This window comes from Cryptomeria japonica, chromosome 1, assembly GCF_030272615.1.
Source record: "Cryptomeria japonica chromosome 1, Sugi_1.0, whole genome shotgun sequence".
In the NCBI taxonomy this organism is placed as follows: Eukaryota; Viridiplantae; Streptophyta; class Pinopsida; order Cupressales; family Cupressaceae; genus Cryptomeria; species Cryptomeria japonica.
In genome coordinates, this window is record NC_081405.1 from 545,452,224 (window position 1) to 545,524,312 (window position 72,089).

General features: G+C 37.9%; 1 protein-coding gene across 1 annotated transcript; it reads right to left on the reverse strand.

Annotated features, from left to right (window-relative positions):
- Positions 1-9,937: 9,937 nt before the first annotated feature.
- On the reverse strand, positions 9,938-41,533 carry LOC131044925 (protein DETOXIFICATION 27-like). Its single transcript, XM_059219845.1, is given in 8 exon segments — positions 9,938-10,279; positions 10,422-10,508; positions 10,596-10,714; positions 11,135-11,373; positions 11,455-11,511; positions 12,878-12,964; positions 13,100-13,641; positions 40,915-41,533. Coding segments are annotated over 8 exon segments (1,461 nt in total). The 5' UTR covers positions 41,173-41,533; the 3' UTR covers positions 9,938-10,207.
- Positions 41,534-72,089: the final 30,556 nt, after the last annotated feature.

Consider the following 72,089-nt stretch of genomic DNA (forward strand, 5'->3'; position numbering starts at 1 on the left):
CCAACTTGAGCCTTTATTTTTAATTTATTAATAAAAACACGTTGGGACTCCCTAGTCCTAGGAATAGACTTTTTAAAAACAACTTTATGTTGATGAGATTGTCAAATGACTTAATATTTCACTTAGGTTACTTAAATATAAAATTTTGGAACACAAAAAAAGAATTATGCCCAAACCTGAATAAATTGCCACCAGAGCCCCTTGTCAACAGGTAAGGAAGGGGGCATTATAGTCCACCCTTCCCAAAATTGCTTAACCTCAAGCAATTCTCAGCTGCACCACCAGAATCCCAAACTAGCCATATGGAAAACACTGTATTACTCTGCTGCTCCACTCTAATGCAACCAACAGTGCTAAAGCCTGCAACTCTGCTAATTTGTAGCATTCCCACTATCAAGTTTATTAATGGATCCCAAATCATCACACTTTCACATCCATCAAAAATAAGGAGATAGCAGTATCTCAAGGAGCTATCAACAACAAACAACTCTCCAACTCTCAACAATCTCCCATGTATGTACAAAACACCCATCATAGGCGCATGAAAAAACATATCAGCCCATCGTAGGCTGCTGATGTAAACCAGAACAACACCCATAAATCTGAAAATTAGACTTGTGATGATGTAAGAAGTGCCTCTAATGACATATGACGATAGTACCCCATCATTATGCCAACCTCCAATAATAAGGAGATGATCCATGTTTCTCCAAAATACCCAAACAATTGCTTGTCCTTAAGTGCTCCCAAGAAAATCCATGTTCAGCAATGTAGAATAGTCACTACTCAACAATGTATGTAATAGTAACCCAGGTGTTAGGATTGGAACACTTCTTCCCTTATGCTCATGTGCATGCCATAGATCATAACCTAGCTGAAACTCAAACATTTGCAACTCAAAACCAAGTATCTCTGTGACAACTCAGTACCTTGGTTCATAGACCAGCTGAAATTTCACTTCTTCAAGTGCATATCAATAAAAGGCAAGTATCTTCATGACATGTGTCCCAAGTCCTGGAATCAGGGCAGTCTCAAACTTCATCAAAGAATCACCATCATGATAGGTTTGTACCTCAAGACTCCTCGAACTTTCCATGGATGGCTATGTGTCCAACTGAATCTGAATCACCCATGTCTCCATCTACATATGATGTATACAAACAGAAATTTTTGAACCATACCTCTTTCCGTGTCCACCCTAATCTCAATGTTCTTCTTGCTTCCTCATCCCAAGGGGCTCATCATTTGTATGCTCCATCTCCATGTCTTCTTTTCTTGGAAGAAATAGTGAATAGTGTTTTTTCGTTGTCTTGCTTGAGCTATATGATTGCAGCGTTCCTGGATTCCTTGTAGATGTTGTTTAGCTTGGGTAGCCAGCAACTGTGCCTTCCTAGTTCGTTGTAACCATCCATCACACATACTTGTGTCTTCTTAACATCCTCCATGGTGTGACATACACAATCAGAACCCTTGTGGCTTGCATCCACAACACATTTCTCATGCTTAAGACACAAAACTTGACTTCTGATCTTGGAAGACTCCATAACATTAGCATCTTCATGTATGCAGGCTGTCAACTCATGATTCTGCAAAATTAAGGGACTGCTATTCCAAATCAGAAAATCAGTGCTTTCCTCATGCCTTTGTGTGATGTCTTCATAGATCTTAATAACCTCTCCTTTCATGAGTGGATGCTCATCAACAAGTGCTGGTTCAAAAGACGTCTCCAACTGAAAACCAAATGTACCACCTGTCATAACTTTTGTCCCATGGTCGCAAGTTATATCTTCATCTTCTCTTCTAAAAACTTTACATTGGGGTCCCATGTGTCCACTCTTCACAATCTTCACATTGAGTTGTTGCTCTTTGGATGTGGCTGGTGTAGATGACTGAATTTCTGACTCGGACAATGAAGAGTGTGTCAAGATCAACTCCAAACAAAGCCCATCAACTTGATTTTCTGATTCTTGAAGAGCCATTTGAGTACTCTTCAAGGAATCCGTAGTAACCTTAAGCTCACAGGTAAGCTTATCAACTCCATTTTCTTTTCTTCTTAATGTCTCAAAATATGTCTCATCAAAGTGAATTGGGGTTGCAATAATCATGTCTCCGTTTACCCACAATTGGCCTTCTAAGTGATGCGACTCTTGGGGTTTAACATCTTCAAACAAACATTCTAATTTGTCGTAATAATCATGCCATTCAAAAACAGCTCCCTTCACATCTTTTCCACAAAACTCACATTCTGGAATTAGGCCAACATCATACTCAGTCAAAGGATTACCATCATAACAGTGAGTAGAATCATTTACCTCATGCTCTTCTTCAACTGCTGATACAAAATCAGACTAAGCTATCTGAATTTTCAATTTTTACCTCATACTTAGCAATCCACTCTTGAGCGTCCTCAATGCAAGGCTCATGTGATAACAAAGGACCACTGGTCAAACTCAGCAGATCAGAAACATGTTCATGCCTCTTCAAAGTGTCTTTGTTGTCTTTTGTTGCATCTTCTTCCAAGGTAGGTTGCCTCTTCCTAAGTGCTGGTCTATGAGGTGTGTCCGCTGAAAGTTAGATGTTCTCCTAGCTGCCTTAGTAGTCATAAAACTAACCCATACCTGCACCTCCTTGGCTGTTATTTTATTTGCTTCCAACCAACTCCATGGTGAAGTATCCATGACAAACCAAACATTATCAAATTGTAGGATCTTCTCGTTAGGATATCCCTTAGTCTCTACAATCAACTCTCTAAGATAATATGCCTCTATATATCTTAACAATTATTCCTCTAATCATGTGTACAAAACGAGGGAAATCAATCTCACCATGAGCTATCATACCTTGCACGTAGTTGGAATCCGAAAATTGGAATGATGTGTTCTAGATATCACCATCTTTTGTTATTGAGAAGTCTTCTTGTTTAACATCTTGAAATCTTGATTCATCTATCATCCCATCTTCCATGGGGCTTCCACATGTTTGGGTAGGAGTCCAAACTTCTAGACATGTTGACTAATCTTTGTCTTTCCTGTGAGCATTTGTAAGCTACAAGTCACAAGCAAGCGATTCCTCTTCAAGCAAAGGGTTAAGATTGAAACAAGTGTCCACTTTTTGAACCCATGCTCTCACTGAAGTCTTGCCGGATCCATCAAAATAGGGTAGGCTAATTTTCTCAACCTTCCTGCACAAGTCATTATGTTGTTCCCTATTGCCCCTGTTAGGCATATGTCTCATCCTAACATCCATATAATCTCATAGGGATTACCACACTGAAAATCTGGTCCTGCAACAATAAAATATTGTCGAAGCTCCTATAATTCAACCACTGTAAGATCATTCCCTATCGGAGGTTCCACTATGAGCGCAAAAATGGGCATAAGATGTCTAGCTAAAGCTTCTCCGTGGTGCTCATTTGCAGCTTTGTGTTGATTCTCTCAATCTCTTTGCTCATTATTTCCCTGATTGTTGACCCCTATCTGAGCTATTGAATCAACCAACTGTGCAATATGTTAATTGGTTTGCTCTTAACTTCTAAGAAAAGCATCCAAAAGGAATGTTGTGTGATCTGGTTCCTGGTCAGCTCTTTCACCCATGTTCTCTGAATGTGATGATTGCTCAAAATGATTCTCTCAGTGTTGTTCTTCTGCATCTGAAGGTTCAATGTTCCCAAAAATCTTCTTCCCGTTTCCTTAGTCTTTCCTAGCATCTTCTTTCTCTGTCACTGATGCTCATTGAAACTCATTAACGCACTGGATGGCAGAAAGATCTGTGCTCTAATACCACCATATTATGCTGCCTATTGTTCCTTTTAGATTAAAAATACTATGTTATATTTTTTGGTTGTGATCTTTCAGACTAGACAGAAGGTGCAAAATGCATTTATTGCTTTTCTGTTTTTCATTTTTTTTATGGATCAGCTGGAAACAGGAATAAATTGTAGCAAACATTAATTCTGAAAATAACACTAATAACATGCAATTTAGGAGCAGAATATTACAGATTTAGATGTTGATCAAAATTTTGGATTTTTCTAAAATATAACAGCAACCCAATTCATTAAGAACCCTTACATATCAATACCAAACATACCCAGAAAAAGTTGTAGACTGGGAACCACTGTTGTAATAAAATTAGACCTGCAAATCCTCATATCTAAGTGCCACACCTTCAATTGTGAGTACCAAATGCCAATGGAATGATGGAAGGATGTCTGCTGCCCCTAACCACCCAATTTGATCTGATCAAACCCTTCAAAACCTACCCAATCAATCTACAAATCTGCAATCCTTATATTGAAAAATTTAAGTAATCAGATTGGTGGAATCTTTTAACAATGAATGGAAATGTCTTAAACAAGCAGATTGAGCAAGTAAAGATGACATTTTGGAGCCAATGTCAGTGAGGGGTCAAATCCTCAACCACTGTTAGTGGGTGTCCAAAAGCCCGACCTTCCTAGCCTCACTGCCAGTGAGGGGTAAAAAACCCGACCTCCTTATGATGATTGTCAGTGCATCCCCAAAAGTCTGAACTTATTGCAAGCACTGTCAATGGGTGTCTAAAGGTCCGACCAGCTCTAGGTCATTTTCACTTGACATCAAAAGGGTTTGGCCCAAGGCTACAAAATGATGATTATGCTGTTATATCAATGCTTGAGCAATAAAGATGAAGTTGCTTTTATGAAGGCAGGTAAGAATGATTTGAATGTCTGATCAAACAAATGACTAAGGTTGACAAAGAAATGAGAAATGAAGGTGATCAAGAAGGAAGTTATCACTTCCACTTAGCAACCAAAACTCCGACCACTGTCAATGCTCATCTAGAAGTCTGATCATTGTCAATGGGTGCTCAAAAGCCCGATCATTGTCAATGACACCTCGAAAGTCCAAACTTCTTGAAGACCACTGCCAGTACTACTTGAAAAATTCAGTTAGCTTATAAGCATTCCCAGTGACACATGAAAAGTCCACCCATTTAGAAGTTACTTCCACTCTATGGCTTAGAAAGCTAATGAGTAATAGCAGATCTCAGACCTGAAATCAATGAAAATCAAACGTGAATCAGACCTTGAATGTGAAAAACAGAAATCAAATAAAGGGAATTTATTTCAAATTCAAAGAATGACATTGTTTTCTTCTATATCTTGATCAAGGTTTGTTTGCTTTTCAGGTTATGAAAGCAAGGGAGGAGGAACTTCATCACTTGAGGGAGATAGGGACATGCAAGGGGTCAGCTCATAGTGTCCAAGCCCGAGAAAGTAGATACAAAGAAGACAACAATGTGAAGATGAACAACATTCACACTTCAACATACGTAAGGCGAGGCTAGGGAGAGAGATTCAAGGTATGGAAGAACTTCGTAACAAATGATGAAGATTAGCTCAAAGATGATGGCAAGTTAAACACAAGTGAGATAGGAGGCAAGGAGGAGTATGACCAATGCATTCATGGCATCAAGGAAAGACATTATAAAGCAAGTGTAGGGTGTAGCATCAAAGGAAGTCAATACATATACTTCACTCTTTCAGAATTACACTTCAAGCTAAGGAGGTATATGCAACATGAGGATGCCAGCTTGCTTCATGAAGAGAAAGATTTCACCACATACAAGAGATCAATGACAAGTTCAAGACATCATAAGGAAGGAATTACTACAAAAGGGGAAAAGGATGCAAAGGTGATCAAGATAGGAGACAATTCTAGAAGAGTTAATCAAAGTTAGAAAGATTGATACCCAAGGATGATGCAATTTGGGAAAATCTCCTGCCTTCGTCTCATTCATGGATGAGCTTGGAAATGTTGAGTATCAAGAGATATGCCTAAATCACCTACCACTTGTGATGAGTTACAAAAGAAAGTAATTAAGGTGGTGCCCGATCGTCACTTATCCAATCACATCATTCAGGTCAAGGTGTCCAAATTCAATGCACCAGACTCATCCAACGAGGAGGATAACTACCACATGTAGGCACAAAGGTCGATGTAACTACACTAGTCATTCATTGGTCAATCAGTCAAGGAAGGACATGTGTCCTATTTTTGTAAGTTTATCATTGGTCAAGCATTAAATGCTATGCAATGTGTGTAACAAACCCTTATTAGGGGTTTCATCTTTCGATCTTGGCCATTAATGTGGATTTGATCCTAGCTATTCAAATTGTAATGAGAGCACTATATAAGGCTCAATTTTCTCCTCTGTAAAGGTTCATCGCAAGTTAATAGTTCAACAACAGCTAGAAATTAGAAGTAGAATAGGAGAAGACAAAATTTGTTGTCAAACTTGTAAATAAACATCCTTTTCATTGAATGTATGGCAAAATGTGTTGTTTCTTCTACATAGTTGCATGGTTTCTTGTTGGATCTTCATGTTAGATGTTGATAATTAGATAAATGGAAGCTATTATGGATGATTAATGGTAGAATTCTTATGTTCATACTACTAATATTTCATTGATTGTGGAATATCTTGCATGGTCGACTAAACTCTTTATAAGTTTAACTTCAATTGCTACTTGTTCATTGATATGCATCGTCTTGATGGTGTCTATGTCCTTGGTAGTGATTTGAACATCATAAGCTTACCTTAGAAGATTGCACTAAACTTTGTGGAGTTGTTGCTTTGCACAACAAAGCAAAGTCTAATTGAATTTCATTAAGTCATTCATGGTTTCTTACATTCTTGGGATTAGATTAATTTTCTCAACCCTATCTCTTTTGTCTTTTTGTTTTAAAGTCAAGTAAATTTCCACGTTCCAGCAGTATTCAAACATTCAAGTATCAACGTAAGTCCCCTTGTGATTCAAACAATATCACATCATACACTAAGTCTATCCAAGAACACGTCAAGACCTGACATTCAGAACCTTGGGAGTCACCTCCTATAATCATGAAGTTTAGCATAAGGGGAGATTTTGTTCAAGAGAGAAAAGAATACTTAGTATATTATTTTGTGTCGCATAGTGCATAAAAATACATCAACAAGGTGCATCATTAGAAATGAATGAGAATGTATTTGGACTCTCTCAAGGAATTTGAGAGTCGCTACAAATAATGAGGCTAAATTGCAAGCCTTAACGAGAGGTTTATGGTTGTGCAAGGAGAAAGGCTTGACAAGTGTAGATATTGAAACTGACTCCCAAATTTGCATCAACATTGTGTGCAAAAGACAAATTAAAAATTAGAAGCTAAATCTTGGATTGAGAGGATTTGACAAAGTCTTGAGAAATTGGAGGATTCTTTAGTTACTCATGTCTATAGGGAGGCCAGGCCAATTGAGCGGTTGATCTCATGGATAGATAGAATCAAAGAAGTAATTGATTCTTTTGGTTTGCAGCCAGATTTGGTTAAAATAATCTAAGAGGAAATGGGTACCACATGATGTCTCCTCTTGTAGATGCTCAATGGAGTTTTCTAGTGGGGATACCATGTTTGTCCCTATAATGTCCCCTTTCTCCAAGTGTTCACCTAGAGGAGATTATTAGCCTATTTTATTCCCATGATGCAGGGGAATAAATTAATTAATTAAATGTTAAATAGTCCTAAGTCCTTGGGATTATTAATATTTAATTAATTAGCAATTGGTCATATTTTATTTTATAAAGTAACTTTATGATAATGTCAATGACAAATTATAAAGTCACATTTGGTAAGAAGAGTAAAAAAAGAAAGATATAAAATAAAGTATTACTTTTGAAAAGGAAAAGCATTATAAAAGGAGGAAAAGGTGAAATGAGAATTCATTCTTTAGTTGTTATTTTCAAATAAACTTTTCCTTGAGAGCTTTAGAGCTTTAGCTTGTAGGTTCAATAAACCCTAGAGGTTTTGGCTATTTCGACGAAAACCCAGATCAGCCTACTTGGTGAATTCATCTCAGGACTCACAGTTGCACATCATTGACCAATTTTCATGGAGATTCATTTATCTATCTCACAAATTTTCAGAGGGTTTGTTATTTTATGTGTGGATGCATTCTAGGTATGTATTACCTGATGGCATTAGGCATTTTCTCATTTGTAACAGCAGCATATGTTTGTAAAAAGCACTACATTTCTATATCAAAAGAATACCATTGGCTTATTTAGATTCTCTATATTTCATTGATTGATTTCCTTGAAACTTTAAATTGTTCATCTTGCATGTTCAATCTGCATGTTTGCACGTCGCAATATTACATTCTGATGAAACAAAAACCCAAATCAGACTTGAAGCATTATCCGAGTCCGGGATATTTCAGTCCATTTTTGTCCTTGTGGTGACACAACTTATATGAGTCTTCTTTTTAAGCATGTTTTGTAAAGATTTGTCAGTGATGATGTAGACCTTGTTAAGTCAAGTTTGATTTGTATGACAGCCTCAACTTCTTGCACTCACAAGTTTTCTAAGGAAATCTTGGGTTTGGATTTGGCAAGGATTCCCTTTGTCATCATTGACCTAGAGGTAAGATGTGTCTCGGTGTTGTACCAGGAATCTCAAGATGATACATGGATATGTAAGGCATGGCTAGTTCTAACTTTCATAGACTTTTTATCCACGGGAATATGAACTTAGCACTATGTTCTATATCAATGGGAGTCCCCATAAAGTAGGATTAATATTAACTTTATTAGTGTTATCCCATCCTTGGTGCTGCAAATGATTGGACCGATATCATGAAGATATCTACTATATCTCTCTACCAATCAATCAAGTACTGGACATAAGCTAGTCAATTTGACTTTTAGCTGGATATCAAGAGGTAGACTAGTTGATGAGGCTTAAGTATAAACCGCAGCTTACAAATGTAGATTGCATTCCAAAACCAAATGGCGTGACACAAGCAGTTCGGATTTAAGTGCAGGTGCAAAGAGGAAAGTCTGGATCAGAAACTTTGCAAGATTTTCAAGGCTGTGGAAGAAATTAGGAATGCCATTAAAGCAACAATGGGGCCGACGGTGCTGTAGAGCAGACATAAGCACAATGGTGCACTAATGGAGACTTTCTTCACAAAAGCCACACAAGCCACAGGCTTTATCCACAGGCCTGCTTGGTTCGCTAACTTTCTGGTTAAAGAAGGTATGAAGTTATGCATGCTATTAACAAAATCACTAAAGGCCCAAACGAAGGCTTCATAACAGGTATTTTGAGAATGAGGCAATGAAAAAGAAGCAAATTGTGTCCAAATCCCTTGAAATTTTTAGGGAGTGTTTAGAGAATTGTGAAATGCTCCCCTTTGCTAGTTATGTAAGTATCTTTGTAGATCTATTTTCTGCTTAGTAGTTAGAGCATATTAATGAACTGTCAGATGGTATTAACACCATCTCACGTGCGATGTAAATTTGATTTTATATATATATCATCTCACATGCGATGTAAATTTGATTTTATATATATATATATATATATAAATTTGAAAAGTGGCTACATGAACGTCATAATTGTTTGAGTTCTCCATTAGTGCTTCCAAATATTTTGTTCTATAGCATTGATGAGTCATTATCCCTAGTTTAAGGCACATATTTACAAACATCTCGTTTATAGGTTTTCAAACATCAATATTTCAAGCATATTGACCTTACGTTGGCCCCTTAGCCATGATATTGATGTCCAATTGGAATGTCAATATGCTTTATATCTAAAAATTGTCAAAGTAAAAATCAAAATTTTCATATAATTAATGGCCATTGCTATAGCTTCATTATCTATAATCTGGATAAAGTATAATGCATGCTAAAACATCAATACTTATATTTATCAAAAAATTATTTTACTATTAAAAGCTACTTTAAAATACATGTTAGTAGGCACCAATACAATTTTTTTTTGTTCTTCTAATTTTTTACTCCATACAATTAAACCTAAAGCATTAAGCAACATCACAATTTTTTTTAATATTTATTTCTCATTAAAAAACTTTATCATCAAATTTATATTAAAGTTCATGCATTTAAATGGCCTTACAAAGATTTAAAATGCATGCAAAATCCGGATCCCCTTCCAACTTAATTTAAGTTCAATAAACAATATTCACCTCTATAAGGAAAAAAAATTGGGTTCTAAATGTCTTAAAATTTTACCTTGTCAATGATTTTGCTCTTCCAAACCATCTTTCAAATTTTCTCACTTCTACCAAAACAATCAATAAAAATTTCTGTAAGTCAAGTATTAGTTTATTAAAAAACAAAAGTTTGACTTTTGAAAATGGACAAAGTTTTCAATGGAAAACTATCATCTATTCAAGGTTCTTCTTTTCTTTCAGAGGCTTTAGTAGAGCTCCATTGATCCACCTTACTTGCAATTGTTTTGGCCTACAAATGAGAAAAATATGTAAGATCAAATGTTTGTCATTTCTAATAAATGAACTTAACCTTTTCAAGCCTAATAAAATTCTTATAGCCTATTTAGTATAATAATAAAATAGCAAAAAAATGTTGAAGTCAAATGGCTTACCTCCATAACACAATCTACTCGCCATACAATAAACATCAATGCAAAGGTTTGGACTCCGGTTCCACATATCATCCCCAACCAAATGCCCTTTAAAATAATTAAAATCAATATTTAAAAATTAAAAAAATAAACTAAATATATGTGTAAGAATTGTACTTTGAAAATTCTACTCACCTTAACTTCTAAATGAAATACGTAGCCAACAAGAAATACAAATGGAATACTAATTATATAATAACATATAATGTTTATATAAGCTACATTAACTTGCCACCCTAATCCCACGGTGACACCTGCATAAGATTTAAAAATAGATAAAATGAATAAATTACAATAAAAATATACCTTGAAAATCATTTAATTTAGAACAATAGTTTAGAAATTTGAATTTAAAGTATTTCAAACGATAGTTCCTTTTGTATTGATAGCTTAGTTCATTAGTCGAGTAGGAAACTTCTAATATAAGTGAACTCTTACTAAACATGTTATGAACTGTTACTTAAGGAAATAGATTTAAATGTTTATGCAGTTCAATTATATTAAAATTAAAAATAAAGGAAGAAAAATTCTCATAAATATGTGAAGTATTTATCTATTAAGGACTAGTTGAAAACTAGTTAACATTTATGTCAAATATAGAAGTCAATATTTGTGTAATTCAATTTTATAAAAAAAGAAAGAAAAAAATTATCATAAATATTAGGAGTATTTACCTATAAGGACTGGTTGAATGCTATTTAACAGAACTGTAAACGCTAATAAAGCGGCCAATTTATATACAGCATTTTGTACAGCAACACTGTCTGTAAAAATCTTAGCAAACTCACTACGCAAGGCCAAAATTAGAGTTAGCAGTGCAAGTCCTATAACTGCAGAGGTAATGACTGCAACAATAACTGAAAACTTGGCTCCCTTCGGCCTCTCTGCTCCAAGCTCATTCACAACCCTCACACTACAATTGTAATTCTATGTCAGAATTATATAAGAATAGTAAGTGTGTAGTATAAAATTTTAATTTAAGTTGCAATTATACCTGGTTGAAGAAAGGAAAGCAAGAGGTATAGCCATCTCCCATGAATTGATGTTTAAACTACACCAAAAGAAGAATATAAGTCAAATTTCAAAAGAACACAAAGACAGATAATATTATGAACATAATCACCCACAAGGAAATGCACTATTGTATTCAGATCAAGCTTCAAATTAATAATTAAAATTTACATTAGACAAATCCATAAGATAAGTACGTTAATGAACCACAATAATTATGAAGATGGTAGGAATAAACTTTTCACAGTCTATGAAGAATATACCAGTGCTTTAGACTCAATTGCATAATTTTTTAGTATCCACAATTCAAATCAAACTTGGTGATCCATCATGAAGATGAGGAAAGAAGTAATGTATCACTAAGCATAATTCAAAACATGAATGCAAAGAAGAAATTCACATAGTTGAACTGAAAAGAACTCAAAAATAATTTACAAAACCTAAATAATTATGTAATTTTAAATTAAAAACAATTCACATTAATTAGATGATGTAAGATGTGGATTCAATAACCCAAAAAAATTGTTGGGTATCTAATTTCAATTGAATAAATAAAAATTAACATGAATAATATCAATGCCATGAGCATCCAGTGTAAAATTATATTATAAATTCCATGTTAAAGGTTGTGTCTATTAATTTATACATCAATTGTACAACAAAACAAAAATGGTGAAGTTTGCATATATAATTAAAAAATATTAAAGCAAATATGGAAAAACACATTATTTTATTATCATTATAAACCACCTTTATATACTTAAATTTAAAATAAATAAAAATATATTTTAGCTTACGAAAATAATATAATTAATTAAAATGTATCAAATAATAGATGCCACATATCTGTTTGACTTTAACACCTTTTTAACATTAGATGGTAGTTTTTAATTCAATTTCGTAGAAGAGAAGTATAAGAAAGAGCCTTTCTCGGTGATCACATTGATCAATCATTAATAATTTTTAAACAAATCAAATTTTTATTACATTTGTATATGAATATGACGATAGATCAATATCCTTTACTATATTAAGAAAAACAATTAATGTAAATTTATAAAAATAAATTTTATTTAATATCCTTTAAAAAAAAGTCAACATAAAATCATTTTCAATTTTCTATTTCCACTGTAATTTATTAGAGATCCATAGAATCAAAATCCATTTAATATCCTTAAAAAAAGTTATCTTCAATATAAAAATATTTAGAAATTTATATTCTAACCATAATTTATTGTGTAGGTGCATGGAAGTAAGATGATGTGGAGAAACAAAAATAAGTGAGAAGATTTTGTTTACTTCTAATAATATAGAATTTGTAAAATATACATTCACTAATTTAGATGATGGTATAAATATGGATGTTTGCAAGGATAAAGTTTGTTAAAAAAAGGCTATTTTCTTACCAAATAGAGAGAGAATCAACTGCAACTTCGACATTTTTTAGGATTCCTGTCATGAGAACCAATACTCTGTAATACCAAATTTCCAACCTGTTGAGAAAAAGAAAACAAACCATAAACAGTTCATTTTTAATGCAAGGGCATATAATTTGAAAGGATTTCAATTCCTACACTAATTTGTGCATTGTAAACTACTGAGAGGCCTTTTTAAAAGTAAAGTCTAACCATATCATAACACCAGATGCTATCGATAACTTAAGAAAGGGCCAGATATCTACAAATGCTTCCTTTGAATATCCTTTCCATGCATCTGGACACCACCCACATGTGACATACACGTATTGAATAATCACAGGCATCCACCATGCTACATTTAAGGAAATAAGTGCACCATCAAGGCCCATACTCCATTTTGAGATGAGAAACCAGCATAGGATGATGTTAAAAATTCCCCAAGTATTGATGACCATGCAGTTATGAAATTCTTGGATTGTGATTGCAAAAACTTACTAAGAGTGTAAAAAAAACACAAAAGAGAAATGCATTGGAATACACCACAAAGATAATTTGGCTGATAGCTCTGCAATATCATCTGGTTGGCCAAGCAATTTTATTAGAGGTGTCGTAAAGATATATATAGGTAAAATTGCCACTGCAAAACCAATGAGCTTAATCCAAGAGCGTTGCATGTATATTCCTAGCATGTGTTCTTTGTGAGCTCCGTAGGCTTGTCCACATAGTGTTCCCAAAGCAGTCCCCATTCCTATCTACACAAAGTAATTCAATCAATTAAAACTAATAGTTATGTAATTTGCTTATACATATAAGCTTTCAACAATAGGATATACTTAACATGAGAGTGAAATAACATGAGAGATGATGCTAACATAATATAATAGGAACGTGCACCTTGGTAGAGCTTTCAGTTCAGGCATTAGGCATTATTTGATAAGTACTTCCCTTTTTAATATATATCATTTGTAGAAATATTAACCATTTAGCTACAAGAGGTCAAATAGAATGTATCTAGGCTCTAGGTGCAAATGTTTCTAAATAATTGACTTCTTTGACTTGGTAAAAGCACTTTATAATTGAGAAAACTTTGTACCTAGAACCAATGCTTCCATTCACAATTAAAACAACTTCTAACTTGATTAACATCAAACAATCTTTATATATAAAAATTAAAAAAGAACATTCATTCTACATTGTTGGATCTCACTCTATTTTTCTGAAGTAAATGTTTTATACCATAAAATAATGACCACCTCTAGAAACACTCTTTTGGGTCACTTGTAGGGAGACCTAACTTATCTAAATCTTTAGATCCCATTTTGGAAGGAGTTGAGGAGTTATTTTTGCAAGTGGTGGTGACAAAGGAGGATTATCTTCTTCAAAATCAAGATCACCAAATACGCAAAATTTTCAAATGCATAGGGTTAAGTGTATTGACTTACATAAAGGAGTTAGACACTATTATTTGACTAAAATTTTGAATAATCAATTAGAACACTCCTAACATTAACCAAATTACCCATGCCAAGCTCAATCAATCTATGCCCCTTTAAACCTTCTAGGTATCCAATAAAAATAAAAAGTTTTCTCTACTTTAACATTTCCACGTGATTTTCCTTAGTAATATGTACCCAAGCATTACATACACACTCTCAGTTTATGAACCAAAGCTCTCCTCCCAACTAAGATTTCTTAGAATTTTTTATGGTATGCCAAGTCAGACGTGTAGTTTTGGCTGCATCAAGTGCAATTGATAGCTTTTGCTTTTGCTCAAAGGTTTGAAGCCAAGTTTATAACCATGTAGTTTTTCATTTCTTTTGAAACTGTTACTTTTCCTTTCAACAACCCATTATGTTAGGATATTATATTGCATTAGTATGGCATGTTCGGTACATCCAGGTTATCACTCACAATTGACATGTATATTTTTCAGCTTTATGTATCTTAATTACCTTTATGGACAGTTTGCTAGATTAATTGTCCAAAGGGATTTTATGATTTGGGTTGTCATTATATGTGAGAAATATTGAAAAATCAGATCAAAAATAAAATATCAGATTTTCAACTGTGTAATTTTTTAGTATTATCATTTTTTTTGTATTTAAAATGGTTGAAATATTTCCTATCATCTGCACTATATTTTTTACGTGAAATAAACATTGCAAAACAATCAAACACATTCCAAAAACAAACAAAAAATCAAAGCACAAACAGGGTTACATATTACAGGTTCCTGACTGTGTTGATGAAGATGTTGTCGATTGTGATGCTGAAAAAGAGGCATTGATGAGGGCAGATTGATGTTCTACTAAAGGAGGTGTGTAAGTTCATTAATCTTCTTATTATAACGCCTATGCCTTTTACAATAAGCACATTCCAACTTCTTTTTAGATGATTCCTCTGTAGAAGAGCTCTTGGCCGTAGGGGTAGATTGTGAAGGAGAATCCTTACCATGCTCATTAGACTTAGGATCCATATTCTACTTCTCACCTTTACCACTTGAAGCCTTTGGATTGGAATCCTTTGCAAGCAGTGCTTGAGGCTTTGAAAGCTTCAATGTGCCCGTGTGTGCTAACTTTGCTTGTTCCCTTGTGAGTTGAGCAGAATGTCCATCAAGAGAAGGCATTTTGTGTGCATTACCAAGAGCATCCATAGTAGCATAGAATGTAGAAACAAAAACTGAATAATCAAGACCTAGCTTAGAGAGAATATAGAGAATTAACTATCATCCTTTTCAGTAACCCCACAATTAGATAACTCTAATTTAAGAGAATTGAGCTTAGTGAAGAAGCCCTGGATATTGTCAAAATATCTAGGGTTTAGACTCATTAGATCATTTTCCAACTTGAATTTCCTCATTGTATCTAAGTTACTAAAGAGACTCTCCAAGGTAGTCCAAATTTCATTAAGACTTTTACAAGATACAATATGATATCTCAAATTAGGAACATTAGGCATAACGAGAGTGCCAAGAGCTTCATCTCTTCGATCAAACCATTTCCTCTTTTCTGTAGAACCTATGTGTTGAGTTTTGACGATCAAAGATGTAAGTAATCAGACATATTAATTTGGGTGCTCGTTTAACCACGGGCAATGACTCAGATCATTGTTGCCCTCCCAACCATAGATGATAAACTGCTATCGTCACCCCCGAGCACATTTCCTCTTAATAGACCTAGTTGTCTTAGAATGATTAATTGTGAAGTGAATGAAGTCGTACCTCATATATACATGGGTGATACCCTTTCACAAAAGGTCGGCCCTCATGACTCAAACAATAATTAATTAAATTCATTTCATATTTAATATAAAACATAGTGTATTAATAGCTTCGGGATATCTCCCGCTGCTAACCACATACATCAACACTACCTCTTTAGCTAGGGAGATATCTTTCTTGATATCTACAAGTCACATCACCTCATCATAATGACTAACACAATGACTACACTCATGTATATGAAAGAAGCTTATCATCTCATTGTGATGTTTGACCACAATGGCTACTCCCATATGTGGAAAGGAAAGATATCACCTCACCATGATATCAACCATTATTGTGAGATCGTCACCTCACAATGATGGTAAAATGCACAAGTGTTCATCATTGTGAGAATGTCACCTCACAATGACCTTCACCATGGCTCATCCCAGAGGGTGAATACACAAGTGCAAGAAAATCATCACGGGCTCTCTCACATGATGTTTTCATGGTGTCACACACATGAGGGTGGATCCACCATGGCTCATCCCAATACAAATGAACACAACCACCATGGCTACTCCCAGAGGGTGGGTCCATCATGGCTATTCTCATGAATGGAAATGCAAAAGAACACAAGTGCCCATCATTGAATTCTCAACGTGATGTCGTCATCTCATCATGACATTCATCGTGGCTACTCCCAGAGGGTAAATAAACAAAAGTGCTAAGTCATGGAGTCTCTCCCATGGAGTCTCTCACATGACATCCACCATGCCTACTCGCAAAGGGTGGATCCACCATACTTACTCGCAAAGTATGGAACAAGGGTTGGAACATCAAACTTCTCTCAAAGAGAAGAATGCACAACAAAGGTTGATACCTCAAACTTCTCTCATAGAGAAGAATGCATAACAAGGGTTGATACCTCAAACTTCTCTCACAGAGAAGAATGCATAACAAAGGCTGATACCTCAAACTTTTCCCTCATAGAGAAGAACTCATTAACAAGGGCTTTCACCTCAAATTTCTCCATCACAGAGAAAAATACATTAACCAAAAGATGTGGCTCCCTCTGAAGCTGAAAAGTCAAGCTCCCTCTGAAGCTGAAATGTCAAGCTCCCTCTTAAGCTAAAGCATCATGCTGCCTCTTAAGAAGATATCAACCTTCTGACCTCTTCCTCCAAGGTTACTTTTGATGATATGTCAGACTCCCTCTGAATGTTGATTCTTCCTCTACGAAGAATTGCAAGCAATCTTCCTTCCTTGAATGCAATCTCAAAGCATCTAGCGAAGATCTGATGGATGTGTGGCCTTTAGCCCTCGCCATCCCTCATCATCTATCTTCAGCTCAACGACAACATATACAGATCACTCAGAGCTGTCAAAACAGTAGACTGAAATATTTTGTGACCATCCACAGAGAATCTACTCAGTTTTTCACTAAAGAGGGTAAACCTTAAGGCCATCAGCCCTGAAAGAAGGATTCTCAAAGAACTCTCTGAAGCTCTCCATATCTTGTTCCACACCAACATTATTCCATGCGGCCAGCATATGGAAAGCTGATAACACAAAGGATCCGATGTCTTGATATATTGGAGCCCGAGGAATTTCTGCAGTTCGAATTTGTCGTCGGATTTCCGGGGAGGAGAGCTCGTTGCTCTATGCAGAACGCATTGCTACCTCTGTACAATCTCTAACGTTGCTGAGGGGTGTCATGACGTGGATGACCCATGACCTCAGGGTGGCTAAGCCTGCCAAGGGGTGTCGCCTGAGTACTATAGACCCCCACTCGTCGCCACTCTGCAAAGGCCACGCGAAGGAGCCCCCATAGACCCCCTTCGCCTCTCTGTGTAGCCCGCATGGAGGAGGTGTGACGTGTTGTTGCATAGAGCCGCCGACTAAGACGTAGGCCTCGCCTAGAGGGTGAGCGACGACAAAGACGAAGGTGAGGGTCGAGGGTCGAGGGTCGAGGGTGAATGCGCATAGTCGCAGTCAAATACGTAGCGTGAATGCCCAGCACCGTTTGTTGATCACCAAGGGCATAGGTGGGAGGGTCATGGATGGATGCCAATCTGCCCTTCAAAACCCTTCGCATGGATGATGGAATGTAGGTCTGATGAAGGGTTCAAGATACAATTTGATTATCATTCATGGCTCCCAAAGATCTATGATTCCCACTCGATGAAGCAAACTGACGACACAGAAGCTCCGAATTAGATGAGGAGATGTCAAGATTGCTTCAACAAATCTGATCAAATTTTGCAACCTGGCTCTGATACCATGTTGAGTTTTGACGATCAAAGATGTAAGTAATCAGACATATTAATTTGGATGCTCGTTTAACCACAAGCAATGACTCAGATCATTGTTGCCCTCCCAACCATAGTCAATAAACTGCTATCGTCACCCCCAAGCACATTTCCTCTGAATAGACCTACTTGTCTTAGAATGATTAATTGTGAAGTGAATGAAATCGTACGTCATATATACATGGGTGATACCCTTTCACAAAGGGTCGGCCCTCATGACTCGAGCAATAATTAATTAAATTCATTTCATATTTAATATATGAATAGCTTCATCAAGGTCGGCTCATCTAGCAAATATAAAACATAGTGTATTAATAGCTAGCTTTGGGATATCTCCCGCTGCTAACCACATACATCAACACTATGCATTTTGGATGTTGGCCAAAAGTGATTCTATGCAACTTCAATGTTAGCAACAAAATCTCCATTTATGATTTCCACTCATGATAGTTTATATGGGGTTAGAAGTACAACTTTGGACAAATCCATGATATAAATAATGAGTACAAGAGAAATTGACACTATGTTTGCAAATTTACAATGGTCTATCCAAAAGCACCAATTTAGCTACAAACTCAAATTAAGATATTCTGGAAATAAATCTGCAAAAAGTGCATGAATAAAATTGAAGTGCTCCTCAATACCTTCCTAATGTCACTTGAAACACCAAAAACAGCATTCAAAATCAAAAGTTATGAGCTTGGAAGTGCAAAATAAAGATATGGCTTCAACAAGCAAAAATCAGCATCAAACAACAAAATCGCTGAAAAATACTTGAACCACTATGAAATTGACAAAATCAGCTTTGCATCAATATCTCGTTTGCAAAAAAATGCCTTTGTTTGCAAAAGTTACACCAATTTGAAAACAAACCTATTTTAGAACCTTCAGAGCAAATCAAGGACCCCCTAGGGACTAGTGGCAAGTTCCCCACGTGACCTCAATTATAGCAATTTGAAAAATAATTACAGCATTTTGGGCAATATACACCACTTCCAAAGCATCAACTACAAACAATAATAAACACAACCAAATGTTGAACAGCCACATATGATCCAAACGTAAAGTGCAAGCTAGACGTGCACCCCACACATCTATAGACAGTGCCAAGTAGACAATCTCCATGTGGGTCCACCCAACAACGAATTGCTCCAATTGTTCAAAAAAACACCTTGAATATATGCAATTCAATGCATCCCTCATACGAATCTTAACCTGCACAAGAGACAATCCACATTCTATGTCTACCAATTTATAAAGACCTATATAGGCTGCTCCCACAATGAATGTGGGATAAATCTCAATCGATAACTTCAACCAATAACAAATGAAATCTGTCCATAGTGAGGAATAATGGTCGCTAATAACTATAGAAAGCCAACCAATGTGTTGCACGAGCTAAGCAAGATAATCTATACATTCCAATGGAAAAAATGAAATGTTGTGGCCAAATTTGAACCATCGGGGTAATAAACAAGCCTGCAAACTTGCAGCCTTTGCAAACCACAAATACAATGCACCATTGAAAAATATTCGCTAGTCAAAATGCCTGCATAAGTACACACCAAACTACAACCAATGGAAAAAAAACTTGTAGAAAGTGAAAACGCCTACAAGAAACACCTGATCTGAGGTTCAAAGCAAGAGTCAAAGTAAACCCTCCCCTATGTAAGGAACCATCATCCAAGATGCCCAACATTGCAAAATGAATTATGGCCGATATAGTATACAAGCTAATCACAATATGAAAGGACTTGCTATAAACCCTCCCCTATGTAAGGAACCATCATCCAAGATGCCCAACATTGCAAAATAAATTATGGCCGATATAGTATACAAGCTAATCACAATATGAAAACACTTGCTATAAAGTTACAATGACCAAATAACAAGTACAACCTTGCCAGATATGAAATCACTCCATCCTTATGAGCATTAAACATCGACCAAGGATATGAAACCTTGGAGGGAACTATGAAGCCAACAAGTTTGTATGTCGGCCAAAGAACACCAATTCAACAAGCACGAAGGGAAGCCCACAAAATATGTATCTGTAAACAAATGAAAAAATAGGGAAAAAATTGTTTAAATCACGATTTCTCCCGATTCAAAACCTAAACGATTAAATTGCAGAAAAAATTGTGGCCGATTTTTTGAAAAAACTTGGCACGATTTTGACTAAAAAATCGTTACAAATTGTGATTAAATTGGCATTAAAAAAAATTGAAAATGATTAAGTGAAAAGTGCAAAAAAAATCCAAAATTTCATTTCGCCTTACATACTTTCGACCTGTGAAAATGACCGAGACATTTTCACACGAGAGAGACAATGACAGCGGGTGAACATGACTGAAGCATTTTCCACATTTTTCCACTTCCCATTTTTTTGACAAGATATGTAGCTTGTAAGTTTGTTTTGCGAAGCTATGTTTATTATCAGTCAATTCGGTCTCAAAAATATTCATTATTCACAGTAAAAATAAAATAAAAATCATGCCAAGTTAAATATATTCAGTATTCAATATTCACAGTCAAAATCGACTTCACTGTCTAAAATCAGGCCTATTAAATATTTTCACAGTCTAATATCACCACATAGGCATATAAGATAATATTTTCACAGTAATATAAAATAATATATTCCCTTTTTGAGACAAACCACATCGCATGAAACATCTCTAATTGCTGACTCAAAATCATGCCCAATTAAATATATTAAAAGTCTAATATTCACAGTTAAATATATTCTCAGTTTAATATTTATCATAAATTCGTAATATATTCACTTTTTCAGTATTCATGGTCTAATGATTCATAGTCTAACATATGATTTTGAAATTGTTCCTTCAAAATCGTATATCAGACTGTGTATGTTAGACTGTGATCGCAATCTAATGGTTCACAGTCTAATATATGATTTTGAAGGAACAGTGACTATTCCTTCAAAATCGTATATTAGATTGTGAATATTAAACTATGTATATTAGGCTATGAATATGAATATGATTTTTTTATGTTTACTCTCTTTTGCTAGGTTTCTTTCGAATTTTTATAAAAAACAATGGCTTTTGCAACTAGAGGTGGTGGAAGTAAACTGGTGATAGAAAGAGGGATCCTTTATGGAAACATGGCACACTGGGTGCATTGGCAGGAGAGTTTATTTGTAACCATTGCACGAAATCTATGACCGGTGGCATACACCGACTCAATTATCACCTTGCACAGATCATTGGTCGGAATATTACGCCATGTGACAATTGTTCTGATGGGGTTGAGAGGGAAGCAAAAGCAAGGCTTTCAGAATATGAGCAAAAAAAGGTAGTAAAAAAAAGAGGACAGCAAAGGCAATGGCAACCCCAAATGATAGATCTCAGTTCTACAACACTGGGAAGAATGGGGATGGGCAGCAATATGTCTAGTTTTTCATTCCCAATAACACTCCCGGTGCACAACCTGGATTGCAAGGTACTTCATGGAATAAGGAAGTGCATAAGCAGGCAAAGGTGGCGTGTGCTAAATTTTGGTATTACAATAGTCTTTCATTTAGTATTGCTTCTAATCCATATTGAGAGCAATTGGTAACTGCATTGGCCATGTCAAGTAAGGGGTTCAAGGCCCAAAGTTGTTATGAGTTGAGTGCGCCATTATTGCAGAATGAGGTCCAAAACACACAACTAGTGGAACAACAAAAGAGGATTTGGGAAAAGAATGGCTGCGCCATTCTATCTAATGGGTGGATCTAGTTGCTTCTCGGGGACAAGTGGTATTTTAAAAATTGGTTGATTCCTCAAATGAAGTGAAAAATTCAGAAACCTTGTGCAACATGTTGGATGAGGTGATGAGAGAAGTGGGAGTGCAAAATATTGTTCAGATTGTGATTGATAATGCAGCTGCATATGTGGCAGCCAAAAAACTTCTACAAACTAGGCATCTGACATTATTCTGGAGCCCATTGTGCTACTCATTGCCTTGAATTGCTCCTTGAGGACATAGGGAAACTAAGTTGGGTGAAGAATGTGGTTGACGATGGAAGGGAAATCACAAAGTACATCTACAACCACACATGGGTCCTGGAGTTTATGAGAGAACATACTGATGGTAAGGATCTTGTGCATTCAGGAGTCACACATTTTGCCACTAATTTCCTCAACTTACAGAGCATATTATAGGTGCATTGCCCAACTTGAAGCGGATGTTTGTTAGTGAAAGATGGTTGGAGAGTCCCTAATCTAGGAAGCTTGAAGCAAAGAACGTCATGAAAGCCATTTTTGATGATAGATTTGCCAAAATCCTGGAGGAGATCATCAATGTAAGTTTTCAAACTTCAATTGATGATTTATTTTTAAATTTTCTAATATTACACTTTGCTGATTTTTGATAAATTGTTCATATCTAGTTGTCAGAAGTTAGAACCATTGGATAGGGTTCTACGAATGGTGGATGGGGATAAAAACCCATAGGATATCTATATGAGGCCATGGATAAGGCCAAAGAGGCAATTCAGCAATTGTATGGGTCAGACAAGACCAAATATGAACCCATATGAAGCATAATTGATCAAAGGTGGAACCGACAACTCCAACAAATTAATGTTGTTGCCTACAATTTCAACCCCAAGTTTTTTTTCTCCCCTACTTTCAAAGCAAATGCAGCGGTTCAAGTTGGCCTCAACACATGTATTCAGAGGTTAGTTGTTGATGAAAGAATTCAAGACCTCATACTTGATGAGTTATAAAGTTAAGAAGGAAGAAGGGCCATTGTTTTCTTCACCTATTTGTAATCGTAAGAGAGACACCCTACTGTCAAGTTTAAAAAAAAAAGTGCTCTTAAATTTATTTTACCATTTATTTCAATCTTTAAGTTTATAAAAATCTTTACCAAGATATTAAAGTCAATTTCCATCCTTGCAGATTCGTGGTGGGAAGATTATGGTGCCACAACGCCTAATCTTCAGAGACTTGCAATCTGCATGTTATCTCAACCTTGTAGTGCTTCTGGTTGTGAGGGCAATTGGAGTGTCTTTGAGGCCATTCACACAAAAAAGAGCAGTAGATTGACTCAAAAGCGCTTGAATGACCTTGTATATGTGCATTACAACATTCGATTATATGAAAAGAGGGTACAAGGGCACAATTCACATGAAGCAATTGACTTAAGATGAGATTGATCCATATTCAAATGATTGGATTATTGAACCTAGTGGTGCTACTGCTGATGTTGATGTGGAACTATTTTTTACTAACGATCACTTAGTGAGATGGAGGGGGAGGCAACTGAACAAGCGGCAAAAGTGGCAAAACATGACGACGCAGGAGATGAGTTTGTTGATCCAGCTGAGGCAGTTTCCTCACCTGTTGAGGATATTGCAACAGCACCACCATCTACTTCAACACCCACTCAGTGGCAAAAGAGTTTTTTGAGCTCTAGTCGTGGATGAAATCTATGATTTCTAATTTTCATTAATATGAAATCTTGAACTTAATATGTACTCAAACTTTAGAGATTGTATTTGTTTTGTGGTCTAGACTCTACTATATGTATTGTATTTGACTCAAAATTATTTAGAAGTTGCACTTGTTTTTTGGTATATGATATGTATTTGACTCAAACTATGATTTATATATGATAAAAACCAGTAATATGTTATTATGTTCTATAAATTTAGTGTATATGTGTGTGTTTTTAAGAATATTTTAAGAAATCATATATTTTCAAATATTGATAAATTTGTTGATGTTTTGCCGAGTCACAATTTTTTTTAAATTTTGGGCCAAAAAAACTATTGCCAAGTAAGAGTTTTTCATCTTTGCTCGCAGACCCCTCAATCAAGTCAACAAGGATAAAAAAAGATCTACAAATGCAATTTGAGGGTAATAAGGAATAGATTTGTAAGTCTGATCTAGCAAACTATTCACCAATAACTACCAAAAAACGACAAATGATAGATATGCCGCTTGGAGAGGACGTTGAGCAACAAACATAGGTCTTTAACAAACAAGCAGCCAATTACACAATGAATGCGCTATAGGTCAAACAAATAAATCAACCAACCATAAAATGGACTCACCAAAATGCATGTCCAATGTGGACAAGTCTACAAAAAACACCAAGCAATAACAATGGAATGTTATCGAAAGGAAATGAAACCACCAATTTAGGTGCATCGGTCAACTAAACTAATCCAACTGGAGGTAAACCTGCACTACAATGGAGCATGCTAGCAATGCGCCTGTAATAAGGAAAATAGCCGACCAACAGTGTTGATCCAAAGAAATAAAGTTGTCGTTGTGTTGTAATGTAATCACAAATCACACCATTGCAAATGGGGACCCATCTATTATGTTTTTTTTTAGCCTTTTAGGGTTGTGTCTTCGCGTCTTAGTGTCTGTCTCAAGTCTCTAGCCTCTACAAATGAGTCAAGTTTTGTTAAATTTGGAGTCATCAGAGTCAAAAAGTGAAGGAATGGACGAAAGAATGTTTTAATGCTAAGTTACAGGGTTCCTTGCTTGGACCCCTCGGGTCCCGAGCCAGTTCCCCTCAGTAACCTAGTCTTGGGCTAGTTCTTCCAGAGTCCAGCCAGGGTTCTACATATGCCCTGTGGGTTCTTCCCTGCTGAAGCCAGACGAACCCAATCAAAATTTTGGCCACTTTTGCAAAACCTGGGAAAAATTTGACACAAAAGTAAAAAAAATTGAGTTTTTAAAATCATTTTTTAATCCCAAAAAGGCATATTCAATCCCCCAACCCTAATTTGATGACATAACACTAAAAAAGATAAAAACAACTTCAGTTTTGACAATACTACTACCAGTGCCAGTGCCACTCCCATTGGCACTATTTGTGGTTCTTCTAAACTACCACAACATATGGAGGATTATGATGATATCTTTGAAGACCCATATGATATTCGATCAGTGATGGTTGATTGATGTAGCTTGACATTATTATTTTTGAACTTAAACACATTAATATGGTAGTGTATTTACTATTTAGTGTTTTGCTATGTTATTTGAACTAAAACTATAATATATGATGGTGTATTTTGCTATGTTATTTGACTATTAGCATAGTGGTGTATTTTGAACTTAACTACTGCTGCCTATATGTATATATAATTTATTTTTATATGTTTTTGTACTAACGAACCCAAAACCCAAAAAAAAATTTGCCGAACCCGCAAACCGAAATCTTGAACCTAAACCCGAGTCCGAACCGAGACCGGCAACTTAGTTTTAATGCTATGAATACTCTTAGATAGGCCGAAGGAGTAAAATTGCAATTTTCTGGGGTCAATTCTAACAACTTGTTTTTTTAGGAATTTTGTTTTTTTGCTTTTTTGCTTTTTAGGAGTAAAGTTGCTTTTTGCTTTTTTGAGGTCTTGAATTGTTTCAAGTTCAAGAAAACAGACAAGTCAGCGGAATTCATCCAGAATGCACCAAGTATGAAATAACTTTCGAATCCAGAGGATAATTTCTAAAAAGCTGATTGAAGAAGATCACAAGAAATTGACTAAGTCTGGAAACTTGATCAAAAAGAAAAATCCCTAAATTCCTTGAAAAAATTCCTAAATTTCCTTGGAAAATTCCTAAATTCCTTAGAAAAACCCCTTGTTTCGATGGCAAACTTCCTTGAGCACAAGCAAAGCCCGCCTAGGCAAAAATGGTGAAAAAAAAATCAAAAAAAAAAAAAAAAGCTGAGTACAAGGAGAAAATCACCCAACTCATGAAAGGAAAGAGTTTGAACTTGGCTAAATTGAAAAGGAAATAAGGCAAAAACGTTTCTAGAAGAGAAGCTTCCAAGGGAAACAAAAAGAATTGACAGTAAGTCTTAAAACATTAAAAAACAAAAAAACAATTCAAAGAAGGAATTCCAATTTCCTATAAGTATAGGCCTTGGCCTTTCATTATTCACACTTCTTTCTAGAAATTCAATTTTTCTTAGTCTCTCCAATTTTTTTCTTAGGCAATTTAAGAGTTTTATTGCAGGTTTCAAGAGGAATTCAAGGCATTCATCAGCACTCTCTGAGATTTTCTTTATTTCTTACAGGTCTGAAGCTTTTTTAAGGCGAAAGTATGACATTTTGGACTTCAAAATTCCTTCTTTCTTTCTAAATTCTCATTAGCAGACCAATGCAGGGTTTTCTAACATCAAATTTTCGAGTTTCATCCATGAAGCAGAATCTTTCATGAAGTTTGATCAGACAAAATTCCGTATTTGTTTTGAGTCTGATTTTGGATTTCCACAATATTTTTAAGGTCTGATTTTGAGTTCTGGAACAATTTCCAAGTCTAATTTCAGCTTTTCAGAGTGTTCATAAGGTCTGATTTTGTTCAAATCATACTAAATTTCAAGATTTCAAAATTTTCTAAGTCTGATTTTATGTTTCTTAAAGCCTGATAATTTTCTAAGTCTGATTCTGAGTCTGATTCCCAAAGTTTAATTAGAAAATCATAGTTATTCGTTGAAAATATGTCAAGACAGCATCAAACTTATTTTGTTTAACTTCGAATTTTTTCATATTTTTAGGTACTTGATGTCAACTCAAGGAAGAGACTTGCAGGAAGGTGTCGATGAAACAAGGAACCAGTTGAAAAGATGATGGAAGAACAACGCTCGCGCTTCAAACCGGAATCCAAGGACGAATGAGACAAAGGACTCACACTTCATCAAGACATTCAAGAAGATTAAGTCATCCAAGGACGAAAGGGTCTACATCGACCTCCCAAGTCCAAGGTAAAGAATTTCAAAAGAGTTCATAATTTCGGACTATGCTTCATCAAATAATGCAGTTGGAACATTGTTGAGTATCAAGAGATATTGCTCAAGGCATCAACACTTCTTCATGATCAGGAATCAAATCCATAAAGCAAGTTGAGGTGGCATCTCAGTCATCAATTGACCAATCCAAGGGTGCCAAGTCAGACATGTCTAGGTGCAATGAATCAACCTCAACACATGCCCCTATTTTCTCATTGGCTATCCAAAGTGTTGCAATTTTGTCATTGGCTATCCAAAGTGTTGTAATTTTCTCATTGACCAAAAGGAGTTTTTTGCAAATAACCATAATTAAGGTTTTCCATATCTTAATCTTGGCCATTGATCCTAAATCAATCTGGGTCGTTGCTTTGTAATGGGATGCCTATATAAACCCCCCTCCTCTCATTTGGAAAGAGAAAGATTTCTAAGAAACTGTTGTAGTGATACTTCTTAAGTGCTAAGACATATTCATTGTTCAATTGTTGGTGAAATTTTGTCTACTTTTGCAAGTTGGCATGGTTTTTCCGCTCTCAATAGAATAGATTTCATTTTCAAATTGTTAGATTGAATGAAGGATTTGATAGAGATTGCTCAATGTGGAATCATGTGTTCATATTTTTGATAATTGGATGATTTTCAGTTATCGTGCAAAGTTAGCCTGAACCCAAATCAGAAACTTAACTTTTGTTGTTTTATTCATTGTTCAAGATGTTGGTGAATTTGAGTCATATGAAAATCTTTGGATTTCCTTGGAAGATTGTGTCGTCCTTGTGTAGTTGTTGAATTTGGTGAAGTAAGGATTGGTTTTGGATTCCACATTTGCAATTTCCGTCTCCAAAATTCATAGAATTTGATTAGTATTAGAACTATGTTTCTAAACCCTCGTCCTTTTGCCTTTTTTTCCAAGTCTTAGAAGAGCTTATTGCAAAATCATTCCCAAAAAGAGAAAGTTATAAGTGTCAACAATCAACAGAATCCTTTGATTGATTCACTCCTCGAACAATTATGTAAGGCCCCCTTGAGATTTCCAGCATATCATAACAAACCAACTGAGACTATTTGCATGAATCTAGAACCTTGGAGTCGACTTTGCTATCACATAGTCAGTTTGTTTAGCACATAGAAGATTTTGATCAAGAGAGAATAGGATATCTTAAGGTATTTCATCCTAAGTTGCACATGCATAAAAAACACACCAAGAAGTCGATCAAACAAGACAAATTTAAAAACTTCAATGTGGGCAAAACATAGTGAATGGTCGTGCAAATAGCTGACCAATACAAACCCCTACCACAAACAATTATACTGGCCAATACAAATTTTACAAGGTCAATTAGATAAAATATACCTACCAAGCAATGAACACAAGCCAATATAGATGCACGGGCTAACAAATAAATTTTGCCCAAACAATGAAATAGTGCACCTAATGGAAAAATAAATTGTAGAAATAAACATTACACCTAACAACATTTTGCCTAAAAATAAAACCTCAGAAATAAACATTTTTATTCTCTAACGGAAACAATGACGATGTACCTAGGCACTTGGGGCTATAAGGCCTATCAGAGCTAAAAAAATTCTTCATAAATAACCTTTTTGAACATTAGCAAATTTATGGTCAAAATTTGTAAAATTTGCTAGATTGACCTCCTGAATTCAAAGGCGATACCCGTTCAACCTCAAGCTATACCCAACAACAAATCAAGCCAAAATCATCACTCTCAAGGAGTCTTTAAATACAAAATGATCTGATAACATGTTATGGTATGTTAGAATTATATTTCTCTAGTATGTTAATGGTCAATACCATAATTAATGTGTCTACAATATTAGGTAGATAGAGGTAGGTAATATCATTAATATCTACAGTGTTATATAAATTCTATATAATGTAATCTTTTCCAAGTTAATAAACAACTAAGTTTTTACCAATTCATTATCTGAACATGGTATCAGAGCTTGAGCCTTAGGGTTTTAACGCGAATTTTTTTCGTGTTTTCTATCCAAAATCGCGGGTCTATTTGAAGGCTTTTTTTTCCCTAGCATGTCCTTGCAGAGTGTCAAAAATCGCGATTTTTTTCTAGGTTTTTCACGAATTTTTTCTGCAAAATTGCAATTTCTTTGTTCACGTTCTAAAAAAATCATTTTCGCGATTTTTCGCAACAGCCCTATCTTTCTATTCACAACCCGCATCTGTTTTTCCAGTGGTTTTTTCATCGCGCAATTACGACACGAAGCTATTTCGCATCTTCTGCAACTAGTGCATTTTTTCGCGTTGTTTGTATGGTGTGATTTGGCGGCGATTTCGCGAAATTTCTCTATGCGCTACGTCATTTTATTTCAACCGCGATTTTTTAATAGACCCATGTTTGGTGACGGATCTCTACACGCGATATTTTTCATGTGCACCTGATTTTTTTCCGCACCCTTTCTTCTTCGCGTTACCCGTCATTGTCTGCGACCTCTATGTCTGTAACCCACTACATCTAGGGTTTTTAAAACCCTCAGTCTATTTTTAGCACGCACAACTTCTGTTATTTTTTGCGGCCTAGGGTTTTCAAAAAACCTTGTCTTTTTCAATGCCTACCATTAATATTTTCGGGTCTGCGAATTTTTGCAATCTGTACGTTTTTTTAAACGGTCTAGGGTTTCTGCAACTTCGCCTAGGGTTTTCAACCTCCGTTTTAAGGCGGAATTTTATTCTAATTGCAGATTCGTGGTGGGTTTTTCGAGAGATTTTTTGGGTCGTTGTCCAATTTTTGGGGGGCTTTTGAAAAAGTTTTTGCCTCAAAAACCATGCCAAGGTTTCAATTTTTACCTCAAAATCCAACCTGCAGAACTTATTTTGACTTGCAGAACTTTTTTCATCTGCTGTTTTTCGTGCCTTGGACTTCATGCCTTCACCAATTCGACCTCGGGATACGTGATGGCATCGCTAACGAACATTATGCTTGAAAGCATCCAGAAGTTCAATGGTCGCAAGTACAGCACCTGGAAGCAACGTATGTTAACAATTTTAGAGTACCGATGTCTTGATGCAATTGTTCTAGGCACATCTCAACATCCAGACACTGCCGAAAAAGATCAAGACAAATGGGATGAGCACAACCGAGAATCAGTCATGCTCATCAAACTCTCTGTCAAAGATGAGCAGCTACCTCAAGTACCGTCTGACAAAATGGCGAAGGAGATATGGGATCATTTGAAGAGTCTCCATGAAACTTCTGACAAGAGCAGAGCATTATTTCTAAAGAGCATGCTCTTTTCGATTATGATGGACAAGAGGACACCTCTGCAAGATCACTTAACAAAGATCAAGGAAATCTGTGATCAACTTGAGGCAATTGGTCGCACAATGGAGGAAGAGGACATAGTCATCACACTAAAGAGTTTGCCCAAATCTTATGAGCATTTCATCAAAACAGTCAAAATCACTTCCACTGACGTCGATTTGAAGTTTTCCAATCTTTGTAACAAGCCTTTACAGCAAGATCGGTGGTGCCAACAAAATTTGGAAGCAGTACCCATTCCACCTCCACCAAGCAAGCGTTCTTTGCCAAATCTTCTGCAAAGAACAAAGGGAAGGATCCATCTTCTCAACCGAAAGGCTCTAGTTCTTCTCAAGACAGCAAGAAGAAGAAGAGCGTTCAGTGCAATTATTGTCATAAGTTTGGTCACATGAAGACCGAGTGTCGAATTCGATTGGCTTCTAAACAAAAGAAGCAAGGAGGGTCTCAACAGAAAGCAAATGTCGTCGAACACTTTGAGCAAAAAGAATCTGCTTTCTATGATTTTATGGCCAAGAGAACAACAGATCCAGGACACTCTTTTGCCTGGTATATTGATTCAGGGGTTTCGCGACATTTTACTCATCGTCGGGATTGGTTCACGAAATTTGGACCATTCTCAGATTCAGTCATCTTCGAAGGAGAAGAGTACACAATTGTTGGTAAGGGCACTGTCCAGATTCACTCAGGAGGTAGAAATTTAATTTTTCTTGACGTCTACTATGTTCTAGGCATGGAACATAATCTCTTCTCCGTCAACCAGATCATGAGGCATTCTCCTCAATTAGATGGTGTCTTCAATTTGTCCATCTACAGCATTGTTGATAGGGAGACTCGTACTACAATCACTATGGGACTTGAGGATCATGGTTTGTATAGACTTGTTGATTCCGACAATTCTCAGGAGCATGCTTTGGTTGCTAGGAGTACATCCATCAGAACACTTTGGCATCAGCATTATGGACACTTAAATGTGCAATATCTCTCTCAGTTATATTGGGAGGGTTTGGTTGTTGGTCTACCTGAGATCCAACCTCAAAATCATGGAGTTTGTGGAGCCTATCAAGCTGAAAAGAAGCATCGAACACCATTCTCGAATGGTGATTCTTGGCGAGCCTCCAAGGTCCTTCAATTGGTTCACGTTGATGTATGTGGGCCAATGAACACTCCATCAGTTACCGGTTGCAGGTACTTCTTGTTATTTGTTGACGATTTCAGTCGGAAAATGTGGGTGTATTTTCTGAAAAATAAATCAGATGTGTTCAATACATTTCAGCAGTTTAAGGCCTTAGTTGAGAAAGAATCTGGTTCTCAAATGGTCACTCTAAGATCAGATAATGGTAGGGAGTTTTGTTCCAATGACTTATGTGCTACACATGGGCATTAAATGCCAACTCAACACACCATAAACCCCTCAGCAAAATGGTGTAGTTGAATGTAGGAATTGCACCATCACTAAAATGGCTCCTTCTATGATAGAGCATAGAAATGTTCCTAAGAAATACTGGGCTGAAGCAATTTACACTGCAGTCTACCTTCTGAATCAATCACCTACACATGTCGTCAAGAAGATGACTCCTGAAGAGCCTGGTCAAGACGCAAGCCTAAAGTGGGCCATTTGAAAGTCTTTGGTTCTACTGCTCATGTACGGATTCCAAATGCCAAGCATGCTAAGCTGGATTCAAAGAGCCAAACACTTATGTTTACTGGTTATAGCGACAACCACAAGGCCCACAGGTTGATTGATGTGGAGACAAATCGTCTCATTTTCAGTCGTGATGTTGTGGTTGATGAGACTACTGGTCCATTTATGGCTTCTACTACTCCTAGTCCTGCGACTCAATTTATAAAGACACCTGATGTTGGTATTTGTCTTCCTCTTGGTTCCCATGAGGGCTTCAGAGCATTCTAACTCTGAAGATGAGGAATCTACCGATCCAGCACTACTTGATTTTCCATAGGATTTGCATCCAGAATGAGTTTGTTACGGAAACCCTAGGGATGTTGTTTCTCCAATGCCAGATGTTGGTACTTCTACCCTCATGCCTAAATGATGGGCCAAGACAATAGGAGATCTTCGTGATGATGAGCTTCTTGAGGATAGATCAGTTTGATGCAAGAGAAAGCAGTAGAATACAGTCAACTTTGCACTTATGGCCAACATCCATGAGCCCCATACATATTCTGAGGCTAGAGGCATTCCTAAGTGGGAAAAGGCTATGGAGACAGAATACTATTGTCTTCTGAAGAATAACACTTGTGTTCTTTGTGATCTGCCTCCTGGGAAGATACCTATAAGTTGTAAATGGGTTTACAAAGTCAAGTATCATGCAGATGGTACTTTGAATAAGTACAAGGCCAAATTGGTTGCAAGGGGATTTACACAACGGGAGGGCATTGATTATGAGACATTTGCTCCTACTGCCAAGATGAGTACATTTCGTCTTCTTCTCACCATTGCAATTGTTTGGATGGAAACTTCACTAGATGGATGTTAAGAGTGCATTCCTCAGCGGTGAGTTGCAAGAAGCAATTTATATGACTCAACCTCTTGTCTTCAAGGTTCCTAGTAAGGAACATCAGATTTGCACATTGGTAAAAGCCCTCTATGGCCTGAAGCAAGCTCCTCGGGATTGGTACTTCAAGATTGATCAGTGTTTGGTTGAACATGGTTTTCAGTGCAGTCCCTCTGACACTAATCTATATGTCAAACTCTCTAGTGATGATATCCTTTTCTTGTTGACTACATGGATGACTTGATCATTACTGGAAATTCAGCACATTTGATTGCCGCAATCAAACAAGATTTGTACCAAGCTTTTGACATGACCGATTTGGGGCTCCTCCATTATTGCTTAGGTGTCGAAGTGGTAGACTGATGACAGTATCTTTATTTCACAGTCCAAGTATGCCCGCGATTTGCTTGACAAGTTTCGAATGCAAAATTGTAAACCTACTTCCACACTTATGGAGAAAGGGCTGAAGTTATCAACCAAGTCTAATTCACCCACAGTAGATGAAACAAAATTCAAAGAGCTAGTAGGCAACCTCATCTATCTCACTACCACTAGACCTGACATCAGTTTTGCTATCAGCTACATCTCTCGCTTCATGACAGCCCCAAAAGTTGATCATTGGATTGCAGTGAAGCGAGTGCTACAATATGTGAAAGGCACTTCAAACTATGGCATTATGTATGGCAAGTGCAACGATCCAAAGCTAATTGGTTATAATGACTCGGATTGGATAGAATCAATGGATGATAGAAAATCTACTTCTGGGTATGTATTCAATTTGGATATCGGTGTCATCACTTGGAGCAACAAGAAGCAATAGACCATGGCTCTTTCCTCGACTTAAGTCGAATACGGAGGAACAATCAAGGCCGCATGTGAGGCAGTTTGGCTCCGAAGGATGCTTTCTGCCATGCAGATGCCGCAAGCAGGTCCTTCTCCATTGTATACTGATAATCAAGGGGTGCTCAAACTGGCCAAAAATCCAGTCTTCCATGAACGTACCAAGCATGTCGAGCTTCATTGTCACTATATCCGCAAGCTGGTAGAAGACGGATCAGTTCAGTTGCAGTATGTTCCGACAGAGAATCAGATTTTTACCAGTTCATTATCTGAATAGAGTATTTGGTGACTCTACAACACTCCAATATCTCTGAAGACCAAAACAACTTCCACAAGAGAGAATGGCAAGATAGATTGCTTCAACAATGCAAGATTAATGAAAATTGCTAATGGACATGAGAATGTATATGAAATATTAGACAAGATGTTGACTTGTGTCATAATCCTATATAAATGATAACCCATCATCCACATAAGGTAGATAAGTGATAGTGTGATAAGTCCACAAAAGGTGGGACTTCCACTTATAGTGGAAATGTTCCTAAAGTGGTCACTAAGTAAACTTAAGTAATTTATCTAAGTTGCAGGGTTTGCCCCCTTGGCCCCCTAGTCTTGGTCCAAGGTCCTGGTTTGGTCCGCCTAGGACAGGGTTCGTGATCCACAAGCATGGTTTGTGCCAAGGCAAACCCAAGTCGAACTCATGGATCTAATGGCCCAAAATGTGGTTTAATTTGCTAAAAAAAAAAATTCAAATCTGCCACATAAAAAATTAAAACATAACCCTAAAAGTGAGTTTTAAAACATTAACTTTGCTCATTTCTCCTCATTTGAGTTGCAAATAACAGGTTTTGGATAACAAGTTGAAGAAAGGGTGAATAAAGTTTGGCTTCCAAAATCAAATAGTAGTTGAAGACTGAGTTATTAAGCTTCAACAAGTGTTGCAGCATCATTTCCACACATTTGCAAGCTCCCATTGGCTGAAAGAGGTAGGTTTTTGAACATTTTTTTCAACTATTTTTGTTTTACAAATTGTCAAACATTGAACCATTATTTGTTTTCGTTTTGAATGTGTTCATATTATTTCTTGCCATAGGAACTAGAATGGCATCTACCTCTTCCTCCATTGGCACAAATGAGCAATCAATATCAGAACAAAGAAATGATACAAATTCTCCATATGGAAGTATGTTGACATATAAGACCGCTTCTAAGAGGTGGGGGATTCCATTGGAGATGCCAAGGATGTGGTGTAGAACGTAATAGTTCATATTTTCAAGTGGCAGGCCATTTGTGTGGAATACCAGGAAGAGGCATCAAAAAATGCCTTGGAAAAGACGGTAAACCTATACCAAATGAGATGATGAAATATATTAGGGAGAACGCGGCAACAAAAGAGAGAGAAGTGCACAAATTGAATCAAACCGCACCAAAAAAAACAAAGGGAATGCAACCCCCATCTAATACCAATGTTGTAGTAGAAAACCACCCCTTCTTTTCCACAGCTGAACCCCAAAGTGAAGCACCCTTGACATGCAAAAGAACAAAGAGGCCTTTAGAAACCGCATTTCAAAATGAGAGTCAAGACATTGCTAACCAAGATGTACACAAGGTGCATATACGCAAATGGGTTGGCTTCCAATGTTGTTCGCTTCCAATATTGGAACCAAATGTTGAAAAGTGTTAATGAAGCTCCAAAAGGGTATAAGGGCCCAGGTTATGAAAAGGTACGAGGAACCTTATTGGAAAGAGAGGTGAAAGTGGTTGAAGATGCATTGAAACACATAAGGTATTCATGGGCTAAGACAAGTGTATCAATTGTTTCAGATGGGTAGAAAGATTCTAAAAATCGTCCTTTGATCAATGTCATAGCAGTGTCCCCTAAAGGGGCAATGTTTTTGAAAGTTGTGTATTGTGAGGGTCAAGTAAAAGATGGCCAATTTATTGCAAATATTCTCATCTCCACCAGTGACTCAGTGAGACCCCGCAATGTTGTCCACGTCATAACAGACAAAGCAAAAAATTGTAGAGTTGTTGGTTGAAGAACACTATGATCACATCTTTTGGACACCTTGTGCAGTCCATTCACTCAATCTTATGCTACAAAATATTGGGAATAAAATTAAATGGATCAAAGATGTGTATGCAAAGGCTAAGGACATCCAGATGTTCATCACAAAACACCACATGTCTCAAGGGATTTTTAGATCCTTTTCAAATTTGGAGCTATTGAAGTAAGTGAAATAGTAATTTAATTTTACATTTTCTGATTTTTAAATTTTCAATGTTCATAATATCATTGTGTAAGCTATATTGTGTATTCTTCTTTAAAATTTGGCTTTAGTTTTTAATCATTTTGGCATTAATTTGTGTTATAGGTTGCTGAGACCCGTTTCGCATCAAACACAATCGTCTTGAGACAACTTGTGAAAGTTAAAGTGGCACTTTGCAATATGGTGATCAACACAAATTGGACTATATAAAAGCAAAGTAGTAGTGAGAGGGCAGCAAAAATTAGGGAACCGATATTGAATGAGTCATGGTGGGATCCTGTGACATATCTCCTTCGTTTCACTAAGCCCACTATGAGCATGATTCACTATACCGACATGGATAGGTCTTGTATTGATGAGATTTATGATGGCATTGACTCAATGCTTGAAAAAATGAAGTGCATTATAAATGCAAGAGAGAATGACCCTGAAGAGAAATTCTTCAAACAGGTGGAAGCAATTGTTGTAGAAAGGTGGAATAAGATGACCACTCTTTTGCATCTTCTTGCCTATGCCTTGACACCAAAGTACTATAGAAATCAATTTCTTGATAAAACAAGAAGGATTGCACCATGGAGAGATCTAGAAGTATCTGATGGGTACAAGGCAGCATCCCTTAGACTCTATCCTGATGACGATTTGCAAGATATTGTTACAAATGAGTTCATAGAATTTGCAAATGGAAATGGTCCAAGTGTTGATGTTGTTTGTCATAGATCCAAGAAGGATGCTCATGGTGGTACTTTCATGGCACATGCTTCCAAAACCCACAACCCTTCGCCATCAAAGTTTTATCACAAGTTTAATTAATTAAAATTTATCACAAATTTATTTATAGTTTACTTTCTTGCTAGTAATTTTTTATTCTAATTTTTATAAATTTAGAACTTTAATTGTTTACTTTGTTTTCATAGGTTGCTAGTTCATCTGCTTTAGAAAGAAATTGGAGCACATACTCTTTTATCCACTCAGTAAAGTGCAATAGGTTGCTATCAAAAAGAGAGGAGAATTTAGTATATGTACATTCCAACCTATGGTGAACCACTATAAATCTTGTGTTTCATGTCTTGATCTTGTCTATGTTTTCATATTTGATTTTGTCTTCATTTTTTTTGCTCTTATTTAATTAACAATTGTTTTCAGAGCTTGGTTGGAGCCAAGGAGAGCAAATATGGAAGATGATTGGATGTTGGTTCCCAGAGCTAGGTGTTTCTATATAATAAAGAGACACGCTGAAGTGGGAGTTGATCATCCTATTTCAGCTTTGCCTTTGTATGAAATTTTGGCTGCTAAAAAGAGGCTATTTGATCATTTAGATGGTATCGCTGATTTAATTATTGCAGAATTCCTTAATATATTGGAATTTGATGGTGACATGGACTAGATGTCAGAAATGAAAAGTGTTGTGGCTAAGGGGATACAGACTCACCAATACATGTTTTTGAAAATGAGAAGAAAGATGTTTGGCAATCCACCTCTATGCATCGTGTACATTGGTGGGGTGAAGAAGAGGGAAGAGCGAAAGCGATCATGAGAAATCACGAGGAAGGTCAAACTACAAGCCTATGGCAGTTGCTCGTATTGTGGCAAGCGAGGGGAAATTAAAAAGAATTGTTGGAATTATAAGAAAACAATAATCAGTCAAATGAAAAGGAGTATTTGGCTGAAGAGGAAGACGCTAGATTTATTTCATTCTCCACTCTAGATGCTGTTGTGGCAGGTATTGGAAAAGATTTCCCAAAAAAATTACCCGACGGTAGTGAGGAGACAGACCTTGAGAAAAAGCCCAGAGTGGTTATGTAATGTTCCCTGATCGTATTGGCCAGGGAGGCAAGGGTGTACGGTAGTGTTTGGTGCAGAGACCGTACGGTGGTATAAGGCAAGGTCGTACTGTGTTAGGACAAAGGTTGTACGATGGTATAAGGCAAGGTCGTACGATGGATGCTAGATGGGTGTACGGTAGTGGGTTGTACGATGGGTGCTAGATGTGGTGTACGGTATTGGGCCGTACGATGGGTGTTGGATGTGGTGTACGGTATTGGGCCGTACGGTGGATGGGGATGTACAGTAGTGGGTCGTACTGTGGGTGATGGGGATGTACGATAGTGGGTCGTACGGTAGGTGGATGCGTGCCAAGTTCCGCCCTCGAGCCGTTTAGACACTTAATCAGTTCGAAGTTGTATTGAGTAGTGGAACGAATTGTTATTATTTCAGACACAAGAGACTTAGGTGTAGATGATGAATACTCGCACATGCACAGGAAATTATATTGATAATGATCACACACAAATTACACAGACTCGGAACAGAAACAGGATAGGGTGAGGAGAACTCCCACCGAAACTGGGGATGCCAAGTAGGGAGGATCTCTCACCTCCGAAATGACAAACAAACAAGCTGAACTCCAACTGGAATTCGCACATACAAAGAAAAATACCAAATTCGCATACCTACGACAAAGACTAACTCGGCCATATATATGGGCTCCAGGAAACTTCCCAAAGGGTTACAAATGGGCCGACACGACAAACATAAACTTAACTAAAATATAAAAAGGGGGCCCAAAAGATGTTATTATTAAATTTAGGGCCATACAATAATTAATATTATTTAATTATATTGGGGACATTACAGGTTATAGATGGGCAGGTGAAGGGTCGCGAGGAGTGGGAGGCCTGTGATGTGAGTCTCTTAATGGCAACAATAGGTCGACCCTTGGTGATAGTGCAATCACTGGAAAATGTCTCAGCAAATTCCATTCACTTGTTAAATGTCATGAAAGCCTTATATCGTCAATTTCCTGTGCATGTATATGGCAAAGAGCAAATGGCATAAGGATGATGTGAGCATGAAAGTTGGCCATCAAACATCTGCGTAATCCTAGGGAACCGGAAGAGTTGTGACAAGAATCTCCAGGGGTTTGAATGCGGGACCTCTGCGGGGGAGTTCTCGACAAGTGGCTGTAGCTATCGCAAAAAGTGGGAATGGGAATTGCGAGAGTGTTGAAGACGCCAAGGTTAGTGGCAAAGTAATTTTTATACTTAAGCAATCAGTTATTTTAAGAGGATATAATCCTGGAAGTTTAGGTTCTTTTTCACCAAGTGGAGATCTAACAAGAGAATATGATGATGATAGATCAAATTTGACCTCCACAGACAAAGACATGTCATTGCGTTTTGGACCAATGAGGGGTGGGGACATGGTTAGAGGTTATGATCATATAAGTTTCGCACTAGATAGCATTGTAAGAAGGCATTTTTTGCAACCGGGTTCGGCGAGTTCATTTGTTCGATGTAGGAATTCTGAACCACACATTCTAGGAATTATTGCCGAGTTTCTGTCTACAGAGGGACTGGAGGCAGCGACAATGATGATGGAATACAAAGAAGTGTTAGTTGATGAAGGAGAAGAGCACCTGCAACATGATGAAATGTCATTTCCTCTGAAGGAATGGAGAAAACAGAAAGAGTGACTGTACCAGGTTTGAGTATGCGATGGAAGCCGTCGGAAATACGGGGGCGACAATGGGGATCCTCATAAAGTATTAAGAAGTTATCGCAGGAGAGAAACCCTTGCCTGCAAAGCTCCTTCAAATCTCGAAGTCCACTGAGAAAATGTACAAGACCGATGCTCATGTGGCCTGCGTCGCCAACATCATCAACATAGCTAGGGTTCATGCCCAACCACCTGCAACAACCTTCACCAAACATAAATTTCCTCCGATTGATTCACATGGGAATCAGAATTCTGCGCCACTGAGAGAGACATCGATGAGTAAAAGCGTTGCTCAAAGGCACAGAATTGTCGGTCCTTTGTTTGACAGTACATTACAACTGCTATCTGTTAATGCGTCTGTTTACGCTTTGCTGGCTTGTAAAGGTGCTACCATCTCCGTCCCCGAATTGGTTGAGAAAAGAGTAGATTCCGATGAAATTGCTCAAGGGACCATCTCTGCAAATGGTGACAGAGAGATCGGCCATTTGCTAGAGCAATGGAAAAAGTTAACAGGGTAGATGTTTTCAGCCATAACTATTGTAACTACAAACTGGGTTCGCTAAAACATGTTAAAACTATCCGATTGGCTCTCTGTGTCTTATTCTGTTGACATAAATGGCTTGATTATGGCCACATCACCTGGCCTCTCTACAAATCACCCATTGCTAACAGAGTAGATGTTTCAGTCATTTATACTGTAATAATCAAAATGGGTTTTCTAAAATATGTAAGAACTGTCTGGTAGAATACTCTTGTAGCTTTATCATTCTGATGGGTCAAAAGTTCAATTCTAAGGCTGGCGGAACGCCATCTGAATGCAGGCTTTACCAAGCCACTTACCAACATGATGATATTGCTGAAACTTCTGCGTTCATTTATGAGTCCATTGGACATTCTTTCCATCATATCTATTAATAGATATTTCCTGTGGCTTTCCGTTTCTTCTTTGATTTTCTGCCACCCTTGGGGCTGGTTTTTGTTATTTAGTGCTCTGCTATTGTAATCTTACTCCTGTGTGGTCCCTCCTTTGTGGAATGCATTTATGCATGGTATTTCATTGTCAATACCAAAACAAATTAATACAAATTTTAACTACTCTTAATGTAATAATCAAATCGTTCCAGCTATTTCTTTGCGACTCCAAGGTATTTACCTAAAATTAATCTTCTGAACTTTGAATTGCTGCCGCGTGATTTTAAAACCTCTTTAACTGTATCTAGACAAAACATTGAATCTTCTAATAACTAATAAATAGCTGATTATAAGTGGGCAAATTCATTAAACACTACACGGATATTTCTAAACTAAAAGAAAACTGAAGTGGGTGAGTTACAATTACTTACCAGAATGCCTGAAGTGAAACCCACAACAACGGTGATGACCATGGAAAAGGCAGCCAACTCAAATTCACCAATATGTCCCACAAATGCCTGTGTAATCACACTGAGACCAAAATTTGCAAGCCGACTGCAGATTGCAGGGGCTGCAATTTTCCATAGAGCCTTTGACTCAATGCAAAATCTTGTGGAAAAACCTGAGCTTGTTAAAACCTCCTTTGTCTCTCCATCTATGAGAGCTCTGCTATGCCATCCTCCTTCCATATTTATTTTTTCGGAGGTTTTCAATGAAAGCTAGCAGAGCATTTAATAGAATGGTTTCCCTGGTACGTTCTAGTACATTCTACACTACGCATTTTTTTGGTGCAAATTAAACCGCGTGTAGACACAGAAGGGGAAACTTACACAGTAATAAAAATCTGTACTGTGTCTATGTTATTATGGTCACCATTGATAGGTTGACCAAGGTGGCACATTTCTTAGTGATCAGATCATCGTATACAACAGCATCAGTGTCTCGTATCTTCATGGAGAAGATTTTGAGGTTGCATGGTATCCCTCGATGAATCATTTCAGATCGTGATCCAGTGTTCACCTTAGCATTGTGGATGGCTCTTTAACATGATTTGGGAGCACAACTGAACTTTAGTTTGGCATATCATCCAAGATAGATGGTCGGACAAATAGAGTGAATCAAGTGTTGGAGGATATGTTAAGAATGTATGTCATGGATTAGTAGTCTAGATGGGAGGAGTTATTTATTTAGTAGAGTTTGCCTATAATAATGGGTGTAGACACCTAAAATTGTTCAGTCTAATTAAATAAAATCAATACATTCAGCAGATGTGGAAGAATCCATTATGAATCTCCATTTCAATCGATTGATTGAGGAAATAATGAGGAGAGATAGACAATACTTCTTACACATGATGGCACAAAGTGGAGCCAAGATACCTCATGATTTTGACATGTCTCAAATAATGGAACATAGACCTTTGCAACAACCTCACTCCAACATGGATCAAAGGAGACCTAATAGTGGAGGAAATAGAGGACCACACATGGTACCTGAATCACCATCAACTTTGCTTCAAAAACCAGAGGTCCCATATACACATGGTCAAACATATGATACTCACCTTCGCAGACCATTATGGAAGTCTTATGGAGAAAAATATGCTCAATCACATATCAATGCTAAGGATCAACCACCAAAACAATTGGATGTTCAAAGGCATGCTCAAAATTTGGACACAAGGAAACCTCATGTCAAATTTGGGGGCAACACAATGGAACATGACATGCCTATAGAATATGGTATACATGAGCAAAATAGATGTGGGGTTCCTCAACATGAATCTATACCAAGTGCTTCATATATGCCGCATCACTATAGACCTCCTCCATATGAACATGTGTATGATCAATATCATCCATATATGCAACATGCTCCTCCTCCAATTGGTGCCTCAAACATGGGGTATGGTCCAAGAAGTCGATCTCCACCTAAGAGCAATTTGGAGCAACAAATTAGGGACTTACAAAAGAAAATGGAGGACATAAATACACCGAAGCCAACATACACAATGAGAGACATATGTCCATATCCATTCGACAAGAGCATTCCAATGCCTCCATTTCCTACACATTTTGTGACGCCTAAATTTGATAAGTATAGAGGAAAAGGGGATCCTAAGGCGCACATAAGACAGTTTTTCACAGCTTGCATTGAGGTAGCAGCAGAAGAGACATATTTGATGAGATTATTCTCACAAAGCTTAGGTGATCAAGCTATGGAATGGTTCTCCCAACTTCCACCTGGAATTAAGTCATGGGATGACTTAGCAGAGGCATTTATTCAACATTTCTCCTACAATATAGAGACAGACATATCAGTCACTACTTTGTGCAACACCAAGCAAAAAGAGGGAGAGTCTTTTGCATCATTTTTACAAAGATGGAGAAATCTAGCCAGCAGATGCTCTTGTGAAATTCCACAAAAACAAATGGTAGAGATGTTCACACAAAATGTTAACAAAGACATTGGCTATGATCTAAGGAAAGCTTGTTTGTCTACCTTTAAGGACGTCATTGAAAAAGGCTTAGCGACAGAGAAGGTTCTAATTGAACAAGGAGTCATTAAGATATTCAAGGAAAACAAAGATGACTTTAAAGGAAAAGACAAGCCAAGATTTTAGAATAAAAACAAGAACACAGTCAATGATGGTGTTGTTGATGCCAACACAGTGCAACCCAAAGTCATCTTTTCAGGATCAAGTTCTACAAACAGTCAAGTGAATACTCAAACAACTTCAAGATCACGAAGGAAGTACACTCCATTGGGAGAACCACTTGAGTCAGTTTTCAAGAAGTTAGTGGCAAACAAGGTGATCACAGTTCTAGATTTTCCTCCATATGAACCAAAGGTCAAACCAAATTGGTGGAATGATGATGAGTATTGTGAATTTCATAAGAGCAAGGGTCATAAGACAGGAAATTGTCATCGACTGAAGAACATCGTACAGGATCTCATTGATAGAGGTGACATTGAGATTGAGGGACACTCATCCAATCAAGAACATGAGATGTTTAAGGAACCATTCCCAAAACATGACAAAGGAAAAGCTAAAGTCACAGATGATCAAGCTAACTATACTAGAGCACCTTATTCAACTATCAATCACATCTCGATGGACAATCATATCTCCACTATTACCATCAAGGACAAAAACCTTGAGAATCCTCCTCAGAGACCCAAGATTGTCCTAAGAGGTGTTGGATCTTCTTCCGAGCCTACCTCTGAGTGTCATGTTACAATCTGTCGAGGTAAAATTACTTTGCCAGGTGCTTCAACTAAAAACACCGCTTCTTCATCAACTAAACCTAAGTATGACCTTGTAGAACAGTTAGGGAAGACGCCCGCGCTCATCTCCATACTTGAACTCTTACGCATATCCCCCGCTCATAAAGCTATTCTTGACAAAATCTTGAGAGATACTGTTGTTCCTACTGATCTGAACGTGGACCAGTTTCAAGCCATGGTGGGATACCTTTCCATTCCACATTCCCTTACATTCACAGAAGCCGATGACGCCTCCGTAAGTCAGCCACATAATGCACCATTACACATTGAAGCCTTCATACACAAACATAGAATCAAACGAGTCCTGATAGATGGAGGAGCTGGTTTAAACATTTGCACATTAAGCACTATCAAACAATTGGGATATTCCGACAAAGCTGTAAATTCAACAAATCAAATCACCATCAAGGCATATGATGATGAAGAGCACTCATCCAAGGGCACAATACCCTTAGCTCTAAGAATTGGGCCAGTTACAAAGGATGTGGTTTGTCAAGTCCTAGATCTAGACCTCACTTATAATATATTGCTAGGACGTCCTTGGATTCATGAAATGAGGGCAGTCCCATCGACATATCATCAATGCATTAAGTTTCCTCACAATGGAGTCGAAGTAACAGTTAACGATGATCCTAATCCATTCATATATTGCAATAACTTGAGATCACATACGGAAACCATCATTCCCAGTAATCGTGAAGCTGTTCCTTCTTCCGCATACGTTGATCCTGAGTCATTGAAATCTTCGACATCAAAACAAGGTGAGCTTAAAGGCAAATTTCAGGACAAAGGCATGGGAGAATACACTTTAAATCAGACCATGTACTTACGACAAGTCATGAGTTCTCCAAAAGAATATGGAAGACCACATCCTAACAAACAAGTATCCATCATGATACTCGAATGGGACCCTACTGTCTTTCAAAAATGGGGCAAACTGGAGGAGGAAGATCTATACAAAATGCTTTACAAAGACATTGAAGATGACACACAAGATCACATCAATATACCCTGTGAGAAATATGGCAAAGGCTTCAAGATTTTACAAAAATTTGGGTATGATGGAAGAAGCCCTCTTGGGTTACGAAAGGAAGGCATCATTGAACCTTTACAACCTGAATTGACTTTCAAAAAGGAACGCTCGAAGGGACTTGGTTTTCTGACTTCCAAGATCCACACTAAAAGGACAGAAGAAGCATTACAAATCAAAGTTGCCAAAGTTCAACAAGAGGATCGCTATTCCACAGATTCCAACGAATGGGAATGGGGTTCAGACAAATCCTCCAGTGATTATGAGCTCACTGAGACATTCAGAGAGCCAGATGAACCCACAGAAGAAGAGGAATTTTATAAAAAGTTCAGAGTTGGTCAAGAAACAACCCATGAGAATTCCACACAGTCTTCGTCTCAAGGTTCTAGGTTGAAATCACATAGGATGAGAACACCTATCCCAGAATGCACTACTAGTGATGACAATTTGGATTCGCTCGCGATCGAGACTGATGAGGAGAGTGTCATCGATGACCTCGATAATTACCTTGACATACCCGAATATAACCACATCTTCACTCTTAACCCCGCAAACTCCGAAAACATTAAAGGCCTTCCCCTTGTTCATCACCAACTCATTGACTGGGATTATGAAGGACCAGCACAGTTTGACACATTCCAAAATGATGAAGCTGTTATTGACTATCTTGGCATACGAGATGATCTCCCTCCTGGGGACCATAAAGCAGGATACACTATAGAACTCAACAACATGACATATTTTGGCGAGGGTGTTGGACCTTCCAGTCGCAAAAATGTGAAAATAAGAACAAATCAAGGGTCTTATGGTGAAAACTACACTGTGGCGCTATCTGACCCCAAAAAAGTAAAAAAAAAGGACGTATCTGAGGGCGAAAACCTCTCTGAGGCACCCGAAGATGGAAGGCTCGACATTCTCCCAGCATCATATGAGGAAAAGTCATCCATGTTGGTAGAGGAGACTATCAAAACAAACATTAGTATAGAAGAGGTTCCACATAACATATTCCTGGCTAAATCATTGACAGAGTCCAAAAGGTCACAGTTCATAAGTTTCTTTAAGGAACGACAAATCAACTTTGCATGGTCATACGCTGATATGCCTGGACTGGATCCGGATTTGGTAATGCATCATTTGACAGTCAAACCGAGGGCAAAGCTAGTGAAACAGAAATTAAGAAAAATGCATCCACAAGTGGCATTACTAGTCAAAGCAGAACTTGAGAAATTACTCGATGTCGGATTCATACGCCCAATTGATTATCCTGAATGGATATCCAATCTAGTGCCTGTCAGTAAACCAGATCGCAGCATCAGAATATGTACAGATTTCAGAGACATCAACAAAGCTTGTCCAAAAGATGACTTCCCATTACCAAATATTGACTTGATTGTTGATCTCACGGCAGGTCACGAAATGTTATCATTGATGGATGGATTTTCCGGTTATAATCAAATTAGGATTGCACTCGAGGATCAACATAAAACATCATTCACTTGTCCTTGGGGAATTTTTTGCTAGAATGTCATGCCCTTTGGGCTAAAAAATGTAGGTGCTACATATCAAAGAGCAATGACTACTATCTTTCATGATCTCATGCACATAACTATGGAAGATTATGTTGATGATCTCTTGGGTAAATCAGTAGACAGAGATACACATTTGGACATACTTTCAGTCGTCTTTGATCGGTTGGAAAAATACAAAGTAAGATTAAACCCCAAGAAACGTATCTTTGGAGTAACCTCCGGGAAGCTCCTAGGATTCATTGTGTCCAAAAGAGGAATCGAAGCCGATCCAGCAAAGGTCAAGGCTATCTTGGACATGCCACCACCCAGAAATATCAGTCAACTTCGATTCTTACAAGGGAGACTCTAGTCTATACGAAGATTCATAGCACAACTTGTAGATAAGTGTAATCCTTTTCAACACCTGCTACATAAAAATATCAAATTCAAATGGGATGATAATTGTCAATAGGCTTTCCAGACGCTCAAGGATTATCTCTTGAATCTGCCTGTTCTGATGCCACCAGTTCCAGATCAGCCTTTGCTACTATACATATCAGCTACTCCAACAGCATTGGGAGCACTCTTAGCACAACAAATTGTTGGGGGCAAGGAAAAGGCCGTATACTATATTAGTCGCACATTGGTGGGATATGAGCTAAACTACACACCAATCAAGCAGGCATGTCTCGTCATGGTCTTTGCTTCACAAAAATTACGACATTACATGCTCACTCATAAGACTAAGTTGGTTGCAAGAATTGATCCATTAAAATACCTTCTCAATAAAGCAACACTTACGGGGCGATTGGCTAAATGGGTAATGATCCTGAGTGAATTCGACATCGAGTATGTGGACAGAAAAGCAATAAAAGGACAAGCCATCACAGATTAGTTAGCAGATGCCCCCATGATTGATGATGTTCCTCTAAATTCAGAATTTTCAGATGAATTCATTTTAACAGTATCACATGCAAAGCCATGGCAACTGTACTTTGACGACTCATACACATAGCATGGGGCAGGAGCTGGTATTCTCTTTATAAGTCCTCAAAGGGATTCTATACCAAAATCATACCGCTTATCATTTCCTTGCACTAACAATATAGCGGAATATGAGGCATTAACAACCGGATTACGGATTGCAGTTCAGTGGAAGATCCAAGAACTTTATGTTTTTGGGGATTCTCAACTTGTCATCCGTCAAGCAACTGATGATTACCAAACAAAAGATGAAAAGTTAATGCCTTACAAACAAATGGTGGATGAACTAAAACAATACTTCACAAGGATAGATTTTGAGTAGATACCAAGAGAGCAAAATCACGTCGCAGATGCCATGGCTACAATTGCTTCATTGATCGATTTACTTCCAAATGAGACCTGCTATGAGTTCTTGGTGGATAACCTTTTGGTTCCATCATATGAGATCACTCCTACTGAAATGATATGTGTTGTTGGTCTTGAATCCCAGTTATATGGTTCCATCTTCACATATCTTCGCGACAATATCCTACCTCCTGATCTATCAAATAACCAACGTCGCACCTTCATTCGCCAATCCTCTCGATATGTCATTTTAGCTGATATCCTATACCGGCGAGGTCTAGATGGCACTCTTCTTAGATGTCTAGAAAGCGACGAAGCTCAGATTGCGTTACGTGAAGTGCATGAAGGGATATGTGGTCCACATGCTAGTGGTCCTACCTTGGCCAAGAAACTCATTAGGACTGGATATTACTGGCCCAATATGGAAAAAGACTCATATCAGTTTGTCAAGAAATATAAGCAATGTCAAATTCATGGAGACCTCATACATGTGCCAGCACAAGAACTACAGCCACTTGCGTCTCCATGGCCCTTTTGTCAATGGGGACTTGATCTCATAGGCAAGATTCACCCTCCTTCTTCCAATGGTCATAAATTCATTATCACAGCCACAGAGTATTTCACAAAGTGGATTGAAGCCGTACCTCTCACACAAGTCACTGGAAAACAGATTGCCACCTTCATCCTTAACTATATCATTTGCCGATATGGTATCCCTGTTTCCATTATCACTGATAATGGGCGGCCCTTCAAAAATTAGGATGTTCGTGAACTCTATGACCGCTTCCATATTTCCCATCGTTTCTCCACACCATATTACCCCCAAGGTAATGGCCAAGCTGAGGCGTCTAATAAAACAATCCTTAAAATCCTCAAGAAGACAGTCGACGATGCTAGCCGTAATTGGCATATCCAACTCAATCCTGCACTTTGGGCCTATCGCACAAGTGTCCGCACACCTACAGGAGCTACACCCTATTCACTAGTCTATGGTTTTGAAGCCATCTTGCCTATTGAGGTCGAGCTACCCTCTTTACGGGTCTCTTTGCAAAACATCATCACTGATGAAGATTACAGAGTCTCTCGCTTACAAGAACTGGAACTGCTAGATGAACGGAGACAAACTGCTTTTAATCATCTCAAGGCTTACCAACAACGAATGAGTCGCAGCTACAATCACAAAGTCAAGCCTCGCACATTTGAGGTAGGTGACTTGGTTCTCCGAGAAAACCCCAAGAATCAGCAAGACAGAGAGAAGAAGGGCAAGTTCGAACCAAATTGGCTTGGTCCATACATCATCACAGTAGTATATGGCTCTGGGGCATATCAACTCTCAACTACAGAAGGTGAACCTTTGGAGGATCCTATCAATAACATGCACCTTCGCAAGTTCTACACATAGCTCTTCAGAATATCCTAATTCAAAAAAAATACAAAAAAAATCAAAAAAATTCAAAAAATACAAAAAAAAATCAAAAAAATTCAAAATACAAATAAAAATTATAAAACAAAAAATTGTTACTTGGTAAAAACCTGGCAAACAGGCGCCTTGTGACACAAAAAACATTGAAAAATCGAAAAAAGTAAAGAGAAATAATTTCGTCCAACGGTGAAAACCACTTCGGTGGCACCTTGGGCAAGTACCATAGTGAAAACTGGGTCACCAGCGCCATACGTAGAGACATTGCTCCTCCCTCCTTCGGGATTCTCTTTCATCATTTCACTTTGCACACACTCACAACCTATTTGTTCATAATAAACTTACCCATTCCCATCATGGCTTGTTATTGATCTACTCAAGATTGGTTAGCCATTCATAAAAAATCATCCCTTTCCATCCATAATAAACCAGATCCTATCTGTGGCTAAGGCAAATCCTATGTCTAGTAATGGGTGTGGAACTGAGAACATCACATGTTTCAAGGAGTACAGTTTCTTCCAGCTTCCTTCAGTCTATCCGCGCACAAAGCCGCAATAAAGCAACATCTGCGTCGCCAGTCTGCAATAAAGCTTCATCTTCTCCGCAATAAAGTATCAGCTTCATGGATTCAGTCAGTTTCAGATGAGATACAACAGCAACAATGGGCTTCAACAAAATCAAATCTTTCAACAGACTCAGACAACATTATGGTTCAGTGCTATCTATCCTTTCTGCGAAAGTAAACATTGTGACCACAATCAAATAAGACTTATACAAGTGACAAGAGACACTGAACTTGAGGACTACAGTGGATGTTGGTGTAGAGTCTTGGTTTTCTTTTGATTTTATCTTTTGGTGACATGTCTTTTAGCTTTTCCGGGATGTCTCTGACTAGAGATTCTATCTCCAAGATGTCTTTGACTAGAAAGGCGAGGATGGGGTATCGTCACCTATTTGTATTTGCTGTCTGTGGATTGTCTTTTAGTAATGCTATGACTTGTCCAAGGATATGAGGACACTGTGAGTCTAGTGTGAACTGGGGCATTCCTTGTTTGTGACTGTCTTATCTCCATGCAAACAGGTACAATGACTTTCTGGGTCGAACATATGCCTCGATTGTCATAACCTATTTTGCCATAATAAAGCTCAATGATGATAACGCACAAGAAGCTCTTTCACGTTCATATCTTCTATCTTTCATCCCCCTTTCTTGATTGACTTCCATCGTCCTTCTCAAGTCCCTGTAGCCTGCTATCACATGACTGAGTATAATGACAAACCAAAAACATTTGCATGTCATATAGTTGCACCTGCATTACCACATATAAGCATTTCATACATACATATAGATATCACAACTGCATCACATCCTGCATACAACACCTGTTAGCACAATTTACATTTGCATTATCATATTCATTTACATTCCATACATTCACATTTGCATCATGCATATACAACATAAAAGAACAAAAATATGGCATTTCATACATCATTAAACATCTCATCACATAGGTACACATGCATATAGTTGCCGCAAAGATGAATCATCTCATATATATAATCAAAAGTGTCATGATACAATGATGTCAAAATCATATGGCTACAAGCACCTGCAGGTGTCTACATCATCATACAAAAAATGGTACAAAACTGATACAATGGGAGCCCTCTATGATGAACTCCCTCCCTCGGAGCCGCCTAGCCTCGATGGAATCTAAGCCCCTGAAGGACCTGCCCCGGGATCACCCTGCCTATCTCCTCTATATGGTGGTGGTGGTGGACCCATGACCCCACCACTTGATGTTTGTCTCCTCCGGCTCCCCCCCGTAGCTGTCGCTGTGCGCGACGGTCTATGGAAGCTCCTTTCCTGTTGATCTGCTGGCACTGCACCATAGTAGAGGTCCCTCCAGTAGCCTATCTCCTCTCCTGCCCGCAGGACATATGCATATCCTGCCCCTGTGTCCTCCGTCGCCTGTCTCCCTGCCCTCAGTGCTATCTCAGCCTCTGTATAGCGCTGGATCGCCTGATCTCTCTCCCGCTCAGTATCTCTGAGCCTCGTCCTGAGCCGATCCCTCTCCCTCTCTAGCTCCTAAATCTCATCTACCTGTCCCTGGCAGATCCCCCTGAGCTCAATCAACTCATCCTCCTCTGGGTCAGCCCCCTCTGCCTCTGCCTGTGGCTCCCCCTCTGCGGGTGCCTGCCCCTGTATCTGTACCTGTACTGGTGCCTGTACGGGTACCTGTCCCTGTACATGCCTCTGTGCCTGTACTGGCACCTGTCCCTGTACCTGTCCCTGTCTGGGACCCTATATTGCTGGTACCTGTAGCGGCAATCCACCGCGACCCCTCACCACCCGAGTCGGTCTCTCCTCATCAACCTCCCTCCGAGGTGCAACCCTCCTCTTTCCAACTACTCCCCTCCTCCTCCGTCGACCTCGACCCCCATCACCTCCACCGTCATCATCATCACCCCCACCATCTCCCTCCAATGCTTCTCCTGGATCTGTCAACCGTGGGAATGGATGCTCTGCCCAATAGGCTGTATACTCAGCATCTATGCCGGCATCCTCGATCTCTGGCCACATGTCCCAGGGTAGAGGTATCATCTCCACCAGCTGTGTCACTGCCTGATCATACGACAGCAATGGCCCAAACTGTGCCTGATCCCTGACTCTGCGGGCATACATGCCTAATCCCCGGGGCATCCTCTGAATCCGACCAAACTGTCGGCCAATCCTGTCCACCAGCTACCTCTCTAGCACATAGGGCGTCCGCCCAATTAGGTACCTACTCCGAAAGGTGTACGGTAGCTCAACTGCGTCATCCTCCCACTACTCGCAGCCTAGATAAGGTCACCATATGACCTCATCAATGTCATCACTCACTCGCCGCCAGTACTCTAGCCTGCCAATCTGTGGCTGCGAAGTGTTCATATCATATAAAGGCACGAAGCTGCGCCCATGTCCCCTGCCTCTGAAGTGTATCAGCCTCGTCACTGGCAGATGCTCGTAAGCCCACACCTGCAGCAGTGTCACCCTGCAGCCCAATCCCACTGACCCGTGATAAACAAACTGGTGAAGCTCGTAATACAAATGGGCCAGCACACACGGTCCCCAGGCATATCTGGTGTGCTGTGTCACCAGTGTCTCTAGTGCTCCCCCCCAGCCCACTGATAGCTCCTTCGATCACTGCCGGTAATGCTAACCCTGTGGCTGTCATGGTGTCTCATGCCACATGTCCTGCCCTCATCTCCAATCTAGGGTCCTGGAATACTCGTCTCAGGGCCTTTCTGTCGCCATCTCAATCGTATGGGATCAGCTCCCCATCGATCGACACCCGCAGAATCCTGTAAACATCCTCCAGGGTGACTGTCATCTCACCCATAGGCAAATGGAATGTGCACGTCTCAGAGTGCCATCTCTCAGCTAGCGCAGTCAGCAAACCCATGTTTGCCCGAAACTCAGGCACATATAGCACATGTCTCAAACCCATCTCCTCGATGGCAGCTCGGTCCTCGAACGACAACTCCGGTCGCAACCTCTGTGTCGACGGGAATCTCTCCCGTGACTCTAGCATCGGCAAATACTCCTGCAGTCAAGCAAATCAATCATGTCAGTTTTAGTGGCATTCACTGTTTATCACAAAATGCTACTTTTTATCTAAATGCATATGGCTATCTATTCTAGTGACACTCACTGTTCATCACAAAGTGTTGCTTCTATCCTAGTGACACTCACTGTTCATCACAAAGTGTTGCTTCTATCCTAGTGACACTCACTGTTCATCACAAAGTGTTGCTTCTATCCTAGTAGTACTCCATGTTCATCACAAAGTACTACGTGCGTGACACTCCCTGTTCATCACAAAGTGTTATTCACATTTGCACTCCCTGTTCATCACAAAGTGCTGCTCATACTTTGGGTACTCCCTGTTCATCACAAAGTACTCTATCTTGGTACTCACTATTCATCACAAAGTGCCTTGATCTATCCTAGTCTTCCTAGAGGACCTTCTTGAGTGTATCCTCTCTGCATCTTATCCAATCAACAACATATGTTCATCACAGAACTGCCGATTTGACCTAGAAGACCAAACTTGCATTTTTCAATGCAAACGCGCTTACATTACATAAACGCGCCTACAGACTGCATAGACGCGCCTACACAACACAGACGCGCCTGCATAACACAAACATGCCTATGTCGGGCATAAACGCGACTAGATTATGCAGACGCCCCTGCACATCGCAGACGCGCCCGCATTCAACGCAGACGCAGTTCCAGACACAGACGTGTCTGGCACCGACACAGACGCGCCTGGCGGACACAGACGCGCCTGGCACCGACGCAGACGCGGTTAGACGGTTTTTGACATTTTTCAACTCTACTTCTAAGCACATTTATTGACTTATTCGACATGCATTAATGACAAAATTAAATGCGTCAAAGTACAAGGAGGTTTGGTGGTACTTACCAACTCTCCTGCCTCTGCTGGCCTCTGAAATCGGCGAACACGGTCGAATCTATGCACGAAAGCCATCGCTGCTGACTGTTGCTGCTCTTTTCTCGCTCTGCACTTTGATCTCATGAAGGTGTAGATGACAATGAGGATGTATTTTCCCCTGTGGTCTATCTTATAGCCTACCCTAGCCTTAGCCTTCATTTCCCGAGTCAGTCTTCATTATCCCGTGACTGTCACTTTATCCGGTCAGTCCATTCTAGCCTTTCTTTCTTATCAAGAGATTGTCTGCAATCTTTTCAGACATTTTCATCCAATCTCTCGAGGGGGCATATCATTGCCATTCTGGGGCAACTCTGTATCGGTTCATCTTATCTTCTTTGAAACAACGTGACAAGCTGCATTGTCTCAAAGAGGGGCAAAATGTAGACACCTAAAATTGTCCAGTCTAATTAAATAAATATTTTATTTATTTAATTACCTAAGCCTAATTCTTCTATTAATTAAATAAATCTTTATTTATTTAATTCATTCATTTATCCTCTTCTAACCTTATTTCTCATTTAAATAAATATATTTATTTATTTAAATTATCCTTTTCCTAAATTAAATAAATATCTTATTTATTTAATTGATCTCATTTCTTCTATTAATTAAATAAATCTTTATTTATTTAATTAATTCATTAGCTTTTTCTACACATGACACATGTCATTCATCTCTTAATTCTTACACTACCTACCTCTTTCATTATTTCACTATTTCTTCTACCTACCCTCTAATCATAGCCGACCTCTTTTTACACCTCTCAATCTTATCCCTCCATTTCATATAGTGTCTTCTATTTAAGGAGATGCTTCCTTCATTATCAAACCCTAATCATTCATCCTAATCAAGCATTCTAATGACTTAATGCCCTAATGATCATTTTGACTACACTACGATCCTGCTTGCAACCACATTCCATTCTTTGTTGAGCTCTTGTGCACATAAAATCTGAGAGCAAATATATCAAACAAGATCAATGGAGATAGGAAGAATGGAGATCAAAACCCTATTGGACATGTGATGGTATAATCTTTGTGATTTCATGTGATTTGCATTGTCTTAGGTAATCTTCATATGTTATGGTGGATCCTTGTTGATTGTTAGGCTAGGGTTTGGTGGTTGAATTCATTTAGCCTTTCAATATTGTTATTATTGTTATCCATTTTCACCATATACAATAGATATCATAGTTTTATTGGTATGTCTCCTTTCCAGGCATTATATGGTAGGCCTTTTTGCACACCCTTGAGTTGGGACAGATTGGAGGATAGAGTAATACTTGGTTCAAAGATGTTGCAGGATATGGAGCAATAGGTGATGCGTATCAAAGAGCATTTGGCAGCAACACAGGCTAGACAAAAGAAATATGCAGATGCTTACCGTGTGGATAGACATTTTGTGGTTGGGGATAAGGTATTTTTTAGAGTATGTTCGCGAAAGAGTCCAATCCATTATGTGAAAGGCTCTAAGTTGGCACCTCTATTTTTAGGACCTTTTGAGATTTTGGAGCGGGTGGGTCCTGTAGCATATCGCCTTGCCTTTCCGCCCAGCTTTTCCCATATTCATCATGTATTTCATGTGTCTATTTTGAGGCTTTATCATCTTGATATATTGCATATTTTGTATTGGCATGCATTACAGGTCGAGGATGAGCAACTTTCTCTGGAGCCCATGCACATTCTTCGACATCGAGGGCTGACACTCAGTGGCCAAGTCATGGAGCAAGTAAGGGTCCAATGGGACCTAGGTGATGATTCTTCAGCGACTTGGGAGGATACAGCATGAATGAGAGAGTTGTACCCCTATTTGTTCTTAGGCTTGCAGGAGTAAGCCTAGGCAAAGGGGGGGAGGATGTAGTGTCCCTCCTAGATTTACATTTTGATTCATGATTCAATAGACTTATCTAGACTTATGATGATATTTTGATGATGATTATGGGTTTATTCCTATGCTACATGGACATATGATATATTGATGACTTTTGATGATCTATGTGATGGATGACATGTTATGATTACTCGATGGATGATATTTTTTGATAGACATATGTATTCAAGATTCTTATGTGATTTATATTATTTCATGATATATTATGATGATACTAACCCTACTTCATGATGATAATTTTATGAGATGTGTTTGTATTCAGTGATTGTCTTCGTGAAAGGGATGATGCTTTATCACTCATCCCGAGCATGATAACATGTTGTGATTCTCTTTCACTTCCCTACTACTATGATGTTGTATATATATATATATATATGCTCTTTTGTGTTTATCGATCAATGCAGGATTGCAGGTACCAGACATGGACTCCTCCTGGTCTTACAAATCTGAGCATGTCCAAATCCTAATGGCAGTTGTTGGAGATGACTTGGTTTTCCTTCACCTACTCATGATCTTGTATGCTCACCTTATCAGTCTTGTCGATTGTAAGTGTTGTCCAATTTTGAGTCAGTATCTCATTTTATCTGTGATGTTGGTTATGTGTGTGTGTATGGTTCAGCTTGGATTAGATTAATTATCCTATGGTTGGATAATGTTTGTTTAATTAAAATTATAATTAATTAATAGATATTTGATTTATTATTGGTGAATTTATTAATGTTTCATTTATTAATTAATTGTTTTATTTTGGATTTAACTGATTTATTGCCTATTGTTTTATTTAATTATTTTTATCCTTTTGATTTATTGTTGATTGATTAATTTTAATTTATTTTAGATATAGTTATAGAGTTGATTAATTAATTAATAATTACAAAAGTATAAAGCCTATTTCTATTCCTACACCCCTAAAAAGTAATAATATTAATATATTGTTTTTACTATGCATGGGAGGTGTAAAAATAAATAGTTAATTTTACCTACCCTCCTATTTGATTGGGCGAATTTAAATTTGTTGGTAGAAAATATAATAAATATTCTTACCTTGGAACTATACATGGTAGGTAAGAAATATTATTTTTATGGATTTATTTGATTGGTTGATAGTTTTCTCTAGAAATCCTTTTATTTGGCTTCTTATAGCTATTTGGGGGTTACTAGCGGGAACTATTTTGGATTTTGGATTTGTGTTTTTTATTTGGATTGAATATTTTGGAGTGGTTTTGGATTCAGCATTTCTTCCTCTTCGATTCGACTCTTTTGGATTGTGATTTGAAGGTCAGTGGATTTTTAATTTTTCCATTCATGTTTTCAGAGAATGCTTCCTTCCTGAGAAAATATGTTTGTCGTGTCTACAACTTAAAGATTGATTGGGGATTGCTTTATTTTGGTTTGATAAGGAATGGTTAGCTTTGTAGGGAAAGATTGCTTCTCTATTGTGAATTGTTATTGTGAATTTTCTCTGTGAAATTCTCTTGAGCGTGTTTTCCAGAAATGTTACATCTCTGAAATGTTAAAATGAAAATGGGTCTTGTGCATATGTATGTTGATGATTCTAGTATGTTTTAAGAGTGTTTTGGATATCTATTTGTGTATTGTGTTCTTGTGAACTCGTAGTTGAGATAGGAGTTATTTTCTTTGGTTTGAATGTGTCAGTTCCATTGTAAGAGCTCCTAAAGCTCACAGTGAGTGTCCATGTCATATTTAGGTATTTGTAATGTTGTTGCTAGAGTTATTGGAATGTTTGGAAATGTTTTGGTTTAATTCTTTTGGCCTATGTAGAGATTAGGTGCTCTCATTTTCTCTTTGAATTTAAAATGTAATATTAGCCAAAATGCTTATCCACTGAGTTACAAACTCATTCCTGTGAGTTGCATTTTATGCATAAACCATGTGTACACACTTCTGATGCTTATCCAACCTCTTGGTCATGCCCATGAGGTCATTTTTGTCTCTTGAGTCAATATGGACAACTACTTTACCTTCAGGATCCTTCAAACTTGAATTATTGCATACTTTACTAGAAACGCCACCAAATAAACAAGAAACACCACCATACTAACCAAGAAAATCAGCCTATCTACCAATAATATGGCTATGCATACCAAAAATTCCATTGTTTAGACCCAAAGAGCTGACAAACTAACTAGGAGAGCTAACCTACATATTGAGAAAGTTGACCTATGGACTCAAAACATTGACCAATGGACCAGAATCGCTGTGAAATGAACCAAAAACGCTATGCTAGGTACCAAAAACGCTGCCCTACAAACTAGGAATGCCACTATGCATACCAAGAGAGCTAAATTGTTCCAAAATGCCCAGAAAGGTCAATTTTAGTGTTGTAAAGCCCTAGTTTGGATTGTGTGATGTTTCCAGAGGCATGTGAAGTCTGCATTGAGTAATTTTTACCAGTTCATGATGTTATATGATGTTTCATGATATATTTTTTCTTCGATATGTGGAATCATGCCCCACTATTGAGGAGTTTCCTTATGCAAAAGTTTGCTCCAGTAAGAGGTTCTTGCCTTGTTGTTTGAGGATTTTTTCTATGACTTGAGTGGGATGTTTTGTACCTCGCTATTGAGGATTTGCAGCAGTTTATGATGTGCTTATGTTTCACTTTCTTTCTTTGGTACTATGCCTATGAGGCATTTGTGTAGGCCTTATGCTTGTAATGGTTTATATGTATGCTTTATGTGGAGTATGTGCTCAGTGATGTTATATGTTCTTGAAGACCTCTTTGTGAGTATTATTTCATGTGTTGTTATGTCATTTTATGTGGTACCCTATGGATTAGAATATGATTAGGGGAAGTGGGCTTCCTTGTGATGATCAGGGTCACGTGAGTTAGGTTGCTTGGCACCTAGACCACCAGGGCACAATGGGAGTTTTCCTCTTTATAATTTAATGATAACATGTAATAATTGATTGGGTTTGGGTTTCACCTAACAAGATAATTCTATTTGGTTGGGACATATGAGATGGAAAGCTAATCTCCCTTGTACTTGTAAAGCGGAAAATCGAACCCTAGGTGTTCCCCCACTCCAAGGAGAGAGAAAGGAGGTCACTAGGGTTGACGGTTTTCACTTAGGAGAGACTTTACATTCAAAAGAGGCGCTGAAACTCACAAGATCCAATCCCACACAATGCAAGATTGAATTCTAAATGAGTTTCAAGGGTTGAGACATCAAGGATACCCTCTTTTGTAAAGAATGTAGATAGAAGGATTGAACTAGGAGTGTATGTAAAAGTAAGAAAGATTCACTTGTAGACGGAGATAGGGACACGGGATGAAGCTACGGACCTGAAATTAGTAGTAAAATGTCGATACGATGCTGTCCTGCAAGTTTGAGCGAAAGTTGATGGGACGATGGCACCCGGAGTGCACACGGTCCTCCGAAAAATCCGCGAAACGAAGGGGGATCTGTTCGTCTCTGCACAAGGATTCCAGATCTTCAATTACAGCTGCGTACCTGCAACCTACACACAGAAAAGAGAGGACAATTGGGGGGTTAGGGATTAGGGGTTTTCCTTCAGGTCAAACCCCGGTTTTGGAATTAACCAAGAAATGAGAATGCTGTAAATGTAAATGTTTGTAATATAATCAAGTATTGATACCTTGTTGTAAGAATGTTTGTATTCTTACATGCGAAGGTGTAATGATTTCGTATGTTGTAGGTTGTAGGTGATCTCCTCTTCAATGGTTGAATCCTTGTCTTGAATGCAACACCTAGCCTTGAATGGAGACTTAATGCTTGAATGCTTGAATGTTTGAATGTTTGAATATTGCTTCCGCCTCTTGCATACATATGTTTTTTTCTCCTTTTTCCTTTTTTGCTTCCTCAAATGGGAGGGGAAATGTCATTTATATACTTGTCAATTAGGGTTAGGAGACTGATTTTTCTGACCTTAGGCCGACCTAGGAGCATTATTTTCCAAATTGCAAACTTGAAGACCCGATGCCCAATAAGAGACCGGGCCCAAAATAGGGCCAGGGACCAGGGTGCTGGGCGCCATGGTCCTGGGGGACCAGGGCGCTAGGCACCATGGTCCTGAAGGACCAAGGCGCTAGGCGCCATGGTCCTGAAGGACCAGGGCGCTGGGTGCCAAGGTCCCACCTCCCGGGACAGCAGGGTGCAAGGAGGGTCAGGCCAAGGTGCAGAAAGATGCAGTTTTTGATGTCGTAAGCAGGGTTCGGGGTCTCCATTCAGGTTCAATGTTGCGCCACCATCGTGAAGACCCAAATGCAGTCAAAATTACAAGTGTCGCAATTTTACGACGCTACATTTAGCCCCCACTTTAGTAGGAGTATAAGCGTACGCCCATACTTCTGGTAAAGTACAAGGAAACAACATTGAAAGACTTTCACCACGTCAAGGAGGTAAGATACACCAAGCCCCCAGTGGACTAAGGATCTTATGACTTCAATTGGCAAAGTAAAAGGTAAGATCATGAGGGAGAACCATGACTGTCAGTAGTAAGGTTCCCTCACTATGAGTCATGCAAGAAAAATACCAAAAATTTTCAAGGAAAAACTAAGTTCGCCAAGAAATTTTCAAGTATCTTGAAGAGATATGAACAGAGTGTATGCCCCCTACGTTAAAGCGATCGCACACGCCTCATCGGGGGTGATTGCTTTAAGGTAGTGATACACATAAGAAATGAGAAGGGAAAGGAGCTTGTTATCACAAAGATTTAGCCCCCAAGTGTGAGATAAACCCAAGGATAATAGACACAAAACACAAAGCACGAGGTGACTTCGCTTTCCTTAGGGTCAGTATGTTGTATGATAATTCATGTATATCATATGTATGTATGCATAATTGTTCTTCATTCCCCAATCAAGGAAGGTCACCTAGAAGAAGGGAGCACATGTGTCTTTTGAGCCAACATGAGAGAGACCAAAAGAGATCTCAATGCTTTGCATCGTCCTCGAGTAGACAACACTAAGGACAACAAATAGAAGAATGAAAATAACACATAGAAGAAGTAACAAAAGAGATCAAGAGAGGAGGAGAGAGTCTGCTATGCTAATGAACTAGTTTAGCACGTCATCCACCCCTCGATCTTGCTGATCAATATTTCGGGAAGGCAGGAAACACGCTAGAGGAGGAACATCCAACACAGCAGATGGAGCTATCACAAGATCCAAAAAAGGGCTATGTTCATGTTCCAAGCCACATTGTTCTTGTCTAGGAGCTAGGATAAGTGCTTTAGAAAATTCGTTAGATAAATGGTTATCGACATCAACATATTCATATTCACTATCAGAAGAAAGAGGAGTAACATTTTCATCATGAATAACATTTTCATCTATATCATCATCAAGATTTATAAAAATAGGATCTTTAACTTGCACAGGATCAAAACCATCATGCATCTTATGTTTAGGAGATTTTGGCTCAATTTTCGGCTGAGGAGGAAATGGAATAATACTAGCTGAAGGTGTTTTTGGGGATTGCAAAGTTTGGGAAACAGTTGCACGAGCTCTAAGACGACGCTTTCATCGGTGTTCACGCGCAGAACGATTTCGTCTAGTCTTAGTAGGAAGTTGAGAAGATTGAGGAGAAAGAATTTTCTCATCCTTATCACTTGGGTGTTTAGGTTGTGGTCTCTTAGGTTGAATAATAGGAGAAGAGGAAGGTCTCTTCTCTCTATAAGAGGAAGGAGGAGGAACTGCTCCATATAAAGGAGGAATATCTGGTTTAGGAAGGAGACCAAGTCCATCATGATGAGGAGGTATAGGTCTACCTTTAGAAAGTTTATTAGACATAGACATAGTCACATCCATAGGGATGGGTTGCGAATCTTCTTGAGGAAAGACATTAGTTTTATCTTTCAAAGGAAGAACTTCCTTCTCAAGAATGATAGGAATATCAAGTTTGGGTGTTCTAGGTTCACTTAGAGATAGGATCATACCTTTTTTCCACTTTTGATAAGATTTGAAAAGATGATCACTTCGCGGTGGAAGAGATTGAAATTGTTTAGGCCAAAAATAATCAATAGGAACGTTAGAAGTTCTTTCAGCTGGTTTAAAGAGACTATGATTGACAGTAACAACTTCACCATTATGGGGAAATTTCAAACACTTGTGAATAGGAGAAGCAATAGCTTTCATGGAAGATAACCAAGGATAGCCTAGCTTCACACGAAATTGTTCGGATGATGGAATAATAGCAAATCTCACATCAAGGGATTTGTTATGGACCTCAATAGGTAATGTAATAGAACCAATTGCAGGAGAAGAAAATGCATCAAATAATTTCACAACCACATTTGTTTTGTCATAGATCACTTGATTCAATTGTAAAGTAAAAAGAAATTCTTCAGTAATGACATTAACCATACAAGAAGGATCAATAAGCACTCCACGACAAGGTGTATTTTTTACTTTTGCAACTATATATAAAGGACCATCAGGTGCCCTGATAGTTTCACTGGAATCAAATGTGATGGAAGGTTCTTTAGGGATTTTCTGCTGCTCCACAAAGTTAATCACATTCGGAGTCATAGACACAAGACCATCAGGTGAGAAAGAGGAATCATTAGTCTCAATCACATTAGAGGTATGAGAAGGTAATGGATCAGTAAAAATCTTAAGATTTTGGTTAGGAGGAGCTACAGATGTGTTGCCTTTATCATTCACACCTGAAATAGAGATAGTATTATTATCAATCAAATCTTGAATTTTACCCTTTAAAGAAAAACATTTTTCAGTATCATGCCCAGGTTGATGATGGAATTGACAAAAAGATTTGTTATCAAAATAGGGTGAATTAATCTTTGCAGGATCTATTTGCTTTATAGGAGGGAGAATAAGCACATTTTGTTCCAATAACTTATTCATAATACTATGCAATGATTCATTCAAAGGAGTAAACTTTCTTTCTTTCTTGAAAAACTTAGAAATGGGAGGCACACCTGATGCTGCATTCACATTGTTGTTGGTGATGTTTTCATTAAACTTAATGAACTTTTTGTTCGGTTTAAACTTCCCAAATGGTTGTTGACTACTATCACCCTTATCACTCGGAGCCATAGGATTTTCTTGTTCCATTTGACTCACAGTCAGTTGATAATTGTGAAGAGTTGCACACAACTGTTGGAAAGAAGTAAACTCAGAAAACAGAAGTTTTTCTCTAATATCTTTTTGTAAATTAGAAATAAAGATTCTTTGAATATCATTGTCAGGTACTGGAAAAGAAATTTGAGCACACAAATGCTTGTATCTACCACTGAAATCAGTCACTTTTTCTTTAACACCTTGTTTACAATGCATTAAATCAATCAAAGTAACTTTAGGACTTATATTGTTTTGAAATTGTTGAATAAAAGCATTTGCAAGTTGTTGGAAAGAAGTAATAGAATAGGAAGGCAACGAGCAATACCATTGTAGAGCCTTATCTCTTAATGTTCTAGTAAATAGTTTTGCAAGCAACCTTTGGTCATGAGCAAAATCGGTACATATTGTTTGAAAGGTCTTAACATGTGTTAGAGGATCACCTTTACCATTATAAAGTTCCAACTGGGGGATTTCAACATGCTTAGGGGGGATAGCTCGAACAATGTCAAGAGAAAGTGGGCTCGCAACATCAAATGTGGGCACACTAAACTTAGATTGATTCATAGAGGCAATTTGTTGCTGTAAAGAAGAGACAATTTGTGCAAGATTGTTAATGGTTGCTTCAGTCGAAGGGTTCATATTAGACATGTTATATTGTGATGGAGGTATTATGTTATTGAAGGAAGGTATTGATTGAGAGTAAGGTGGCGGGATACTATGATAGTTAGTCATAGGAGATGATTGGAAAGAAGGAACACTACAAGGAGGAATGGAATGGTTAAATGAATTGGTCCCTTGCGTCATGTTCATTTGTGGAGATGTAATAGGGACACTCATTGAAGGAATGAATGAGGAAGTCGGATTGAATGAAGGAAGAGGGTTGATTGAAGAAGAAGGATTGCCCCCATGACTGGTGATCATAGGTGGAATGTTTTGTATTGAAGTAGTCATTATGTTTGATGTAAAAGTAGGTATACTAGCAATAGAAGTTGTCAAAGGGGTAGAATGATTGACTTGAGTAGGAGGTTGTGTATAACCTAAAGTTTCGGCACAACTCTTCATAGGCATCACATTCGAATCCACAATGTGTGCAATACTACACAAAATATCAATTCCATTCTTATCACTTTGAACCATACATTTTAGAGCCTCAATTAATGAAAGAGCTTGACTATCGGGATATTCTTGAGACATCCATTGCTGAAAATCATCAAATTGGTTATCCAATTTTGAAAGTTGCTCTACAAAAACCTCATGGAGAGCTTCTTCATCATTAAGAGGATTAGAGGAATTACCCATGTCCTCGTTAAAAAGGCCATTCAAATTAGGTTCCATCTCCTCAGTAATTAAACCTTGGAAAGACTTAATTCTAAGGCTTCGTCTAACAGGAATAGTGTAAGTAGGGCTTATTGTTGTAAAACTCATGCACTAGAGAGAGAGAGAGAGAGAAGATTTTGAATTTTGAAAATAAAGTTGGCAAAATTGAACAATGAGATAATGATAATCCAATTTGAATTTTGTGAAAGAAGAGGGAAACACAACTTCCAAGAAAGGTAGGCACAATTGAAAATTAGGGCCAAGGGGGTAGCACTTAATTTTAATTGTTATCTTGAAAATTGAGATCTTGAGTTTTGAATTTAGAGGTAGCAAATTTCAATAAAATCAGCCAATCTCCTAGATTTAAGCTGTTAAATGCAATCATGACAATCTCCCGAAGTTTCAGAAAAAATGTCGGGGACCGTGGCGAACGGAGTGCACACGATCCTCGCAACTTTTTTCGAAATTTTCAGGAATGAAAGTTATGATGATTTTAAAGCTAATCTGAAAAAATTGAGTGATTTTACGATCTATAGATAGGCCAAATTAAAGTTGCAATCTTAGAATTGAACCCTACCAAGATTGTTGAAAAATGCAAAATTTGAATCTTGAAAAAGAGAGGGAAACTGAAATTTTGAATTTTATGATTTTAGAGGGGATACTAAAAGCAATGCAAGCTTTGAAATTTAAAAGTTGACTCAATTTCATGCAAAATTCAATTTTGAAAGTGGAAATCAAGGTTGTTGCAATTAAACACTTAATTTCAAAAGTCACAAATTGCAAAAAAATTGAATAAAGCACTGAAACTTTGAATGAATGCCAACACACTTTTCAGATTTAGGACTGTAAGAAACACAATTTTAACACAAAAATTCAATTTCAACAATTTTTGAATGATTATAAGCCTTAATCCAAGCAATCACTAGACCAACTTTGACTTTAATTTTGAAAGGGTTAGAATTGATGAAATCAGCCTAGATTCTCGATTCTAACAGAAAAATACAGTAAGATCTAGCTCCCGAAATTTTAGAAAAAATGTCGGGGACGATGGCGCTCGGGGTGCACACGGTCCTCGCAACTTTTTTCAAAATTTTTAGGGATGAGAGATATTGTGATTTTGTTACGGAATCCAAAGTTACAGCCGATTTGGAGGTGTTTTGATCAGTGAAATCATCGATCAAAGGTTGAATCAAGAGGGTTTTAAAAATTAGGGTTTTGACACTTAACCACTTAATTTTTAGAATTAAAGCACAAATATGATTTGACAATTTGCAATAGAAGGGTAGATCTGAAACAAGCATTAACAATTAAACATTTCACAAACTCAATTACTAAAAAGAAAATTTAGGGTTTTTATGCAATTAACCTCTAAAATTTGCAAAAGATCAAACATGGAAATGTAATTAAGGAAGCAAATTTTTTTTCAGATCTAACCATGAATAATCAGAATTAGGATGTTCACATCAGATTCAGCAAAATGTAAAGCAGAAAATCGAACCCTAGGTTGTTCCCCCACTCCAAGGAGAGAGAAAGGAGGTCACTAGGGTTGACGGTTTTCACTTAGGAGAGACTTTACATTCAAAAGAGGGGTTGAAACTCACAAGATCCAATCCCACACAATGCAAGATTGAATTCTAAATGAGTTTCAAGGGTTGAGACATCAAGGATACCCTCTTTTGTAAAGAATGTAGATAGAAGGATTGAACTAGGAGTGTATGTAAAAGTAAGAAAGATTCACTTGTAGATGGAGATAGGGACACGGGATGAAGCTACGGACCTGAAATTAGTAGTAAAATGTCGATACGATGCTGTCCTGCAAGTTTGAGCGAAAGTTGATGGGACGATGGTGCCCGGAGTGCACACGGTCCTCCGAAAAATCCGCGAAACGAAGGGGGATCTGTTCGTCTCTGCACAAGGATTCCAGATCTTCAATTACAGCTGCGTACCTTCAACCTACACACAGAAAAGAGAGGACAATTGGGGGGTTAGGGATTAGGGGTTTTCCTTCAGGTCAAACCCCGGTTTTGGAATTAACCAAGAAATGAGAATGCTGTAAATGTAAATGTTTGTAATGTAATCAAGTATTGATACCTTGTTGTAAGAATGTTTGTATTCTTACATGTGAAGGTGTAATGATTTCGTATGTTGTAGGTTGTAGGTGATCTCCTCTTCAATGGTTGAATCCTTGTCTTGAATGCAACACCTAGCCTTGAATGGAGACTTAATGCTTGAATGCTTGAATGTTTGAATGTTTGAATATTGCTTCCGCCTCTTGCATACATATGTTTTTTTCTCCTTTTTCCTTTTTTGCTTCCTCAAATGGGAGGGTAAATGTAGTTTATATACTTGTCAATTAGGGTTAGGAGACTGATTTTTCCGACCTTAGGCCGACCTAGGAGCATTATTTTCCAAATTGCAAACTTGAAGACCCGATGCCCAACAAGAGACCGGGCCCAAAATAGGGCCAGGGACTAGGGTGCTGGGCACCATGGTCCTGGGGGACCAGGGCGCTAGGCGCCATGGTCCTGAAGGACCAAGGCACTAGGCGCCATGGTCCCACCTCCCGGGACAACAGGGTGCAAGGAGGGTCAGGCCAAGGTGCAGAAAGATGCAGTTTTTAATGTCGTAAACAGGTTTCGGGGTCTCCATTTAGGTTCAACGTTGCGCCGCCATCGTGAAGACCCAAATGCAGTTGAAATTGCAAGTGTCACAATTTTACGACGCTACAGTACTCACATAGGTTGAGATGGCTCCACATGTCTGTTAAGGGATTGTTTTCATCCTTCTTTTGTGAGGGTAGCTTGTATGAATATTAGGAGTATGGATTGATTTTCTTTGTGAGGATATCATACGTGTCTAATATGGGTGCATAATTACCTTCTTTGTGAGGCTGGCACGTAGGAGCATGACTAGTAAGGATGCCCATATTTCCTTTTATATGAGGACAACATGTGATGACACTTCATTCCTACATGTGACCATGTCCATATGGCATGATTTTATTGTACGCCTTTGGAAGAGTCTATTGTTGATTTCATTCTTTTGAAGTTATGTGATTATTGTTATGTTGAGTTCATTATGTGCTACGTTGAGTCCCATGGTTATTAGGTGTCATCCTAGGTCATGAGTGAGTGTTAGAACCCCATGTCATCTCCTAGCATAGGGGGTGGTTCCTATTTGGTTCCACATGGTTGGGTGGTTTGATGCCTTCTCCCTTTGGGATATTATTCATTGGAGTTGCATATGTGGATGTGGATTCTATTGCTCTTCATTATGTGAGAAGACTAGCAGATGGTTTTATGTATTGTATTACTCATGTGATCATGATGGCATTGTATTATGGAAAGGATCATGTACCTTGTAAAAGGGAATCTATGTAATGTGACATTGTAAGACTAGAAATTGTATATAATAAATTGGCATTCTTGAATGTAACACGAGTTGTCATATTTTATGTTTAAATAAGTTTGATGTATGATTCTTAGATGGAATATGTATTTGATTAGATATCATGGATGTATTTTAATGTAATTGTATAAGAAAGTAATCCTAATATTATGCATAAGATACCTAGATCTAAGGTAGTCTTAATGGATGTAATGATTGATTATGGAATTAGAATCATGGTGTTAGGAAGGATATGTATCAACGCTATAATGATAAAATGATTTCATTATATGGATTTAGGAACATTTGGTATTAGTGCTTAAAATGAACTTGGACTATAGGATGTTACTCTTAAGTAGTGACGTTGAGATACCCTAGGGAAGAAGATGATATGATATGTTATTCCGCTTGTGTAAATTGTGTTATTATGTGTAATGAAATGTAGTAATTAGGATTAAGGTGTAATTTGTAATGATGCATTTAGTAGATGATGTATATCACATGCATTAGATGGATGTTATAGATGTATGTGTTGTTTAGTAGATGAGCTTTTTAAAAAAAAAACCTCTATTGTAGTTAGATTAGTTGTATTTCTCTAGGGTATTTTGGTGGGCCTTAAATGATATCCATGTAATGAGTTAAACCTTTTTCCATTAGTTTTCTCAATGCATTAAATTTATAAGTTACAAAATTATGTGGAGTTAAAAGAGGAAATTTAAGAGAACCCATAACTAAAAATTAAAAACGTGCAAGAAAGAAAGGCTTGTAATGAAATGCACCTCCCAAATTCACTCAATCAAAGAACCCCACTAAAAATCATGATTTGACACTTTATACTTAGTGCATACATACAATGGCCACTTTCAAAGCAAGGCAAAGTGGACTTCTAATTCCATTGTTTACAACTACCACAATTAAACTATATCAAGAAGAACAACATGAATTTTTCGTCTAATTACAACAAGAAGTATTCATCTCCTTCCACATCATCACAGTTTAAAGAAAAAGGACTAGCTCTTTGTGCTACTACAAGTCATGATTCAGGGAGATGACTTCTAAATTCAGGATCTTCTCATCATTTGGTGTCTTTGTAGTCAATGTTCTCTTCATTTAACCCTTCCAACATGCCACTGATTTTGATGGGAAATCATACAAATAAGAGTATAATTAGGAAATGATTTATTGATATTAGGTATGTCACCTTCAATGACGTGTGTAGACACCTAAAATTAATTAAATCAATATTTAATTAATTTAAGCTTATCAACATAATTAATTGACTCAATTGTGTTATCCTTATTCCTCTCAGAATCAATTAAATCTAATTTAATTAATCATGTCACTATTGTCCAATAGTTATTTTATCAAATTAATTATTCCCCTATTCCTCTAAAGTCCCCTCCAATAATTATTTCCTCTAAACCCCACTCAGTTAATTAATTTTAATTAATTAACCTAGTCAAACGATTCCTACAAATTACTTTTCCTAATCCCACTCAACCTAATTAATCCTTTCTAGAATCTCTCATAATCATGCTTATCATTATTCTCCAATTTTTAATTCCCACTCATGTCACATCAACATTGAGTCTCTCAAAGAAATTCAAATTTCTTTGAATCCCTCAATGCATCCTTATTTTGGAATTTTAAATTCCTCATTTGAAATTCAAATTTCTCCCCCCTTTTTCCAAAGGAATTTTATATTCCTATTTATTTTCCCAAGGCACCCTCAATCCATGCCTTCTATATAAAATCAATCTCAACCCTTCATAATCAAATCAATCTTGGCCCTCCATTGGCCTTCTCCAATCTATAAATTAGAGCATATTATCCTCACAAGAGATCCACTTCTCATGCATTGTCATGCTGCCATTTCTCCTCTCATCTCTCTTCATAATCCTCTTTCAAATCTATCCATCCTTGATCTTCTAATCCAAATTAAATCCATCAATCTATCTTGTTGAGCACAAAGGAGAGCATTCTACATCAAGAAAGCAAGAGGAGCACATCAAGTGGAGCATCATCAAGGGGCGCCTTCACTTCATCAAGCTCAATCTGAAAGAGAAGGTAAAATAGCAAGGTAAAATGGTCTCTTGATGTTTTTAGCATTTTCATGTTTGTTTCATTGTGTTTTTTTATCATTTTCCCTTCTAATCCGTTTTTCCCTCTTCATTTTGGCATGCCCGGTGGGACCCACGTCCCAAATTTAACAAAATTTTGAGTTTTTTGTGAAGGATTTTTTGCAGGTTCACGCTTTAGCACCTACACACGTGCTTTAGCGCGAGTGCCTCTAAATCAGTGCAACCGCCTGTTAATCAACGTGATCGCCTCTGCTTTGGTGCAACCGTAGGAAATTTCAAAAATTTTTGGGCACCACTATGCTTCAACGTGACCACCTCGGCTTCAGCGCGTCCGCCCAAAAAATTCTTCTATCTCCTCATTCATTCTTCCTCTTCTATCTTCTCATTTCTATTTCTCTTTTGTTTCTGCTTCAGTGCGACTGCTCTGCGATTAGCGCGAGCATTTTTGTGAAAATTTTAAATTTGAATTTTTAGGTGCTAACTGTAGTTGTTTTGACGTGAGAGCCCGTGTATCAGCGCGAGCGCCCGCACATCACCGCGAGCGCCCATGCATCAACGCGAGCGCCTAATAATCAACACGACTGCAATTTTCCTTTTTTTGTTATCTATCTGTTAAGTTTTAATAATCTGTTTGTTTAGCGCGACTGTCTGCAAATCAACGTGACCGCAAGATTAAATCAAAAAACTAAAAAAAAAAATTCTATTTTTTCACCATATCTTCTTCATTTTCACTCTATTTTCCTCCAAACTTCACTAGATCCCCCAAAATTTCATTTTGAACATTTCCTTCCTTGGGGACCTTATCCCAAAATCCACTTTTTGAAGCCCAAAATCTCACATTTCTCTATTTTTAGGGTTTGCCATAACTCCTACTTTTATCCAATCACCTCCAAATTTTTCCATATTGTCTATCTCCAATTTTTTCTTCTTTGTCCCTCTTGGAGAATTTTTTCCATTCCTTCAACTCTCCTCCAAAATCCCCATTTTATGCTTGCCTATCCCTTGGAAAGTGGCAAAAATCTAGTCAAACCCCATTTACCCATCAAAGTTTCCTCCAAATCCGCATTTATCATTAGTAGAAAAGTTTTTATTCTTGTTTTTCTACTCATTCCCAAAAAAATTTAAAAAAAAATATTTTTGTCATTCTTTTGTCTTTTGCAGGACACTTGTTGAAGACTTAATTTTCAAACTACTAATCCACTTTTTTGTAGGTTGCCTAAGAAAATCTGACCAAACATTGTGTTTTGCTTAATCTTTTTATTCTAGGCACCTAGATCTTAATTATGGGTAAAATAACTCTTTCTTTTTTGTGTTTGAGGAAAGTGTAGAGGTAAGAGAGTATGCTCTTGTCTGCATAGACAATCAGAAATCCCAACCCTCGAACCTTTTCTTGTTTGTTGTATGCTTACCCTTAGTGGGCCTGCCCTCCCAACTTTCTCTTTGAGAAGGTAAGAGGGGAACGACCCAAGTGAGTACACCCAGACCTGGGGTTCCCAACTCACTATAATAAATAGGCCATTGACTACGAAAGGGTCAATGGTTGGGGCTATATGAGAGTTCACTCTCACATTGGGTGCTTAGTAGGATCCTAGAGATCTCAATCATGCTTGTGTGACTACTAAGTTCTTGGTGCTTCATTGGGCTATAGGCCTCAATTGTGCTTGTGCAACTGTGAAGGGTAGCTCCTAACAGGAAGACTTACTAAACACCTTGTTCATAGTGGCCAAAAACCTTTTAGTCGTTGGTGCAGGAGGTCGAAACTCTTAAGCCGCCCATATTTTTACGGCCCTTAGTAGAGACACAAAGTTCACCATGAGGAGTTTTCATGGGAATTGATGCTTGGCTGCCCCAGAGAAGTGAGTGTCGTGGAGGGGAGCCAGTGGGGTCAAGCATCTAAGTGTCCGCTCTGGGTAAGCGTAGCTAGGAAACCAAATGGGATCCATTGACTATTGTCTTTTCTCGCCATAGTATATGATGTGAAGGAGCATGAGTGTCGTTTGAGTCTAACTTCTTTTAACCATTGTGTTTTCTTTACTTGACATCTCTTGCCAAGTCCATCCCCCACAACCAATCCATCGTTAATCCATTTCTATCTATCTAAGAAATTCTCCAATCCCCAATCCACTTTCATCCATTCAAACAATCATCCTTCCTCAACTAATATTCATTCTTCCTCTAATCCAATCAAACCTCCAAAATTCTAATCAATCAAATCCACCCTAATCCAAATCCAATCCAATCCAAATCAAATCCAATCAAATCCAATCCAATCCAATCCAATTCAATCCAATCTAATTTAATCCAATCCAATCCAATCCAATCCAATCCAATCCAATCCAATCAATCAATCATCCAATCAAATCAAGTCCTAATCCAGGACCAATCCAATCAAATCAAGTCCTAATCCAAATCAAATCCACTCAAACCAATTCCAATCCAAATCAAATCCAATCCAAATCCAATCAAGTCAAGTCCTAATCTAAGGACTAATCCAATCAAATCTAATCTATCGTCATTTCAAGCCAAGTCCTAATCCATCATCATTCCAAACCAATTCCCAACCCTCATCTTCATTTAACATCATCTTCATAATCTTTCTCCTCCAAAACATATTCATCCAATTCCAATCTAATCCTTCACTCTCAACATGTCTACCCAAAATTTCAAAGCTTGGTATGAGAAGATGCTCATGGAAATCATGAACTTGCCTACCAAGTCAATCCTATAATCTCTCACCCACCTATCATACCTTCATCCATCCCATCTCAACACATTACACCCAAAC